Source organism: Cajanus cajan, chromosome 6 (genome assembly GCF_000230855.2).
Source record: "Cajanus cajan strain Asha chromosome 6, NIPB_CcT2T_4, whole genome shotgun sequence".
Taxonomy (NCBI): Eukaryota; Viridiplantae; Streptophyta; class Magnoliopsida; order Fabales; family Fabaceae; genus Cajanus; species Cajanus cajan.
The window spans coordinates 63014041-63086129 of NC_138522.1; the positions used below are offsets into that span (position 1 = coordinate 63014041).

A 72089-nucleotide genomic window follows, 5' to 3' on the forward strand; every position below is an offset into this window, starting at 1 on the left:
CCGGAGAGAAGGCACTCAACCTGTTGATCGATCTTACACAACCTCGATTATATCCAGCAGTCAGGACGACTTATCCGAATTGGGAAGACGACCTGATTCGTGTAAGTACACAAGTTATATAATGTTTAGAAGTTCTTGGTAACGTTGCAAAAAATAAAAATAAAATATAACTCTGGTATTATATATATAATGTTCTTTTGTAACGAACATTTGAGGTTGAATTAATTATTTATTAAACATTACAAAATTTAAACTTTGATTCTTTATCACTCGGAATTATAATTGTTTGTCACCTCTTTCTTTTTCTAGTGTGTGTATTAATTTTAATGAGAAGATGAATTATTTCATTTTAAGGTTAGGACTTAGGACGTTATATATGATAAGAATTTTATTAAGGAAGTGGATAATAGTTAAACTCAATCATACAAAATCAGCTGATTTATAAGGTATTGATTGTCCCACTTATATACTATTTAATTATCTTATCTCTAGTCAATGTAAAATTTGAGTTTTTTTTAATACATCCATTCATGTCTAGACTATTGGATTTAGTATGTGAATAAATGATAGATAATCTAATACGCTCATTCACGTATAGACTATTGAATTTAGTACGTGAATAAATGATAGGTAATCCTTTTAATGATCTAGAATAGGTAGAATTTAGATTTTTTTCAATACAATCCCTCACATCCAATAATATTATATTTGATACGTGTATCAATAGTGATAACCATTTTTAAATAGTTTTGATATCATTTTAATAAAATGATTAATAGTTTAATTCAACTTTACAAAATTAACTTAAAAGATAAAAATTATCTTTCATTTATATACCTTTTAATTGTCTTATTTTTAATTGATGTGAGATTTTGATTTTTGCTAATAAACTTTACAATAATTTATTTAAAAGATTTCGTTATAAATAAATCCTTAATTTGTAGCCTTAGCTAGCCATCAATGTCGCAACTCAAACCCCCCAATTTATCCAATCTCATCAATAAAAGGTATCATAGCCGTGGGTACGTAGGATAGGATCGATATTAGGATTCTCATTAACATACCATGCCCAAAATCGCATAACACAGACGTGTAGATCGACCATAGGTAGGAACAATGTTTTCGTCAAACAAGTTTGAAAATAAGCACACATTAATTTGACATATATGTTTGAAGCATGCATGTGAGAAAAGCTTGACAAGTGAAACGGGAATCTTCCGTCTATTCATGTTTTAATTAGACTCCTAATTAGATCTTTCGTAACCTATGGTAAATTAAATCTATTATATAAATAATCAAGTGCATGGACAACACACATCGAATGACAAATCAAATGCTATCAAAGAAAAAAGTGCACGTGGTCGATATAAGCATACATAACTTTTTCTATCTCTAGATTAAAGTAAAAAAAAAAAAGGGGCAGAGATCAAGGCAGACACAGCTTGAGATCTTAATTTGTCTCTCCTATTTTGCCTTTTTTTAATTTCTATGGGTAGTCACTTCAATGTTAATCAATGAAGCTCTAGTCATATGGTGCTTTAATTATTTTCTAACGTATTTCACTGTGCGTTAGTTATTTGTCGGTACACTAATTGATTGACATTGAAATGTGTCGCATATATATGAAAAGAGATTCTTCAATTCCACATCGCATATATATATATATATATATATATATGGTTAGCTTTAATTAGTTTGCTTTTTCTCTTTTTTCTGTTTCCTTAATTAATTTTTATTTCATTGTTGAATGTTACATTGAAGGCCACAGCTTAGCTAGACTTCAGTCGATAGTTAAACGATCTAATTAAAAGGGGCTTAAATAATTGAGGCTGAGGTCCATAATTGAGAGATGATTATTTAATATTTTGAGAAGATTTTTAAAGAAAATGAATTGTTTTTGGAAAATAAATGAATAATCTTGAAACACATTGAAAATGAGACTTGGGTGTTGTAGCAATCAAAGACAAGTTAGTGTGACATCAGTGATTGGCTAGAATTATTAGTAAGATTGGTCCACCATCAATGGACACAGACCTGAGGGAACAAGAAATTTAGGAAGGAACTGCAGAGAAACAGTAGTAATACGTATGAAGAAAGGTTCTTGTTGGCATTGGCATAAACATCGATCATGCAAGTGTTAAATAGACAAATTATCAGGTTTAGCACATGCATGTCATTTTGTGTTGCCTAGTTATTCTCTTGTTTTTTTTTTTTTTTTTATCTCTTAGTTCCATCATTGATTTTGAAAAGTGGCTTTGGAATGGTATCTAATTTCTTCATCTGCTATATCTAATTTCTTAACACCTCCATGCACGTCCACTTTTGTTGTGTTGTGAAGTAATTAATTTTCTAGGCTATATCAAATTGAACCCTTTTGTTCTTATTATGTGCCTATAAATATGTTTGAATATATATCCTTCTTAGTGTTAAACTAAATTAATTTTATCTAAGATTATCTTAGAGAGAATTTAACTCTTCAAAATCTCTTAATCCTATAACTTTAAAATAACAATTCGATAATTTAATCATATATTAAATATAATTAAATTTCAACATCTAAAATACAGTGTTGCAATCATACTCGTAATACACCGCAGAACTTAGAAACTATATACTTATACTTTGACATCCACTACACAAATTAAAACATATATCTGAATAGTATATGGTGAGGTTGAAATCACATCGGTCAAAAATAATGAATATATCACATGATGTTAAATGATTCCAAATATGTGACTAATCAACAAAAAAATATTAACTAATTCAAGAGATTTACTATAACATAGAAACCACAATCAATGCTTAACTGCCTAGCATAAACATATTGTTAATAAACTTTTCTGTAAGTATTTTTAGGATAAAAAAATATAAAATTAATTAATTTTTTTTATAAATTAAAATTAACTTATACATAAATAAAAAAATAAAAAAAAAATTAATATAAGAGTTTTTACAAACTTATTTATTTTGAACAATCTTTTTTCCCTAATTATAAATACTTATGGGGAAATTTATATAAATAAACCCTAATTATGGAAGCATAAGCTAATTTGAACCTAACCATTTGGTTAAAGCAATCAACTCATATAGAATGACAGAAAGAAAAGGCTTGAGCACTCTAGCAAAAACTACAAAATTAATATAATAAAAATAGGCAAATAATATTAATATATAAAATTTGAAAAATGAGCTCGTAGACTTGTGCTAGAACCGACTTTGAACTAGCTACCTAACTGAATCAATACTGATTGAGAAATCCTCTAAATGTCCAATATGAAAAGAGAAGGCATGAAGAAAGTAATTAATCCAATCCAAGTGTAGAAAGTTTGGGCCTTTCAGTCCAAGCACAGTTGGATCAATAAGTCCATGATTTGCATGAGTATCAAGCCTAATAAGCACCTGATGAGCAAAAAAAGCCTAATACTCATTACATTTAAGGGTGAGCAAAAATAAAAAAGAATCAAAAGAACCAATCCAAATTTAAAACCAAATTGATCTATTTTTCAAAAATTAGAACCAAATTTAGAAAAACCAAACCCAATTTATTAAGATAAATTACATAAACCCATACGTGATATGACTTTCAGATGTTAATAAAATAGTATCTAAACATTTATTAAGTATATGTTATATAACTTTGTTAAAAAAAGTTATTTATAAAAAGTTTAAAATTAGTTCGGTTTTAAAAATTGGTTCAATTTTTTTTTTTAAATTATTTGTTACCTCTTTGTTTAAAGTTTAAACTTTACATTTAAAAAATAATAATAAATATTTATTAAATAAATACACTAATTAAATGAACAATAATGAGAACTACTACTTACATTCCCCTATTCCATTGTCATCTCTATCCATTACATGTTAATATCTTGATCTGTTTATTATTTGAGAGAAAAAAAAATTCATAACAAAGTACATAGAAAATGGGTTTCTATTTATTTTTGAAGAAAGTTGTTTTGTAAAATGTTAACAAGTATTAAAATTTTAAAATACATATGGTCATATTTAAAAAAAAAATGACTAACATAACTGTTTAAAAGAATAAAAATCAAATTATACATATAATATAACTATTAACAAATAATTAAAATGTCATTTAAATTTAGTATAACAAAATATTTTCAAAAATTTTAAACTAATTATAATTTTTGATACTCAATCAATCCTCAACAATGGTCTGTATCAAATTTGAATAAAAAATAAAATTTACACAAATCCAATAATGTAAGTTTTCAGATAATGAGTTTCATCGGTACGGATACAGGTTTGACGAAACCAATTCAACTCGACTCGTGAATTACAATAGGAAAATGGATGCACAGTGTCACGCGGATTGGGATTCTCTGCAGTCAGAGTGAGAAAGAAACTTAAATCTTGATCCTCATTTTTTATTAAATCAAAGAAGAAAAATATTTTCAGCCGTTAGATCTTGTCTGCGTCGATTGACTGTGTGAAGCCTCACTGCAGGCAATCCAGATCCGTGACACACTCCACCCTCGCTCTCGACTGTCACTCACCAAGTTCTTCAAACCCTAATCGCGAGCGCTATTTCCTCGGAGTTGTGGTGCGATTCTGATTCTCCCTATTCTCTTGCACTTGTTTTTGTTAATTTTTAATTTGTTGTCCTGTTAATTTGTTGGACGAAGGGTAAAGGTGTAGATTGAATTGGGTGCGCATGAGTTTGGTGCTTGATTTATTGAATGGTTAGTTTGTATGATTTTGTAAAACCACCAAAGACCATTGTAACGGGTAACAATCTGGTGCTTTCATTTACCCTCATGCCTCCTAAAACCACCAAAGACCTGGAAGAGGCCATCCAAGCCATGGCTGACAACCTCCTTCAATACCAAAACCAGCAAGAGCAACGATTGGATCAACTTAATTCTTCCATGACTACTCGTCATGATGCTCTTACCGGTGCCCTTTCTTCGTTGATGGATAAGGTGGCCGCCCTCTCCCTACCCCAACAGAATACAACCGCTGATTCCTTGGGCTCTATGGGGTTCGCTTCCCCTACCGTGTTCCAGGTATCACCTTCTGGCACTGTCCATAACTCCACACCTCCTGGTTTTGTTTCCCCTACCCATGCCTTTACCCCATTTCCACCTCCCCATATTTCACATTCCACTGCCAACCCTTTTCACCATTCACAACCTCCTACGTTTCACTCCCAACCTCACCCACCTCCCTTACGTCTTCCCAAGCTCCACTTACTTCCCTTTGATGGTTCCTCCCCTCTCGATTGGCTCTTTCAAGCGGAACAATTTTTTGCATTTCACCATACACCTCCTGAGCAACGTCTCTCCATGGTTGCTTTTTACATGACCGGTGATGCCCTTTCTTGGTACAAATGGCTCCATCAGAATAATCAACTTTATGATTGGGATTCTTTCACCCGCGCCTTGGAATTACGATTTGGACCCTCTACTTATGAAAATCATATGGCTGCTCTTTTCAAGTTGCACCAAACAGGGTCATTGGCTGATTACCAACTTAATTTTGAACGCCTCTCCAACAAGGTTTTTGGGTTGCCACCTGAAGCTCTTCTTAACAGCTTTATTTCCGGTCTCATTCCAGAGATTCGGGTTGAACTAGCCCTTCTACGGCCTCTTAATGTGTCTCAAGCCATGGGACTTGCTAAACTGGTAGAGGCTAAACTCAAAGATTCCAAACCTAAGCCCAACCCTAGACCATTTTCCAAAGTTCACTCTCCTTCCTTTAACCCTACCACCACACCCTCCCCATCCCTTTCCTCTTCCACCACAACCTTACCCGTTAAGAAAGTCACCCCTTCCCAACTACAAGAGCGGCGCACTCTTGGCTTATGCTATTATTGTGATGAAAAATACCACAATGGTCACCGTTGTCAACCCAAACAGTTTAATCTCCTTTTGGTTGATGAGGAGGATTGCGCATTTCCTCTTTCTTCCCCTACCGCACCATCCATACCCCTTCCTTCTTCCCCAACAGACCCACCTCTCATCCATCTCCAACTTTCTCCACAAGCCCTTAATGGTTCCAAATCCCCTCAAACTCTTCGCTTTCACGGTTCAATATCTGGCCATTCCGTTACCGTTCTAATTGATACCGGAAGTTCACATAACATAATGCAACCTCGTCTGGCCCTTCACCTTGGCTTACCCACTTCCCCTACTCCCACCTTCCCAGTCATGGTTGGAAATGGTGACTTCATTTATTGCAATGGTTTTTGCCCCAATGTTCCCCTTACCCTTCAAACTCACACCTTTACCCTCCCATTTTACCTTTTACTTATACAAGGGGCTGATCTGGTCCTCGGCATGGCTTGGCTCAGCACTCTCGGACCCATCATTTCTGATTTTGCTGTTCCGTGCATGTCCTTTACCCATAAGGATTCAACCATCACCCTCACCGGGTCTACTTCTTCCACCCCAATGCCTTCCACCTTCAACCAATTTTGCCATTACCTTCACCATGACTCCGTTACATCTCTTCACATCCTCACCTCTAATCCCATAACCCCAACTCCATCACTGCCTCCTTCCCTTGAGTCCCTGTCTCCCGATATTAAGGAACTATTACACACTCACTCCAAAGTTTTTGAGTCACCCCAGGGCCTTCCCCCACCTCGCCCCCATGACCATGCAATACCATTATTACCCAACTCTAGCCCAGTTCGTGTTCGCCCTTACCGTTACCCACACACTCAAAAAGAAACTATCTCCCAAATTGTGGCTGATTTACTTTCTGACGGCCTAATTACCCCAAGCCATAGCCCTTTTTCTTCCCCGGTTATACTGGTGCAAAAAAAAGATAATACCTGGCGTTTTTGTGTTGATTACCGTGCTTTAAATGCTATTACAATCAAAGACCGATTTCCCATTCCCACCATTGATGAGTTACTAGATGAATTGGGTCACGCTACTATATTTTCTAAGATTGACTTACGCTCCGGTTACCATCAAATCCGGGTTCGACCAGAAGACACACATAAGACTGCCTTTCGCACTCATGATGGCCATTATGAGTTTTTGGTGATGCCTTTTGGGCTTACCAATGCTCCTTCTACCTTCCAAGCTGCTATGAATGATCTATTGCGACCTTTTTTACGTCGTTTTGTTCTTGTTTTTTTTGATGACATATTGGTTTTCAGTTCCTCATATGCGGACCATTTGGTTCATTTAGATTCAGTTTTACAATTATTGAGTACTAATTGTTTTTATGCTAAATTCGTCAAGTGCTCCTTTGCTGTTCCTAGTGTTGCGTATCTAGGCCATATCATCTCTTCTGAAGGGGTTCATCCTGATCCGGACAAGATCAGAGCCATCTTCGAATGGCCTCCTCCGCACTCCCTCACCACACTCCGCGGGTTTTTGGGCCTCACTGGATTTTATCGTCGTTTTATTCGACACTATGCTACTTTAGCCGCACCCCTCACTGATCTTCTCCGTGGTACCACTCCATTTCATTGGGATTCAAGTACAGAGGATGCATTTACAAAATTAAAAGGGGCCCTAACTACGTCGTCGGTGCTTGCCTTGCCAGACTTCTCCAAGCCTTTTGACCTTGAAACCGATGCCTCCGCAACAGCCATTGGTGCCGTTCTTCTGCAGAATGGTCATCCCCTTGCATATTTTAGCAAGAAGTTGTGCGCCAAGATGTGGCTTGCCTTAGCCTACGCTAGAGAGATGTACGCAATCACTGAAGCTGTAAAAAAATGGCGTCAATATTTGCTGGGCAATCATTTTCGTATTTTTACAGATCAACAGAGCCTCAGGCACATGTTAACACAGGTTTATCAAACTCCTGAACAACAAAGATGGGCATTCAAATTACAAGGGTTTTCATTTGAGATTCATTACAAACCTGGAAGATCAAACCGGGTTGCAGATGCTCTCTCTCGTGCCCCTTCAGCATCGGAAGCTTTATTCCTCCACATTTCCACACCAATTCCATCTATCATTGAGGAACTCATGAACTTTTACCAATCTGATCCTACCGGTATTGCATGTTGGCAGCAACACTCCATCTCACCCGGATCTGATTCCGATTACCACGCCACTAGAGGACTAATCTTCCACCGCAACCGTATTTTTGTTCCGGATGTGCTTCATCTTCGTCGACGGTTGCTCCATGAATTTCATGCCACCCCCTCAGCGGGTCATTCAGGGTCCAAAGCCACCCTTGCTCGTCTTGCAGGATCCTTCTCATGGCCGTCTATGTCTCATGATGTCAAAACCTTCATTCGCGAATGCCAATCCTGCCAACATAACAAATCAATCCATAACAAAAAGGCTGGGCTCTTGCAGCCATTACCTCAACCTCGACGGGTGTGGGAGGATATCAATATGGATTTTGTGACTCACCTTCCGTCATCCTTCGGTCACACCGTGGTCTGGGTTGTTGTTGACCGCTTGTCCAAATACGCGCACTTCTTGGCGCTTCCTACCAAGTTCTCAGCAGCAGCGCTCGCAAATCGTTTTGCCACCGACGTTTATAGGCTTCACGGCACCCCTCGCTCCATAGTGTCCGACAGAGACTCCATCTTCCTCAGCCAGTTTTGGCGTGAGTTCTTTCGGATCCAAGGCACTACCTTGAAGTTTTCGACAGCTTACCATCCAGAAACTGATGGTCAAACGGAGGTCGTGAACCGTTCCCTCTCTGCCTATCTACGTTGTGTTGCAGGTGATATTCCCCGTCGTTGGTATTCCGTGCTTCATTTGGCGGAGTTCTGGTACAATACTTCGTACCACTCCGCTATCGGCACCACTCCTTTTCAAGCCCTTTACGGTCGCCCTCCGCCGGCAGTTCGGGACTACATTCTTGAATCTTCTACAGACACGGCTGTTGAGTCCCTTCTCCAAGATCGCGCCACGAACCTGCGCATAATTAAAGAGCAAATGCGTCGCACCCAACAGCGAATGAGGGACCAAGCAAATAAGGGTCGTATCAACGTTACCTTTGAAGTGGGTGACTGGGTCCTTTTAAAGACGCATCCGTACCGCCAACGCTCCTTAGCTAGGCCCATATCCCACAAATTGGGTCGCCGTTATCATGGACCGTTCCAAGTCATCCGCCGTATCGGAGCGGTGGCCTACGAACTCGCTCTTCCTGAGCAAGCTCGCCTCCACCCTGTGTTCCATGTGTCCTTGCTCCGGCGTTTCCACGGTGTACCCCCATCAACAACCCCTTCATCTTTTGTTCCGAGAGAAGCTTCTGCGACTCCAAATGAAGCTTTGGCTTTGAACGATCTTCAAATGCCACTTGACAATTCACATGCAAGCTCTTCGCCTTCCACACAACACGTGGGCACAGCTGGCAACCACTCACATGACACAATTCATCCTCCACCCTTAGATGCACCCTTGATCCGTGGCAATGGTCTCAACTCTCAATCTCCACCACTCGTTCCATCTCAATTCCCACCTACAACAATTAATGCACCTAACCCCACTAAGACCCCCAACCTGCCAGATTCTTCACGTGTCTTGGAGGACCAAGACAATTCTCATGGAATGGGCATTGATACACTTCCAAATGCGAGGCCCGTTAGAAAGGCCCAAAAGCCACTTAAGTTTCAGGATTATATATGAGGCCCTAAATATTTCCTTTTTCCTAAAGTCTCAACCGGCCCATTATATTGTAACCTAGCTCTAGGGTTATTACAAGTATTTAAAGACAGAAGAGATGTAAGGGAAGGGAATGAATGAATATTTTCTCAGTTTTATAATTCCTTCTTTTATCTTAGAATTTATAGTAGTGTAACCCTAACAGATTTGGATCAAATCTCCATGGATTGTCCTCCCTGCTCAACATGTTTCCCTTCCATTATTTCAGTCTTGCTAAGAAACCTATTCATTGAATTGATTTGCAATAATTTCAATAAACATTATTACTAGGATCAGAAAATATATACATTCCATTAAATTCTAACCATAAAAATATTAGTCTCAATCTGACAAGGTCCATGTGTGATTGATACGTGAGCCTGCTAGTGTGGCTCAATAGTCAGAAGCCTTCCTTGGGACTTCTTGCAATAGAGCAGGACTTGAAGGAAGGTACAGATACCTTTTCCTTATTTCTGCCTGTAAAATTGGCATTAAAGGGTTTCCTTCTGGCCACCTGTACCTGTAAATTGGTTTCCCCATATAGAAAGCTACGATGGTGAGAGCCATGATAATAGCGAGGATAAGACAAGCAGCTCCCCAGCTGACAAAGTCTTGAACACAAGCAACCATATGGAGTGGATGAATATTGAGCTTCCTGTAGTTTTATTAAGTTGTATCACGGTATCACCAAAGGTAGACATGGTTTGGTTTGGCACAGAAGACTAAACCTATCATATAGCAAGATGTCTAAATCTGGTTCTGAATCATTTAAGCCCAAGGTTCTGCATATAGCATGGAGTCTGCATTCTTAGCAATTACAAATTTACAATCCTCCAAGCATACTTGATGCTCCCTTTGCAACAACTAGATAAGAAGCCTTGGCAAATGGCAATGTGAAGCACAGGGACAGCCCCTGCCTTCCCTCAGACTTGGTTGCTCTTCATCATCATTGTAGGTTATTCTGAAACATGAAATTCTCACATCCAGTAGCATAGATATTGGAACAGATCTCTCAACTAGAATATGGCATCATTCAATAATGTAAATAACTTTTTCAATCTATGAAGGTTTAGCTTGGTGCTAGCTGCTAAGTAAACATATAAAGCTTTTTCCTCTACTATTCAATTAAACTGTCTTTAGAGTTTAGTTATAATCTGTGCAAAATTTATGTTATTATTCAAGCATGTAAAACAGATAAGTTAAAGCAACAATTATTTTTATTTTTTTGATAATCATGTTATTGATGCGAAGTATTCATTAGTTTTTGTCAATGACCAATCTTGTTAGAGAACCTGGCTGACTACCTTTAGTGAGTATCTCCTCCCGACCATTTTTTTCTATCAATTTGAGACTTTGCTTAAAGGTACTGAGTCCTATTCCACTGAGACCAATGACTTGTTAATAAGCAACAATTAATTGAACGAGTGTTCAACAATGACAAAAGATCAAAATTAAATTCACATTTTAAATATATAGAATTAGGAGTCAATCCTCGAGCATAAGGGGAACATGAAGAAGATTATTCAGCTGAAACTTAAATTGAGAGTTAATAGGAGATAAAAATAAGGAAGAATCAGAACCATTGATTTGCAAACCTTGACCATTTCCTATGAAGATTTGATCTGGACCATCAAAATGCTCTAGCTGATGGATGTTCTGAGGCTCACCAGTAACATGAAACGAAGCACCAAAATCAGGAATCCATGAAGAATGAGTACCTGCTTGAGAAGAGGTATTAGCAATCATAGCACTTGGTGTGACATTGGCATGAACATCTTGGCTGGGCTGTTTCTGATTGGGATTCACCCAAGTGTTGGAGGCTTTAAGGTTTGAAGAAGGGGTGACCTGCACAGGCTGCAGTGTGGTAGGATCATACAGAACAAGGGATTCTGCAGGTCGATAATTAATATCAGCTCTATAGAAACAAATATTGGCAGTATGGCCATACTTGAAGCAAATCTGGCACTAAAAATTTGCAAATTGACTACCACGGCCTCTGCCCAAACCTCGACCACCGCGACGTCCACTGTTACCACTACCTCTATCTCTAAAAGATCCACCACTGAAATTGCCACGAGAATAACCCTGAGTGTAATTAATAGAAGGAGAGAAAGATTGCTTACGGAACCGGTTAGCTCGTGACTCATGTGCAAGGAGAAGAGCTTCCACTTCAGCAATAGGAGGGGTGACGAACTTGCTTTCAATAACAGAGACCACAGGTGCATACTCTTGAGGCAGACCTTTAAGAACAACATCAACATATTCTTCAAGTGACACAGGACCCCCAACTCCAGCAAGTTCATCAGCAATGTTTTTGATTTGAGTCAAAAAGTCACGCATGGATTTACCATCAAGAGTGGTGGAACGCAAATCTGTGCGGAGTTGACGTGCACGTGCCTTGGTTTGAGTATGAAAATACTCATGAACTTTGTCCCACACTTGATAAGAATGAACGGAGCCAATGACACGTGAAAGGATGGTCTTCGAGAGCGTCGATTGCAGCCATGTGAGAAGCATTTGATCCTGGACTTCCTAGGTTTCATATGCTGGATTAACGATATCAGAGTCACGATCAACATCGGTCAAATACCGAGGTGGGATTTGCGGATTAACCACAATCCGTTGAAGTTTGTGGGACTTGATGACTGGTTCAATCTGCTGCCTCCAGTGAAGGTAATTCGAATCATCAAGTTTTTCAGCTATGGAGTTGGAGAAAAATTGTGAAAAGGGAGAGAGATTATTTGACGTTGCCATAGAAGAGATGAAGAAGAAAAATTAGGGTTCTGGTGGAGGATCAAGAAGCTCTGACACCATGTTAGATAAAATCAAGGGAGATAAAAGTGTAATAGAGAAGCTTCATTTTCATTACTGCTCACAAATGAATACACGGGTTCAGAATATATAGGGAACCCACTTGAATTACAGCAGAAATAGAAAAATATAAAAACAGCCAGTTATTATGGTTTAAATCCTGTTTAAAAACCTGTCTTTTGGTTTGAAACCAGTTTAAAAACTATTTTTTTTTGTTTGGAAATTGTTTAAAATTCGCTTTTTTTGGTTTGGAACTGCTTTAAAAACTGGTATTTTGGTTTAAAACTATTTTCAAAAAATCCAACTTTATTTTTTGAAAAAAATATGGTTATGGATCCAATCCATTTACTTTTGATATATTCTTAACATAACTGTGTTTTGATTTAAAAACTATTAATATTAACATCTTTACTTTTGATATATGCTTAACTTAAAGCAGTGTCTATTTTTTATTTATCATTTATTGACATTTATTATTGTAAATTTTGTTCTGTGTCCTTTATCTCATTCTTATTAGTACTGTACAATTCACAATATGATAAGATTCAAATCGTGTTGATACAAATCACGTGTCAAATAGTTTTTATGCTTGTATCATAGATGAACCGCATATGAATGGCATTCCACATATGAATTGTGATATTCTAGGACAACCATGTCACGCCCCTAAAGATGCTATTTTTTTTTTTTGAGGGGTGGGGGAAGAATCAGGTAAAATGAGAGGGAACATGCTAATTTTCCCCCTCCAATATGACCAGGGCGGTCCACTGTCTTTTTTCATGTTTTCACTCATTCTTCTTGTTTTCTCTTCATTTCTTCACTTGTTCTTTGCTCCTCCCAACAAAACAGAATGATCAACTCTTCTTTTCTCCTTTTCTTTGTATTTCATTGTGCCACAATTGTTCCTTTTCTTTGTAGCAGCAGCCACTGTTTTTCTGGCCGTGTTGCTGTAATGATTTGGATGTTTGTTTGTTTTTGAAGCTTATATGTCTCTTTGTTAGCTATTTGACTTCAAAATGCTAATATATGTGTGTGTGTGTGTTTTGATTTTTGATATGTTTCTTTATGTAAAATGCTCCTAGAGTTGTTTTTTAGTTATTGATCATGAATTTGTGCTTTTATGTCTTTGTTAGTTTTATATGCTATGTTTAATTATTAATCATGAATCTTATGATTCAAAATTTGGAAAATAGGCCTTCTCATTTACGATTTGAATCCTTATAATTATAACTGTGCTATATGTTGAGATATACAATGTTGCTTTTGTGTCCTCTATGTTAAGATGCATAGCTTCAGTATGATCAATACTTACAGTTGAATTTCCTGGTTTTTTTGTCCCCACTTCCCTCTTCCCTGCACTTCTTGTCTTACCCTGTTGAAATGTTGGATGTTATAGTCAGCTATCGTACTGGTTTGAAGTTCAAACTGTTAAGTGATCAATAATTCTATCAGGGTAGTGAATTGTCTGCAATCATGTTTAATGCATACCTTCCCAATATTTCATTTTCTACTCTAAGTATCTATTGGTACAAAAATGGTTTTCTAGATAATATTTGCTTGGCTTTTTCCTACAGTGAAGATGGAAGCAGATAATGGAAATGTTTGCACCTCATTTGAGAAGATGGAAAATCTTTCAGTTCCCCCTGGTTTTGCATCCCTAACATCTTTCATTTTGAAACGGAGTGGAAATGATAAGAAAATTGATAAATCTACAACCTTTCCAATTGCATCCGAACAAGAGCCGATTTGCATGGAGACTAAACCTGAGATGAATGACATTACTGCTTATAAGCAGGCTCTTATACATCGACCGTGGATAATCTTGGACCAGTGCAACCACCACAAACCCGAGGAATCTCAAACAGAGCATCTTCCAAGGGTTAAGTTGGGAATCTTGTATTTTTTTATTTATTTTTTTGTTAATGATAAGATTATTAATAAAATCAAACTAGAAAGGCATAGTCCCAGAGCAGACAATGGCTCTTACTGCACCATAAGTTAATTGCATTCATACTTTATGCCCAAAATATTGAGTCTGTTTGGCATTGGATGTTTGTTTTATATTGAGTAATAATTTCAACAATGAATTCAAGATACCTTATAAGTCCTTAGGTGGTGGGTAACCTACTATAATTGGATTAGAGTCTTGCTAATTGTATTTTGTTCAAGTTTTATATTGTTATTAGGACTCATATTTAGATGCAGATAGTTTATTTAAACTGCCTGTTTTTGTGTGATGTGTCTGGTGGTTTGCTCAGGATTGCAGGACTCCATAGATATTCATTCTGGAATTAGGTGTGAATTAGGCAATATCCGCCACTGGTACTGCTAGAATTCACACAGACTAACATATATATAACTACAACTATGATTTACGGTGGATGACTTGATAGAAATTTTTCATGTGCTTTTGTGAGCATAGTCACATGACTGGTTTCTCTTTTTAACTATTAAGAAATTAATTGTATTTGTTTTCCTGCTCCTTTTTTAGGTTCTCCCTTTAAATTCTGGTCGTCCAAAAGGGACCATACATGGATGTCCAAACTGCCGTAATTGTCTGAAGGTATGTACCTTTCACTTTACCTTTCCACATTGGAACAGTCATATGACAATGTCTCCTTTATTTTTGTTTGTTTATCAAAGTCTTGAACCAGGTGACAGCAAGGTGGCACCCTGAGGATTCAAGAAGAGAAGTTCTGGAAGAAGCTCCTATCTTCCACCCAACCGAAGAGGTATCTATCTACAACCTAAACATAGTAGTATGCTTTCACTCTTGTGTTTCCATGTATATGTCTTGATTTATGGCATCAAATGTGGATTCTTATGATTCTTGAGATCGTAGAATAATTTGAGTAATTGTGTGAATTATGAAGGAATTCAAAGACACACTTAAATATATTGCAAGCATACGTACCAGAGCAGAACCTTATGGAATTTGCCGTATTGTCCCTCCAACTTGCTGGAAACCACCATGTGTTCTTGAGAAAAGTAACATATGGGAAAAGTCTGAATTTGTTGCTCAGATTCAGCGAATTGATGGACACCAAGTTCAGCATGCACAAGAAATTATGGCCAGTCGTGAAAATATAAAAACCAAGAGAAAAAGATATGTAAAAGTAGCCTTGGACTCTCAGGTTGGCAATAGAAACGCCGGCACCCCAAATAATCAGAATGTTGAAGAATGTTACTATGAGTCTGAACCTGGTCCTAAATTCAGTCTCCAGACATTTAAGAAATATGCAGATGAATTTAAGAGACAGTACTTCAATCATAAGGATAAGAATAAGATTATGCTTTCCAATATAAAAGCTATACGTCAACAGCAGTGGGAACCATCTGTGGAGAATATTGAGGGTGAATATGGACGGATTGCTCAAAATCCAACTGAAGAAATAAAGGTATCTTGAAGAATAAATTGAAACATGCAGTGCCTTGTCCATCTTCATTCAGTCTTTGATACATTGAGCAAATTCTAATTTATCTAATGCTACCTCATGCTAGGTGCTTTGTGGTAACACTTTGGAAGCTGGAGTTTTTAGCAGTGGATTTCCATCGGTTTCTGATCCTTTGGAGGCATACACTTGCCCTGAATATTTGAAATCTGGATGGAACTTAAATAATATTCTTTCAGTGTCTGGTTCCCTTCTTTCTTTAGAAAGCTCTGAAGCTTTACGTAATTTTGCTCCCCAGATTCATGTGGGAATGTGCTTCTCTCCATTCAGCTGGGTAATGCCATCACTTTATTGCCTTAACATCACGTCTTTGTTTTCAATATCTCTTTAATCTCCTAATGATTTTCTGGGGGAACTCCCTGACAAACTTTCAAATGTAATTAATGAATCCCTTCTGCTTACTTTTCTTTTTAATCACATGACAAAAACAGAAAGTTGAAGAGCACCACTTATACGCCTTATCTTATGTTCATTTGGGTGAACCGAGAGTGTGGTATGGCATCCCAGGAAGATTTGCTGTTAACTTTGAAACAATTTGGAAGAAATATCTCCCAGATTTGGATGTAAGACAGCCTAATATGCATGATAATCTGGTGAGAATATGATTGCTTCTTATGAACAATTGTTTTTCTTTGAAAAGTAATTGTGATGTGTGCTTAACACCTTTAATTTCTCATATTTGTCTTATACTTGACCTTTCAATCTGAATCCATACATGCTTTTCTGTCAATTATCATATTATTGGTCAGATGGATTTTGACTCTACTGGATTATTTATATACTAATTTCACCCAATTTCCCGGCAGTATCTCCCCAACTGTCACTATTTATTGAAAATATTTCTCCATCCTGCATGTTTTTAGGTTTGAGGAAAGATAATTTTATGTTCTTTTGTTTTGCCAACTGGATTTCACTTGGGCAATGGGCGCTTGGAGAAGGAAGCAGGCTTGACTTATAAGACCTATTTTTTCACTTCCTTAAGCATGCTTACTTTATTGTAATTCAACTGGTTTTGCAGTACCAAATATTATAATCAAACTGGTTTTCTTTGCCTTGAAAATGTTAACAGCTCTTTGTGCTAATTGTTCAACTTCAGCAACTAAACCATTTTGCTAAAGCTATTGCCATTTACAAAACTAGTTTCAAAATAAAGGTCTATCTTTTCTAGGCTCCAAGTCTGCCAAACCTTGTTCTTGCTGCTTGCTGGTGAAGTGTGTAATAATTTTTGCCATAAATTTTCTGACACAGAAAATACAAGTATAAAATGTTATTCTTCAACTGTTCAATTCCCAGTGTGTGGATAAATTCCTGTCACCTGAAATATAAGGTCTATAATATTGTTTCAATTTCAAAACGCCCAAGGGAAACACTATTTTTTGATATTGAGGTAGGTCTTCACTCTTCATGCAAATATTTGGTACAGGGGATGCAATTATCATGCTCCATATTGAAGGCGGAGGGTATACCTGTTTATCGATGTGTTCAGTATCCTGGTGAGTTTGTTCTTGTCTTCCCTGGGGCGTATCATTCGGGATTTGATTGTGGTTTCAACTGCTCTGAAGCAGTAAGTTTTGCTCCTATTGCATGGCTGCTTCACGGACAGAATGTTGTAGAGCTATATTGTGAACAGAGGAGAAAGACGTTACTTTCATATGATAAGCTTTTGCTAGGAGCAGCAAGGGAAGCTGTGAGGGTCCTATGGGAAACTAATCTGTGCATGAAGAGCACATCAGACAGCTTGACATGTAAAGATGTCTATCGAAGAAACGTGTTCTTAACAAAAGCTTTGAACGTAAGTGATTCAGCTCTAAATCCTAGTTTTAGTGAACTTATTTATTAGTCAACTTCAAATTAGTTTGTTCATTAACATGTATTCAATTATTTATCTTGATAAATTGAAATGATGAAAGAGGCACAAATTTTCGTATTAATAAGAAGGTTTTGAAGGCCTTTTTCTCCTTCATTTCCTTTTTTTGTGTGTTCAAATTTGGCTGCATAGTTTGCTTCATTCAGGTTGCATTCATTCTTGTCATATTTTGTTTCCCTTGTGTAGTCTCGCATCCAGAGTGAAAGTTTGAAGAGGAAATTTCTTTGTACATATTTGGTATCACAAAGAATGGGTGAAAGTTTCGATGTCACTTGTAAAAGGGAATGTAGTATTTGCCTGCGTGATTTACACTTGTCTGCTGTAGCGTGTTCATGTTCAGATGACAAGTTTGCATGTCTTAATCATGCAAAACAGCTTTGTTCTTGTATTTGGAGCAACAAAATTCTCTTATACCGTTATGAAATCAGTGATTTGAATGTTCTTTGTCAAGCTTTGGATGGGAAATTGAGTGCAGTCTATAAATGGGCCAAAGAGGATCTCGGATTAAATCTGAACTCTGTTGCCTCCAAGAGATCAAAACAAAACCCAGAAAACGTAAGTGGTTCAACCTGCCCTTCACAAGGCTTGCAGATGAAAGAACCTATACCCCAGACAGCATCGGATGAATACTCAAAGGGGAAACGCCCTTCACAAAACTTGCAGATGGAAGAGTCCATGTCCCAGACAGAATCGGATGAATGCTCAATGGGGAAACGACGTAATTTGCAGGAAATATTGTATTCATCAAAAGAGAAACAAAGTGAATTGGTTTCGGGTCCATCAAAAAAGAAACAAAATCAAGTGGTTTCCCAAGTCATGCGAACTTCTGGTGGCACTCACAGTAGCTCTAATGACATTCATTCAACCTTTTCAGATGGTATGAAAGTAATCAATTCTGTTGGCACCAAAATTGACACGAAGGCAGTTGGGGCTAAGTTTACCATTTCAAAGAAAGTAGGAGAGCCGGAAGTATCTAAAGTTCCTCCAGTTATAAACTCGCGTTACTTGTCTTTTCTACAAGAAAACGTGTTGATTGAAGTTTCATCCGATAGTTCCAGCACATCTTCATCGTCAGATTCTGACAATGCATAAATAGCTAATGGCCATTTTTTCATAGAGGAAAGAAATATATTAGTGTCCTTTGTAGGTTTATCAGTGTTGGATAACCATTTTTTCATGCCAAGATTGACATTGGAAATTTGGAGGGGACATCCATCATAGAATATAGTTACAAAAAGCTTGGCTTGTATGCTAATGTTCTTCAACTATTTATGAAAGGATAAAAGGATAAAATTTATGTACAATTTTTTAAGATACTTATGATATTTCGTTAATTTGTGTAAATATATATTAATGAAATTTATATTTAATGCACTTATTTGATGCTAAAATAAAATTTAAACTCTAATTGAAGAATAATACCAATTGTATTTAATAAATTATATCTAAATTTCGTGTTTATAAAAATCAACACGCTGACAAGTAGACAATGACAAAATCATTCGTTCATTTTGTATCCTGAGTTTTTTTTCCTTCTCTCCAATATCTTGGCGTTGCTGTGTGTTTTCTACAGCAGAAAGCTGCTTTCTCCTTTAGATCTGGCCAACAATGGTTGAATAACTTTCAAATTGTTAAATTAGATTTGGCTGTTTTTCTATTTACTACTAATTATATACGCCTTTGTTCGACAGGATTTCACAAAGTGATATTTTCCGAGGTGCAAGCAAGTTTATTTTTGTCCTCTTATTTTTCTGAACAACCTATCTATTTATATGGCCAATAAAGTCCAAAGCGCCAAGTCGGTCTTTGTCTTGACCTGAAGTTTTTGAAAAGGCAACAATATATATATAGAGAGAGAGAGAGGGAGTGAGAGAGAGAGACTATTTTCCGAGTCCTTCAACTCCGATTTCTCAAGGATTACAAATACGTACTCGGCAATTTTATAATTTCTTAGATATATGTTTATTTTTTATTCAACGGCATACATAAATATACACTGTTACCCACGTCGTTTTCACTCACATTTCTCTTCCGAGTAATTCCAATCGTCACCTTCTGTTCTTAGCTGTTTTTGTGTCCAAAATAAAGGCTCCACTAGGAAAAAAAAATGTAAAGTGAACTGATTAACATGTGACACATTATTTCACATTAAATAAGCACACAAATTATTGATGTATAAATTGTTTATTAATTTTGGCTTACATCACTTGTATCAATCACATACTAGTAAAACACATGACTATTTGGAATATCATTTTTCATACCACTATTTTAGCTGAAATTAATCCTCATAAAACACCCACATAAAAACTTGCACACACCAGAATTTGTGCGCTCAGCTTCTTGTTATAAGAAATTGAAAATGTAATATCAATAGTACAAGAAAAATCAAGACAAAATATACATATGAATAATTAATAATTAATAATTAATGCACGGAAAGTGGTAGTGAAAAGAGGCCCGCGATGTCGGCAGGCAAAAACAATTGATATCTATGCCTCTGAATCCTATGCAAGGATTATACTGTAACATAAGAACAGGTGAATCCCACTTGAAAGTGTGGAGTAAAAACTAAAGAATGGAGCAATCATATATTATATATCTATCTAATCTAATACAACAATGACATCACAACTCACAAGCCAGATGAAACCAAACCATGCAATGTGACTATCCCAATCAACATATTTTGATCGTTTATCACAGGCAAGAACTGAACAGGCGACGGAGGAGCCTCCATCTTCTTCATCGCATCCACCGCCATTGCCTCCGGACCAATTATTCTTGGTTTCCTAAAGAGTAAACCATTCCACATTTCAATTTTGCCTTCAAACTATTTCTCTGTGACATACAATATATTGATATATGATAATGGTTAAGTTACCTGTTGCACATTTCCCCAACAGTGAGTTTGAAAATGGCTTCTCCACTGGCTCTCAGAGTACGACGGAGATCACCGTCAGTGAACGTCCCAATCAGACTGTAACCGTCGTCGATAACAAGCAGGCATCCGCATCCTTTACTCGTCAGTTCCACAAGCTGATCCATGATCAAATCCGATTCTCTGCAAATCGGAAGCTCATCCTCCTTCTTCATCAAATCCTTCACCTGCAATTCCAATTCCACAATCAGGCCACAACAAATTAGGTTAAAACAAATGCAAATGGAAATGGAAATGGAAAAGGAAAAGGAAAAGGAAAAGGAAAAGGAAAAGGAAAGGAACCTTGAAGATGAGACTCTTCCCGATCTTGCCGGCGGGATGGTTCGCGGCGTACTCCTCCTTGGTGAGATTCCTTGCCTCCATGAGCGCGATGGCGACGGTGTCGCCGAACACCATCTGAATGGCGGTGGATGTGACCGGAGCGAGGTTGAACGGACAGAGCTCTCTCTGGAGAGGCAAATGCACGGACATGTCGCACTTGGCGGCGAGCGCGTTGCCTTCCTCGGAGGTGAGCGCGATGAGGAGCGCGCCCTTGGCCCTGGCGCACGGCACGAGGCGGTGGAGCTCCTCGGTGGCGCCGGACTTGCTGAGGAGGACGAGGACGTCGCGGTCGGTGAGGATCCCGAGGTCGCCATGGAGCGCATCGACCGGCGAGAGGAAGGCGGAGCGGACGCCGAGGGAGACGAGCGTCTGCGAGATCTTGTGCGCGACGAAGCCGGATTTGCCGACGCCGGTGAAGAAGACGGTGCCGGCGGTTTCGAGGAGCGCGCGCGTGAAGGCTAGGGTTTGGGAGTGGTCGATGTGGTGGAAGAAGTAGTTCAGGTGGCTCTGCTGCGACTTGAACAGCGCCTCCACGGAGCTTTCATCAATGTGCTTGTTCCCGCTAAGGCATTGTTTGGATGCCCCCCTTGGAAACGCTGCCAGAGACCCCATCGCAACTTTCTCACAAAACAAACAGATCACACGAAACGAATAATATCAATTATCAAACACTCTCTCTCTATCTCTCCTCATAATTAATATTATTAGACTTTCGTTTGATTTACGCGGTAACAAAACCGGCGTCGGTGCTGCCGTTAAAATTAAAATTAAAATTAGGATAGGATACACATCTTTTTCTTCTTTTTTTTTTATATTAAAAAAGATAATTAAATTTTTAAAATATTTTTATTTTTATTTTTATTTTTATTTTTTTAATTTTACATTCCTAACATTTAATTTAACACTTTTTTTATATACCTTTTTTCCTTATTTTCACATGCACCCCCTTAATTTTTCTCCATCTCCACTTATTTTGGTAGGTAATTTTAATTCTTTTAGTTTTATATTATTTTTTTTTCCTTCCTCTTTCAGTTTTCTCGTTGATTTCACTATCTTCATAGTACTCTAGAATAGTGAAAATGTTTTTTTCATAACACTAAACTTAATGTTAAGATTTTTAGATAGGTAAAAGGAAAGGAAGTGTTGGAAGAAAAAATATGTGTTTAGTTTGATAGAAACTGTCGAGGAAGTTACACGTATCTAGGGATGGCAAATATACTCGTACCCGCGAGTAATACCCGAACCCGTCCCGACTTTGACGAGGAATACCCAGTTTGACCGGGTACGGTACAGGTACGGGTATGTACTTACCCGCCCCGTACTCGTACCCGTCCCCGTTCTCATTTTTAATTTAATACTTACTTTCAATTTAATTATATTAAAAAAATTTAATATTTTTTTTATGTGTGATTATTTATTATAATATGAGATAAAGAAATAACCTAATTATAATTATAATATAATAAAAAAATTAATTTAAAAATATCATTTTTTTTTACAAAAAATAAAAAATAAAAAATTGACGGGTACGGGTACATGTATACCCGATACCCGACGGGGACGGGGGATGGGGATGAAAATCTATACCCGACGGGTATGGGGACGGGGACGGGGATGGGTTGAACTCGCGGGGACGGGAATGGGTATCATGAAACCCATACCAAACTCGCCCTGTTGCCATCCTTACTGACGTATCTACAATATTGCCGCCTACCAATTCTATGATTTGGGTGTATGTGAAAAAGTAAAAAAGGTGAGAAAATAAGAAAGTAATATAAAAATCGAGAGAACTAAAACTATACACTGAAATATGTGAGAAATTAGAAGAAGACAATATAATGCATGTGAAAACTGGAAAATGAGGTGTGTGAAATGAAAAAATAATAAATTAAAAGTTAGATATGTCAAATTAAAAATTTAAAGAATAAAAAAATTATAAATATTTTAAGATTTAAAAAAAATAAAGGAGGTGTACTTATTAAATAAAAAAAAAAAAGAAAAAGGTGCATATATCTTTACCCTTAAAATTAACATTAAATATAGCTTCTATTCCCTAAGGACCATTTTAAGGCCCAGACTCAATCTTAAGGCCCAACATTAAGATTGATTTATTTTCCTGTTGGTCAATTGTCAGAGCATTCCCTAATTTTGGACAGCAAATTGGTCTGATTATGGCGAAAGGTCCATGTAACAAAAGTTTTGGGCCTGAATGATGAGTTATTCTATTTCATGGGGCAAAGATGCAAAGTCATCTTTATCTTTGGGCTGTTACAATTACCAGGCCCGGTGTCAAGAGGACAACACACTTGCGCCCATGGCTCCTCGTATACTCGAGAGTATTTCGGTGTAATATAATTAATGATATAAACTTCATCATAGCTAATTCTTATATATATTATAGATCTAACTTGTCTTAAAAATTGTTAAATACAATTGAATCACAACAATATACTTAGACAGTGGTAGAACTTGGATAAGAAATTTGGGAGTGTTAACTTACCCGGAAAGTACTTTCCATAATATTAAAGTTACTATTACGGAAAGTTCTTTCCGGAATTATATGAACAATAATTTTACTATTCTGGAAAGTACTTTCCGGAATGTTAAAAAACTTACTTTACATTCTGGAAAGTATTTTCCATAATATTAAAGTTACTGTTACGGAAAGGTCTTTCCGGAATTATATGAATAATAATTTTACTATTCCGGAAAGTACTTTCCAGAATGCTAAAAAACTTATTAATTTTACTATTCCGGAAAGTACTTTCCGAAATGCTAAAAAACTTATTTTACATTCCGGAAAGTACTTTCCATAATATTAAAGTTACTGTTACGGAAAGCTCTTTCCGAAATTATATGAACAATAATTTTACTATTCCGGAAAGTACTTTCCGGAATGCTAAAAAACTTATTTTATAAGCGCATGGCACATTTAACTTACCAGTTTCTTTATCTCTTCATCCACCACCGGCGTCTGCGATCGAACCTGTTGTGCATAAGTAATGTTAAATAAGTTTAAAAAAATTATAAATATGAAATGTAATTTAATATATTAATTTTGTACCTTGTATTGAATGTAGAGGATAATGATGATTGAATGAAAAATTAGGGTTTAAGAAAGAATAGAGTGGAAAGTGAAAAATAGAATTTAAAAGATAGAAAGATAAAATATGATTATGTTGATTGTAAAAGAAGAAAAATCAAGAATGAAAAACGAAAAAGAATAAAATCATCAAAAAATGACTAGAGTGATAAAAAAGGAGAATAAGAAAAAGAAGAAGAAAGAAGAAAAAAGAAGAAGAAAAAGAATGATAAAAGAAGGGGGTGAATAAAATAATTTTAAAAATAAAAATTTAGTTAGAAAGATATTTTAGGAATTTAAAAAAAAAGAAAAAAAATTGAAGGTGTATTTATAAATGATAGGAGGTGTATATATCATCAGCCCTCAATTTTGCTTACGTTAAAGTACATGTTCTGTATCATCTAACATTTATGTAGCTTCCATTAATTTCTCAACCACAATATAACTTTTTTACCTAGACTACTATGTACCAATGCCCCCACATTATTTTTTTACACCCAAAATTACTTTTTAGTCTCCTATTTTATTTATGTTATTCTATTCCATTTTTTTTTTTACAATTGAAACTAACATTATGAAAATTAATATAAACATATGATATAACATAATAACTATATATACAGATTACTATCATATTTATATGATAACATATAATTAGAAAGACTAAAATATTAATTTGAATCTGAACGTATTAGAGTCACTTTAAAGAGAGATAATAATTTTGAGTTAGAGAACTTTTTTTTATCTATTTTTTAAAAATTTGAATCGATATATGTTTATTGACTCTTAATGAAATAAACAGTATATACTCTCATCTATCGTTTAATGATAATTGAATAATATTTTAAATATTATTTAATATTAATTCTTTATAATTAAAATAATTTTAACACAACAATGTTAAATTTTTGTGTACATAATAATGCATGCCATTTTTTTATTGTACCATTTATATAAGAAGTTAATAGGTCTTAAAATCACATTGCATTGTTTTAGAAAACTAATAGATTAAATTGAACCTTTTAATAATATAAGAATTAAATATAAAAAATAAAAAATTAATTAAAAATTATATATATATATAATAAATTTATTAAGAGATTGTAACAAGGCACTAACCAATAATATAGACTCTCTTGATAATCTCTAATAAATTTTAATATAAAAAAATAAGCTATGTATTGAAAATGTAAAATAAGTTTACATTATCATTCAATTACAAATTATTATTTATAAATAAATTTATTAAATTCTATAATAATTATCTAATAAATTATATAATAATAATATTTTTAAATTAATAACATATAATTATTTTTTACTAATAGTACATGAGCATTAAATTCCTATGCGCATATAGAATTGAACTAATATGAACCAATCGATATCAATCTATACTATTTAAAGAATAACTATATTGTGTAGTTTCATAAATCTAGAATTTTATATTTATTATGTTGTATATTTTTTATATTTATTTCTTTTAAGATTATTCACCAATTTTATCTTATTTTAAAACAATTCATACTTTTCCTTTATTCTCCACATTTTTTATTAGGTGATCTAATAATATAATTGTATTATTTTAATCTAATCAAATTGGTTCAATTGAGATCTTAATTTTTTTAATATTGTGAAATTTCCTCGAAAGACTATTCTAACACAATTTAAAAAAATAAAATAAAAGACTTTATAATCAAGATTTATTTTATTTATATTTTAATAAATTTATATCATAAAATCTTTATATCACATCTTTCAACAAAGTGTTTAACAAGCTTTCCAGCTATAATTAAAAATAAAAACAAGTCAAAATTTGAAGACGGAAAAATTAAATATATGAGTGTCCTTCGATACACAATAATATCATACATAATTAATGCATTAAAATCTTACCATAATTGATAATGATGACATCTTTCATATAGTAACATACAAATATATCACGTCACCATAACGAGTTATGATTCAAACATAGTTGATTATAGAACTTATATTACACAAATAACATAAGGGAGCCAGACAAAATAAAGAATGTCACGAGAATTTGAGGTTAGTTTCTTCATTAAACTTTTAAGTGTCATGGATCCTGGCACAATAGAGGTAGGAAATTTATCTGTGAGACCCACATAAAATTCATCGAAATCCTGCAAATACACGTATTTTTCTTTTAAAATCCATGTTGATTCCTGTCCTCATCTCAATTTTCTATTGAAAATCACCCCACCAAACACTGTTAGGTTATGTTTGTATCAAACTGTATTTTGGGCCTTGTCGACCCTAATGTGCACGTGAAATTTTGATTAGTCTTCTTGAACTTGTGGTAGGTACAGGCTTGGTTCAAAACAAATATAATTAGATAAATAAAAATGAATTAAATATTGTGGTTGAGATGGCTTTATCTCTTATATATTACTACTTCTAATCATATTTATAGGTTCTTATTGTTTAATTTTTTTACGAGACATAATTTATTTTATATATTAATTATTTTTAATTTAAACATTTTGAATTAAAATATATTAATTATAAATAATTTAAAGAGTATCTATTCTAATGTTAATGAATTAAATAATTAAGTCTTATAAATAAGAATTCGAGTAAGAATTCAAGAAGTATATAATTATATTTTGTCTTGTTCTTCTTGATTTTCTGCATTCAACAGAAATAATGTATATAAAATGCTTATAATTTTATATAGATCGAAACATTAAGATGCAATGGGTAAAACATTATTTTTTGGATACAAATAAAAAATTAAGATAATTAAAATAAAAGTATATTTTTTAGAGGTTAAAAACGTATTTAAATATAAATATTTTCATAAAGTAATTAATTCATATACTTTAAGAAATTAAACAAGGAAACTTCCGAAAAAATTGAGATATATAAATTAATTAATTTTAATTTTTATAAGAAAATATTTTTATTTCCATTGAGTATTTGTATAAAAATTGATTACAAGTTGTACTGTGTCAATTCCAATGCGATTGAGGAGCAATGGCCACTGGAAGCTTTGGATTCCATTCTAAAGCTGTCAAATTCAACAGCCACTACAAAAAAAATGTGTGATTTGCGACGGTTATTTTGGTGGTTTATGACGGTTAAAATCCGTCACAAATCGCATTACGGCGTCATTGATAACTGCCGGATCTACGATCGCTAAAAACTGTTTACGGCGAATATTTAGTAAACGCTGGTTTTGAGCGCTAGAAAATTCAATCTTTTTGTGGCGGAACCGCCATAAAATGCATTTTTGTTTGACTTCTTTGAAATTTCCTGGAGGTATAAAACTGCCACAAAATTGTAGTTCTATTTGACTTGTTTAGGGTTTTCTGGCGGTTTTTGACCGCCACAAAATTATTATTATTTTTACTTATTACATTTTCTCACGATTTAAGCTAATGCTAGTAGGGAATGACGAACTAGACAACCAATAATAAATGCAAGTCAAGTAATGTTCCCACCTGTACCCTCCCAAGCAAACAAAATGTCGAAACCAAACATTACACAATTATTTAGTTTAACCTTGATTCTTGGGTTCAATAAACAAATTCTCGAGAGTTCACAACTTACAACATGAAGAGACAAGAAATTATACCCTGAACCTATGATAATCAGACCAGGGCAAAATTGGCATGGAATTGTCAGATCATCATATCAGATTTGATTGGAATGTGCCACCATGCTTGTGAAAGAATGGCCACTTCTGCAAATCCAACCTACACATGTCCCTTTTTGTATTACTCAAACTCAAGAAAATAAGTAGATATTCGAGATATTTATGACCATGAAATTTGCAAAGTTTAAACAGATATTCTAAGTGTTATTGTAAGATAATTTAATCAAACTAATTCATAACAGCAGGTATTCAAACATCATTGTTTCTTTTGCCAAACATAAATTTGAAACGGAATGAAAATCATGAAAAATTATTTTTAAAAGTAACAACAATCAAAATCAAAGTTTATTATGTTATGCTGTCATAAATTAATTGGTAAATCTATAAATTCTAACAAAACAGGACAACAAGGGCTCAGGAAACAGAATTTCAAGGATTCGATAAAGCATACTTGACCCAGGTCTTCTGGAAAAACAGAATTTCTTTCTCCACATCCACAAGATCTAAGTTTTGAATAAAATTTGTCTGATTTCCAACTTCTTGTATACCAGATTATTTACCATTGAAAAAAAGTTATCCTTAATGATGTTGCTACTATATAAGAGAATGACACTTTAAAATTAATTAGCACTCTAGTGATGTGTTTGAGATTCGTAGGAGCGAAATTTATTGCACCAACTTAATTATTAAAGACTGCCAAATATTTTCTTTCAAAAGGAAAAAAAAAAATTACTCTGACAAAAGGGTTTTAGATTGAATAATCTCCAAGCAAATCTTCTAATAACAAAGCGCATGGTACGTTTGAGTCCTCGCAGCCTTTAGATTGTCACGAGTCATAATAATACATCACATACTGTTTGGAAATGAGATTTTTGTTGGCCTTTAGATTGTCATGAGTCATAATAATACATCACAGTTTGAAAATGAGATTTTTGTTGCACTTACGTACATTATATATATATATATTATGTGATTTTATCTATATTTTTTATCACGAGTTATACATAGATTATATAATTTTTTTTATTATTGACAATATTAATAAATAGTTGGTATCAATAATATAACTTAAAAAATGTCTCGTGGGAGTGCAACTTGCATGTGTGAGCATGGTACAGTTGATGTACTTGGACAAATAGTTAAGGTCGTAGGGGCTGGTCTTCTTTACATAGAAGAGAGATATTGGAAAAGTCAAGTCCCTTCTTCAAACAAACACACGCGTTTGATAAAAGTTATCCTTTTTGTACGAAAACAAAAATGGCAATCTGCAGGCATTTCTTTATTCTCTAGAGTCGTTTTCAAACTCTATTATTGAAAGAATATGAAACTATTACTTACAAAGAAAAAGGGGTCGTAGCTTCACTAGCTTGGTCCCCCTCTACTTGTCTATGCATGTTTCACAACTTCCTCTCTTGTTATATTGCATTTAAGGCTGATGGATCATTGTAGGGTAATTTCTAAAATTATTTATGTAAATGGAATTATTTTGAAATTATTTACATTTTTGGGACTATTTTGTACAGTATTATTATGAGCCATAACGACATCCTTACCATGTGATAATTTTTTTTTAAAATTGAGAACTACTTAAACTTAGTTAGGTAGAAGTTGCTAGGCCTATAACGACTTAACCAGTGTCGCTATAGGCTCCGAAACCATTTTAAATGGCTAAATTTTATAATAAAGAGATAATTTTAATAGAAATAAAATATTATTTAAGATATAATTCATTTAAAATTTGATGTTTAAAAATATATTAATAATTTTTGTATAACAAAAGAAGATTTTTAAAATAAAATTTATATATTTGCTGGAGGCGGTATGGGTCATAACCACCTCCTTTTAATATTTTTATTTTTTTTAAAGTTTTTCCAGATTTATTTTATATATTATTTTGAAAATTTATATTTTATTGTTATTTTTTTATGCATTTTTTTTTATTTTGTTCGTTCAGTTAATTTGATATTTGATATTTTTTCTTTTATTTTTTTCCTTTTGTAGATGTATTTTAATTAATTGAAGGGAAAAAAATAAAAACACATAAAAAAATTATTTTTAAAAAAACACACACACGAAAAAATAAAACTGAGGAAATAAATATAAATAAAAAACGCACACACAAAAAAGTGAAGGAAAAAAATGTAGAAAAACACAAAAAGAAATGAATTACAAAATAAATTAAAAAAAAGGTAAAAAATATCTGGAAAAAAAATAACCCAATGACCAAAAAAAACATTTAAAAAAAAAAACTGAGGTCACTATGGGCCATAGTGAATTTTTGTCGCTATAGCCCATAGTGACTTTAGGTAGACAAAAAAAGCTAAAAACTAAAAAAAAAACTAAAATCGCTATGGCCCATAGCGATATCAGTTTTTTTTTTTTAAGTTTTTTTTTTGGGTTATGTGGTCATGTTTTTTTTTTCTCCAGATTTATTGTACTAGTTTTTTTTTAAAATTTATTTTGTAATTCTTTTTTTTTTTTGTATTTTTCTACATTTTTTCCTTCACTTTTTTGTGTGTGCATTTTTTATTTATATTTATTTCCTCGATTTTATTTTTCCGTGTGCGTTTTTTTTAAATAATTTTTTTCTGCATTTTTTATTTTTTTCCCTTCAGTTAATTAAAATAAATATGCAAAAGGAAAAAATAAAAGAAAAAATATCAAATATCAAATTAACTGAACGAACAAAATAAAAAAAGTTGTTTCTATACTTATCTTTTCTGTAATTTCTCTATTTATATATTTTATTTTATATATTTATCGTTCAGTTTAATTTTTTTCTTTTTATGTATTTAAATATTTAATTAAGTGGCGCTATGGCCTATAACGACACAATGTCTCTATAGGCTATAGTGACCTTATTTTTTTCATTTTTTTTAATTTTTTTTTACTTAATTTCTTAATTTGTAATTTTATTTTATATTATGAATTTAATATAAGTTTAAATTTATAATTCTGTTTTATATATTTATTTTTTTCTGTAATTTCTTTATTTATATATTTTATTTTATATATTTAAATTATTTCTTTCAGTTTTTTTATTTTTTTATGTATTCAAATATTAAAATAAGTGGTGCTATGTCCTATAGCGACACAATGTCGCTATAGGCTATAACGACCTCCTTTTTCATTTGTTTTTAATTATTTACTTATTTGTTTTTTTTTTGTATTTTTATTTTATATTAAAAATGTGGTGTTGTAAGCTATACCGACTTTATTCAAGCCGTTTTGTGTCGTCGTAGGCTATAATGACATTGTTAATATAGCTTTCATGGCTTCTTTAGAGTTAAAAAAATCCACGTGTTAATGGTGTTATTATGGCCTATAACGACACCGTAATAAAATGTCCCAAAGGTGTATATAATTTCAAAACAGCCTCATTTACATAAATAATTTGAGAAAGTACACCAAATTGGTCAATTAGCATGCATTTAGTTTTTACAATTGTTATCACACTTAATAATTTTTTATAATGTGGCAAAATCCATGCAATATGTGATATCATAAAAATTCCGTACTAAGAATAACAAAATATTATAAATGAGATAGTTTTGCAAAAACATTAAGAAAGGGTCTAGAGATCTTTATGGTTAAAGTGAGTCCTATGGATGAGGTCCAAATTCAAATTAAGAGGCCCAAAACAATTTTGAGACCTCGTAGCTTTGTTTGTTTGTTTTTGTTTTTGTTTTTTTTTGTTAAGGCATTTAAATTTATGAAGGAAGAACTGGATTTTCTAATATTTTACAGGATGTAGATGACACACTTCAATATTAGGGAAGCAATATGAAAAATTTTGTAAAGAATTGTAGTTATCTAAAGGTGTTTCGAACTTGTGTTCGAATGGAAAGTGTGTTTGAATTGTTAAGAATACATTATTCTTGATTATATTAATGGTTGAAGTTTATTAAAGTGTGTTTGAATTATCATTTAAAGCCTCTCAACTGAAGTTTGCAAATTCCAAAGCAGAACACAGAAAAATATAACTACATTGTTTCATTGAATTGAAGCTACCGTAGGTTACGTTGAACTTAACTTTTACTCTTTATGAATACGGGTGATAAAGTCAGGTACCAAAAGTGGATTCATCTAGATTTGCAGTCGTATATTAATGGAGGCCTTTTTCTCTCCATGAATACGGGAAAAGGTAATGTTTGAGAACTTTTGTAGTTGATCTTTGTTCAAAGGATAATAAATTAGTTCCTTATATACAGCATTTTTGTATACATATATTACACAAACAAAAAATATTGAAACCCTTCGAAGAAAAACAGATCTCAAATTAATGGTGGCACATGTCCTAATTTCCAAAAACTTATTTTTTTCTTTATATTTAAATTTTGTTAAAAAATTTATCAAATATTATTGTATAAAATTTATTTATTAGTGTCTCTATTAGTAAAAATATCACATTAAATTTAATTAATATTACTTAACATTCTTAATTTGTTACTTTAGATATGTTATTGATGATTTGAAAGATTAAAATAAGATTTTCTTTTCTTTTCTTTTCAAGGTATTGTTTAACTGATCAAGTTTCTAATATGCTTAAATAATAAGAGGCCCAACTATTTACCAATATACCTTGTTAGTTATTAAATATAATAGACATGTATGCTTAAATTGATCTGGATCACGTTCATTTTTATATCGGAAGATGTTTTTTCATTAGATAAAATACAAGAACTAATTTTGTAAGTTTAAAACTTATATGAATATTGGAAATTATAGCATATTATTTCTCTTGTTTGATATACTATTTGTCCTGAAGATACATACATCTTAAAATAATTAATAAAAACATAAGTTACAATTATAACATGAATTTCCTTTAAAAAATTTAAAATATTTTTGTAAATTCTTAGAATAGTGGATATGTTCCATGTATTAATGATGGATCACCCATTATTAACACATGTATCATGGGTGTGAAAGGGGTGTATTGAGAAAAATTCAAGTTTCGCCAATCTTAAATTATTAAAAAAGGTCATCCAATATTTATTCACGCACCAAACTCAACAGTATTGGATGTAAGAGTGTGTATTGAGAAAAATCAAAGTCTCATATGACTAGATATTAGACAATTAAATAGTATATAAGTGAAAAGTAACCCACATCTTACAAGCTAATTTTATAAGGTTGAATTAGAATCAAATCTACTATTCTAATTTAAATATATTTAAATATTTATAAAAAAAATATTTAAATATTTAATAACTAATCAATTAAAAAAAAACCATTTTATCTTCTCATTAAACACCATCTAGACCCCTTCAACTATTAAACGATAAGCACCGGAGTTCGATTTAGTCATTATATTTGTACGAAATAGTTATGCAATAAGACATTTTTTTTAATAAACTATTTTTTTATTTATTTAAATAACTTGGACCCATTTTTATTTACTGAGTAACCGATTTCTCAAATGATTTTTTAAAAACTTTTCAAAAATCTTTTGAGAAATCGATTACCAGTAACCGGTTTCTCAATTGGGCCTTTTTTTTTGTTCAGATTTTTGAATTTTTTTTTTGTTTTTCAATTTTTGATTTTCAGATTTGAAAAGAATTATAATTAATTTAAAAAAATTAACTTAGTTAAGTTTTTAGAATAAAAAAAATATATTTAATATTTAAATTTAATAATAAAATTAATTTTAAATAAATGACAATATTTTTAAATTAAATATTAAAATGGTAAAAACAAAGTACAAATTTATTGAAAAAATAAAAATTACAGAACATGAAATTTTTGAAAAACACATAACATTTTATTATCAATTTAAACTTGTTAACTTGAACTTCCTTGACAGTAATGACATTTTTTCTTGGAGTGACTTACATTCCTGCATAAAGAACATTTTTTTGGTTGTCCTGGTTCAACCATATCTATTTCAGTGTGTATTCTTGAAGACTTTGAACGACCTTTTCTATTTCTAATCTTTTCTGAATTTGGTATGATTTGCGATTCTTCACAATCCGACCAATAAGATTCATTGGATAGTTCACCAAATAATTCGTTATACACACTTGAAACATACTGTAATGTGTATACCTGATCTATGTAAGATTTGTAATTATGTTGAACATGCTTACATGCAGCAACAACATAGGAGCATGACACGTGTAGCTTCTGGAATTTCCTACAGTCACACTACTTGTCATGTAGTTTAACCGTGAAATTTTCAGTCGGTCATGTTTCCCTTGGGTTAATGGTCTCTTGCACCAGAAAACGTGTACTGTGACTGACGATCAAATTCGAGGACATGATGACTATTAACCTTTGTTTCTGCATCTCTCATGGCTTTATTGATTATTTCAGTATAAAGTTGGTCAGCTCGAAGTTTAGCATCGACTTCCTTCCCTCTTTGAATGAATAAGTCATTACATCTCTTATAAGTCGACATGATAATTATAGAAATTGGCAAATTTCTTATTTTTTTAAGAATGGAATTAATTGCCTCAGCCAAGTTGGTAGTCATGTGTCCCTATCGTCGGCCATCGTCCCATGCAAGAGTCCATTATTCTTTTGGTATGGTGTTAAGTCATTCAATTACACCTTCGATTTCTGGTTCGCTCCTTAGTGTGTTGTAGTAGTAATTGAATCTTGACTCAGTCATCCCATAAGCTGTGAAATGAGATTAACAAAAAATGAATAATTTAGTATTGTTGAAATATGGTCAAACAAATAAAAATAATTAATGATAATGCTAATAAAAAAATTCAAAAATTTCAAAACCACAAGGTTTTTGAAAACCAAAAATTCAAAACCAAAAAATGAATTAAAAAAATTCAAAAATCTGGGAAAAAAAGCCCAAAAATCTGAAGAAAAAAAAACAAAAAAAAAATCCAATTGATAAAACGATTACTGGATAATCGATTTCTCAAAGGGATTTTGAATTTTTTTTTAAAAAATCCTTTGAGAAATCAGTTATTGGATAACCGATTTGTCACCTGAACCCGCAAATGGGTTTAAATAAAAATGAGTCCAAATTATTTAAATAAATAAAAAAAATAGTATATTAAAAAAAATGTCTATGCAATAATCTCTACACAAAAAGAAAGATAAAAATATAATAAGATAATTATATTTTATCATATTATTAATTATTAATGTGAAACGTACATTTATTGACTTGATTAACAAGTATTCGTGAAAGAACTTCCCTAATTAAGCACCTAATAACGTTGTTTTCTTCATCCATAATATTTAAACACGGAATTAAATTAAGGTTCGAATTTAATTTTACTAAAAGAAAAGAAATAAAATAATGGGTGGATACAACTAGTAGTGTACAGGAAAGTGGGCTAGACATTGGGGAAGAGAGGAGAGAGTGTTTAGATGAATAAGATTTTGACATGCATAGGTATTTGGTTGTTGACGTTTTGGATGTTTGGTTGTGTATTTAGGAAGTTGAATATTGTGGTGCAATAATTGTGTGCAGAAATGCTACTGTAGATAACGTGAGAGCTGAGGCTGAGGGGGTCAGAGGGTTCAGTGGTTAGACCCTTGGATTGGAGGAAGTGTTTCCTTTGGTTCATCAGAAATAGCAGTCACTAGCTTAAATCACGCAGTTATGGGGAAGGTAAATCTTCGCAGCTTTACTGCCCATTTTGGCTTCTATTGCCCGATTTGTCATCTCCTACCTCTAGTACTCATCACACAGTTAACTCATTCAATCACCATGTCCATGTCCATGTCCATGTGCATGCTTCCTTCAAAACTCTCATTCAACTATTTTCACATTTCTTTCTTAATTAAAGATCAATAGTCAATTTCTTTTGTCATAACTTTATCTTTATAGGAGTTGATTTTAAAAAAATTATACATTCTTATTTTTTAAAAAAATTATAGTTTTAGTTTCTAATTTTTAAGGATTTTTTTTAAGAAAATAAGAAAAAGTTTCAATGAAAATAGGTGAGAGAAAAATATGAAGGAAACAAAGTAAAATTCTGAATTGCTTAATTTAAAAGAAATAAAAAATAAAATGAAGAAAAATAATATTATTAAATTATTTAGTTTGTATGGAAAAAGAGATAAAATTGTAAAATAGATAAATTTCATTTTTATCTTTAACTCACCTATATATATATAGCGTGTTGACACTTTTTTTTAATTGATTATTTTCGAAGTATATTTTATTTAAAAGGTGCAAATCGATTGTTTCAATGTTCAATCAATGGTTTAGGAAGTTGTAAATCATGGAACATGAATACAAAGTTCTATGCTTCAATCAATTAAAGTTGCAAAAAATGGAGCAAGAATATGCAGGCCTTTGCTATTGTGAGTAATTATGTCTAGAAAGCTTTTATGCTTCACGAGAAGCAATTTTATGGTTAACCATTAGATTATAACCTGTCACACATGTGCCAAAAACAAAACACACACATACATATATATATATATATATATATATATATATATATATATATATATATATATATATATATATATATATATATATATATATTAAGTGACATGATAATCATGTTGTTTAGGATAGAGTTGATTAAATTTGATTTTATCTTTTATCTTATAATTGGAATATCCATTATCAAGGTACCGATTTGAACTTTTGGCCTTTAAGTACACCTAAAAAATAAAATTATATGTGACTTTTAGATACTGAAATGTTAATCATATAACACAAACTCATATCATCCGATTAATCTTTATGAATATATGGTTTAAATTACCAATTTTAAAGATGTCATTTCTTTGTTGTTGTTGACATTGTCTTTGTAGGTGACATGATCATATCATATTATTTCTATAGGGTACATGATCTTTTAGTGAATTAAAGAAACATGTAAATATCAATTTGGTAGTCAACTTGACCTATTAGGTAACACAGGTAACACAAACTATTTTACTACCTTGTTATTAAGTTTTCTTAGGATCTTTTCCCAATTAGAGATTGAAGCCTCTTATGTGAAGATTGAAGTTGAGAAGCAAGGTTTTGGGATGTTTTTGGGAAAATTTATTCTTTTTGGTTCAATCTTGCCTTTTAGGAAGTTAATTTGAGGTAAGAGAGCTTAATTCTTATTTATACAAGTTTTGTGGATTATCCTGATGTTGGTTTAAGCCATTTTGATGGTTTGCTCTTAGATTAAGATGAAATTATTTTCTTGAAGATTTTTGGGTTTTTGGGTTTCGAGAGAGTTTAATTTTGGTTCTTTGATGTTTGCATTTTACAAGTATATCAATTATCATAGGTAGTAAATTATAAAGAAGTCCAGGTTATCAAATCTACAAGAACTTGAGTTATAATTGTTTAATTTAATTATAGTACTAGACACATGGATTAAAGAAATTTAAAATTATTTAACATGAAATATAAAAAATTTATAAAATTATAGAATTAAAAAATATGTAACAAACTAATGAAGAATTTAAATTTAGATAATAAAAATAAGAATAGTTAAAATTTTATTTCACTAACCTCCCCTATATAAATTTGTTCCAATTTTCATTCAATATTAGAAATTATATATAGTTAATTCAATAGTCCCCAAATATATTTAAATTATAATTTTTTAGATAAAAAACTCCAAGTTGTTTAAGGAAAACTCCAATTTCTTGATAATTTTTATTAAACAACCTACATAAAAGTCAAGGACCTAAAAATTGACTAATAAGACTTACCTCTATTCTTAGGAAATAAGTGTTAACAAGATTTTACTTATATCGTAGTTCTAAAAGAATTTTTCAATCTCAGTTAAAATTATAAAATCATGCATTGACCAAAGCAAACATTAAGTATAAAGTAAAATCAATTAATTGAATAAAAACAATGTATTGAACAAGAACAAAGAAGATTACACGAGTACAACAATTACATCAATCTCCAATTGTAGATAACTTTGTCACCCATGACTAAGAATTACACAAGAAAAAAGTGATCTTTGGTAGACCAATGATTACAATAATGCTTTCAAAAAAACTCTCTCTAATCTCTATAAAATTATGCTCGAAAAAGTATTAATTGATTTTAAGACCTCTTAGAGACCTTACTTTTCTAACATTTTTTAATGAGCATTTAGGTCATATATTATCGCTTAGAGCGCTCATGTGGCTTGACCTCAGCAAGGTGTGCAATAACTCAAAGCGAGCTTAATGGTAACTTCGAGCGAGGTGCTAACTAAGAGCAAGCTTAGTGGTAACTCTGAGTGAATTTTTCCTCCTCAAAGTGTCCAAGTAGTTCACTTTGAAGGAGCTAGTATAGTCATCCATGGTTGTTCTCTGACTTAAATCACTTCACGTTGAATAATTGTCTAAATTGAATAAAAATTGTATGCATATTTGAGAATTATCATTGATTCATGTTGGAAATGGTATGTGGTATTTGTGTTCGATGTGTTTGGAGTGTTAGTTTTGGTTTTGGGCACTTGGATGGCCATACATGTTGATTATTTTAGGCTTTCTCGCAATGAGATAGGCCTCACTTAATGAATTTGATGAATAGGTTGAAACTTGGCTAGGGAACTACCTATTCTCTTAACTAAGAACTTGTGTGTTCTTGGGATCCTCATAGTTTTGCTTAGTAAAACAACCTATTAGGCAAGTTTTAGCCTTTGTGGGTCAATGTGAAAAATTCATTAGTAAAAAAGGTTTCACTTAATGAAATTTTGACCTCTAAGGTAGGCCGTGAATGGATTAAAGGATTGTCACAGAAATCCAAACTTAAGTAGAGTTGTCAAAATGGATTCCAGCATGTGGGTTAACTCGACCCACCCGAGTTGAACCCGTGGTGGGTTAGACTGGCCACCTAACCCACTAACACTCCCATCAACCTAACTTACTAACAACCCACTTAGCCTATTTATTATTATATACGTATTATTTTAACAAGATACAATTTTTTTTGTAGATAAAGATAAAGTTAATGTTAAACAACATGAAATAACTATAAATTTATCTTATTCAAACATCCAATGAAGTTTATTATTGATGAATAATCACTCTCATGAAAGGATTTTTATTTTTTAGTTTTGATTATTTAATGTTGTATGCATGATACTTAGTTTGACAATTTTTACTTTAGATTGAAGATTATTTTAGATTGGAGTTTATTTTAAATTATTTTTTTTGAAAAATTAGGTGGATTGATGGGTCAACCTGTTTAGCCCAATAGCCTGTGGTGGGTTGGATTAAAAAATTTTAGACATTAAGGTTGGTGGGGCGGACCGGGTCAACTAGGGATAACAAATAAACCCGTACTCGTGGGTCATACTCGAACTCATCCCATCCCCAATTTAACCCACCATCGATTTGATTGTGTTTAAAGAATTTTAATATTTAATTATGTGTGATTGTTTATTATGATGTGAAATATTTGTAGTTATTTAATTATTAAGAAGTCTTTTGATTCAATATAAGATAGACAAACAACCCAATTATAATTGTAATATAATGTAAAGGTAAGCTAAAAATATTGTGTATGTTTTTTTTTTGCAAAAGAAAAATAATTTTGATGGATACGGGTATACTCGATACCCGACGGGGACGAGGATGAGACAAAAAATACATATCAGACGGGTACATAGATGAGACGGAGATGGGTTTGAACCGCAAGGATGGAGGCGAGTATCATTAAACCTATACCGTTCCGCCCTGTTGCCATGCCTAGGATCAACCCACTTAAAAAATAGGTTAAGGTAGACCAGACCAAACAGATCGGAGCCAACCTGTTTTGACAACTCTAAACTTAAGTTATACAAATACTCAATTTAATGTAGTAACAATATTACTTCATCATCTCTCTTCTTTTTGATAATACCTTTTAAGTTCTAAATTTTCATAATCAATATTTTCTTACTTACTCAACCTTATCATGATTTTCAAAATAATCCTTTGTTCTATGCTTTGAAATTTATCTTTAGATATAATAGTATATACACTTATCTGTAGTGATTAATATAATCACCCAATCTTTTAAATTTTCTAAAGAAGTAAAGATGAAAAGACAATAAATAATAAAGTGGAGTGACAAATTAATGATTTAGAAAATTATATATATATATATATATATATATATATATATATATAATAATGATAATGTTATATTTTATTTTGAATAAATTACACTTATATCTCTATCATGAGATTACTTATGTTTTTTTTTTTACATTTACAACAACAATAATTATAAAGGATAGCATGTAATACTTTTAAAACAATTTATTAGAGTGAGTTTAATGTATAATAAGTATTAATGCTTATAAAAAAAATTAAGAGTTTCTGTAGTATATATAGTACACAAAAGAGGTGTATCAGAAAAATCTCATAAAATTAACCGTGGGTGTTGATTTACTGTATTACACTTTCTTTTTTCAGTCTCATCAATTAACAAACAATCATATGTTGGACTGATAGCATATTTTTTAAAAATTAATCCCAAAAATATTTTTAGGAACTACAACAAAAAAAAATGGTAAACTTACAAAGCTAAAACTATATTTAAATTTTAATGACAATATATATACACATGTTAATTTATTATTTAATTACAAGTAATCTTAATGCGAGAGAAAATGAAGTTTAAAAATATGCAATATGCATTATATATCCAACTTTAGTCTTGATCATAGTAAGCTTTCCCGAGTGTTTGGTGCATGTGAAATAGAGGAAAAAATAAATGAAGACAGAAAAACTTACTTTATTTTGTTGATTGATAAAGAAAAATTAGTGGAAGATTTTAAATGTTTATAAGATCCACACAAAAATTCTTCGCAAAGGAGTGGAGTGGGGAGAAGTTACTGCGATGCTTGTATAAAAGAATTATACATATTGTTAATGCAAAATAAACACTTCATATTTTTATTATTTTTAAAAATAAAATAAATAATAAAAATAATTAAAAATAAATATATGTAACTACGGTTAATAATTAAAGAATGCAAATATTTTAGAATAATTATTTAAATGTTGTGAGAAATTTGAAAAATAATATATAAAAATTATAAAATAATAAAAACTAAACAAAAAAATATGGGAAAGTGATATTTTAAAAATTAAGGGACAAAACAATTAACATAATTTATGCAAAAAAACATATTACACTTATTAATATTAGAAGAATTGAAACGCTGCTACATGTCTTTAATAAATATATTGATGAGATATTGATATTAGATGATTATGAGTGATTATATTTGAAAAAAATGAGAAATTATCTCTTTTTAATATTTAAGTGGTATAATAGTTCACTAAAATATGAAAATAGAAAATAATTACATATCATAATATCTTTTTTATAATAGGTATAAATTATATATATATATATATATATATATATATAATATCAATATATAATCAATTATATATATAATTATTATAATAAAAATATAAATAAATTAATAATTATAAAATTAATCTTTAAATTAAATAATTTCTTAAAAAATTAACTTTTTACTCTATTTCTATTTTCAATTTTAAAAAACATTTATTTGTACTTTATTTGTTATTTTTTTTCCCTCTCTTTCTACGCTCAAAGACACCCTTATAAAAACAAGGATTTATCCATATGATGGCTCACTTAAAAAAGAAACTCCAAACAACCATCACACTAACCGATTTTTCATCTCTTCCTTTTTATCATTTTGTCAGATAAGAGATTTCAGTGTATTACTTATCTGTGTGAGTATCATTCTCAAAATTAAATGGTCCAAACAAGTTTTATATATGTAAAATTAAATTAATTTTATATAAAACGTTATTAGATCAATTATCATATAATTTTTTATTTAGATTTATTAAAAAAAAGGTCAATTTAAGTTATATGATTTTTTTAATATATTAAATTAAAATCCTTCTTCTTTGTTGTTGTCTCCTCTGATTTTAGAATTGGGCAATAATATGATCATCACACATACACATATATATAAAACAAAGAATAAAGAATGATGAGAAAAAAAGATTAAAGATCCTAAAGAAGAATATGAATCAAGAAACAAGGTTCCTGATGAAGAGAAAGAAGGTTCTTGATGGAGAGAAACAAACTTTAAAACAAAAAAAAGTGAAAAACTTGATACAAAGAAGCATAAAGTCAAATATATAAAAAAGAATGAAATCAAGATTATGATTATAATTAATTTTTTATGTATACGTACACATATGCACTTATATACACAAGCATATATTATATCTAATAAAGATATACACAAACTAACTTCCTAACTTATAACAACATATTGACTAACTAACTTAACTGGTTTTACAATATATAAAAATAAAATTAATTACTTATTTCAAGAGTAAGATTAATTAGATATATTTCATTCAATAACTCATATTTTACATTAAATTTTAATAATTTAATTGTTAAATTAAAAGTTCTTCAGATCAAATTTACAAAATAAATTATATAACCTATATTTAATTTTAGGATCAGTTTTATCCAATAATTCAAGTAAACTTGAGTTTTCTGGTTCGAATAAGTTGTGGATGGAGCTAATGAATTTATCTAAATAACTAATCAATATTATCTATTTTATTTAGTAATACTGTATAAACATATTAAATTTTATCCATTTATTATTTGATTAAGTTGATAAAATTCTATAATTTAAGAAGTAATTATGTTTTATTATCATGTTATTTTAATGATGTATTAATATTCAGACAAAATACATATATTTACAAATATAATTGTTATATATATATATATATATATATATATATATGTAATAAAAAATCTTAACAGTATAATGGATTAAATTCATGTTATATGTCAAAAAAACTGTGCTACTGTGTTATATCTTTACAGCAAGTGGTCACTGGTGAGGTAATTTGTTAGAAACATGAGAGATTCTTACGTACTGTTCCGTTTGAAAATAAGTGCAATTCACTTTATGTGATTTCCATTCAAATTATCATACATGTGTACTGATTCCACGCAATTATTCTTTTATGGTCACACTCACACATTATATACCTTTTTTTCTCAACGTAGAGTATACAACAATACCAGTTTTTAGCTTATTGACAAATCCCAACTCAATGGTAAGAAGGCAAATCCCAATCTCTCATGTCATTCCAAAAGATTTTAATTATGCATTTATTACTTAAAAAGGTAGGCCCCTTGAAAAATTTATGTCGGGCAATAAGAATGATATCAATGATTCACTACGATTAAATCAAATGAAAATTTAGATGTAACTAATTGTGCATGTACATGTACAATATTCGGCCCATAAAACCTCCACCCAAGTATTCTAATATTGTCTATATAACTCATTTAATTTTTCTAATAAAAACATATAGACAGCAAATGGTAATATATATATATATATATATATATATATATATATATATATATTTCAAATAGTAATACAATATTATCATATATCTTGTATACACTCTGAACTCTTAAGGGGGTGTATTGGTTTAAGATTTCGTAAGATTTTAAAAGACTTTTTTTGAGTAAAAAAGTTCATTGGTATTCAATCAGGATTTTATGTCACTTAAAAACAATCCAGTGGTATTCAATCTGGATTTTCAAGATTTTTTTAAGAGTCCATTAAAATTCACTGGTATTCATTTGAGATTTTTTACAACTTAAAAACAATCCATTGGTATTCAAAAATATAAGGATTTTAAAGGATTGTTGTGTGAGAGGGATTTTGAATGACTTTATAGTGTTATCTATAAATACCAGATTCATTAAACAATCCCATCCAAACCCATCGGATTTTGAAGGATTGTTTGAAGTGATTTTTCAAGTGTTTCAAGAATTTTCAAGTGAGTTTTTCATCTTTTTTTTTTCTATGCTCCTGTCTTCTCCATTTTTTCTCTACTAATAATACTACACTATTGTTCATTGCTCATATATAATATTGTAGTACTGTTCTCATCCCATTCCCTTATTTTGTGAAACTCTGATATGTAAATGATAGTGTCATTGACTTGCTCTATTTTTCTGTTCGTTCTCTTTAATTGACTTGCTTTATTTTATTTTATGTAGTTGAATTTGTTCCTTTATAAAACACAAAAAAAGCTTGAAATTTTAACTTTTAAGTGGTAATATTTTTTATAACACAGGTCAAGAAAAGAAAAAGGTGAAAGATGAAATTGATATATATATATATATATATATATATATATATATATATATATATATAAGATGAATTTGTTAGGGTTTTTGTGAGTAGAATGAGATGAAAATAGATCTTAGTTGGGGGAAGAACCCTCTCAGCACAAAAACTACGAACTCTCTCCTTCCCTTGAATTTGTAACTCTTTTCCCTCCTCCTTTTATGAATCAATAATTATTTTATTTTTTTACTATGAATTTTTCTTTTTATTTTTATATTGTGAAATTAAGATTTTTTTATATTTTAAAAAAATAAAATTAACATAAGACATTATAGTATCTAATTTTTTAGGGTTTAGGATTTATGTCTTCATTAACTTATTTTTTAAAAAAGGAAATATTGTTAAAATATTTGTTAGAAGAATTTATATTTATAAATATCGTTAAAAATTATCATATAATATATAACTAAAATAATATATATTGTGACACCCTCTACCCCATTATTAATATACAACAAATGTAACAATAAAATATTTCTTTTCTTCTTTTTGGGTAAATAAAATCTTTCATAGTTGACAAATATTTCAAATATCACAAGGTAGAAGATTCACATTCGTAACTCATAAATCATAACTCCAGTGTAGAAATTATAAAAGAAAAGAAGTTAAGATTTTCAATACAATTTAGTGAAAAACAAGAAATCATATATATACAAATAATAATAAAGGAAATATAAATTAACTCCAGTAAAGGTGGCAGTGCCTCCTAGTTAGGGATTAATTTATACTCCCAAATCATATAATAATAAATATAACAAAGATGTACATTTTGGTCTTTTCTCAAGAACGTTCAAAATTACATAAGAAGAGAAAATTAAAGCTTTTAAAACAATAACATCCCTAAAAAAAACAAGCCTAGCTATGCCCGATGTCACATCCTATCAGAGCATGCCCCACTGAAGCCTTAAGCCTCATCACCAACATCCCCATGATGCTGATCATCTGCAACACAATTTAAAACATATACAAAAACAACAAGGGAGTGAGAAACATCTCACTCAGTTTCAGGTGCAGAAATAACTGCTAGATAGCACACACACACACACAACATATATAAGTCACATGTAAACAATACATAAATAGTCAATATCACATATATATACTCATTTATCATGCTTATGATGTCATGGACTCAACTCATAAATGCATGCATGTGGCGCCATACGGAAGATTCACAATTCATCGTTGGTGACCCTAAGGTACACCTGGTTACATCACTGGTGACCCTAAGGTACACCTTGTTAGCATGTTACATCGTGGGTGACCCTAAGGTACACCTTGTTAGTCGTGGGTGACCATAAGGTACACCTTGTTAGCATGTTACATCGTGGGTGACCATAAGGTACACCTTGTTAGTCGTGGGTATGCGGCCTCAGCGGCACACCTGGAGTAATATATGCATATGATGCATGTCATACATTTATAATCTCATTAACTCAACATTTAACTTATTACATAATTTCATTTAGTACATCATATCATTATTTGTCATAGTATCATAATCATAGTTTGTCTCAATAGTCCATTCTTAGGTCTCATGTCATTTGTCCATATTTCACATGGTCATGTCATCAATACTCCTCATAAGGTCCGCATAGGTATTCACAGAGAGCATTCTTGTTCATATTAAAACTCATTTATTATTAACATTAATTTCATACTCATTTATTACTTTCAACAAAGAACAAAGTATAATAAATAGAAAATCGGACAGAACAACGGCACCTTCAACAAAAACAAAGTAGAGTAAATAGAAAATCAAACAGAACAACGGCACCTTCAACAAAGAACAAAGTAAAGTAAATAGAAAATCAAACAGAACAACGGCAAGGGATTGGGGGCCAATCCGACAAACAACTATCCAACAATTATCCCCACACCCCTGAGCGAGGTTCTCACTCCCCCCTTACCTGGATAAGCAGGAGCTGGAACTTGGGCAGGGTCTCCTCCTCTGGATTATCTCTTTCTTCCCTCTCTTTCTTTCTTTCTTTCTTTCTTTCTCTTTCTTTCTTTCTCTCTCTCTCTCTCTCTCTCTTCTCTTTCTCTCTCTAAAATTTCACTTTCTTCCTCTGTATAAAAATTTTCACCCCCCCTTGGCCCTATTTATAGGCAAACTGGTGTACCCGGAACGACCCGTATTGAATTCGGAACGGCCCATTCCGGATCCTTCGAATTTGTGCAAATTTCTCAACTGGAACGGCCCGTTCCAAAATCGGAACGGCCCGTTCCCAAAAAGCAGAACGGCCCGTTCTAAAACCAGAACGGCCCGTTCTTAATCTCAGCAGAACGGCTCGTTCTCCCTCCAGAACGGCCCGTTCTCCATACCAGAACGGCCCGTTCCAGGCCCGTTCTGGGACTACAAAAACCTCACATTTTCAACATTTGGAACGGCCCGTTTCACTTTTGGAACGGCCCGTTCCGGAACCCAAAATACCCCTATAACTTTATTAAAATTACGAAAATGCCATTAAAATAATAATAATAAAAATTTGGGTGTTACATATATATATATATATATATATATATATATATATATTCTCTATATTTAAATACTTCCGTTTATATAAAAAAAATTATATATTTAAATATTTTTTAGTATCGAATATACTGATTTTTTTTTATATAAAAAATTATCTTATGTTTCTATATTTTTATTTTTACATGTTTTTTTTATAATGATTGAAGTATTTGATCCATTTAGATAGCCAAGATATATTCGATATTGTATGATTGGTGTGTTTCTAAAAATAATAATATAATTTTATTGATTTTGTCTCTTATCCATAATTATTTATATAACTAGTTTTCAACATATATTATTTTAGTAATTCAAATGACAGATTCACAAGGAAATAAAAAAAAAAAGGAAAAGAGAAAGAAAACTATGAAGTTTGGACCAAGGAGGATTCCGATGAATTGTTACAATTGATAGTGGATGCTATAAAAAGATGATAGGATATTATGGAGAATTATTATTATTATTTATCTAGACATTATTATTTTTTTTATTATTTTTGTCTTTGACTCTTTTAAATTTGAATGTATGAATTTTTTTTTTAAATCTTATCAAATGTCAAAACTCCACAAAATCCCACAGAATCCATTAAAATCGTGATTTAAAAGTCTTGCAGAATCCATTAAATTTTAAGTCTTGTAGAATCCTGCAAAATCTTAAAAGTCATGAAAATCCTGCAGAGTCTTTTAAAATCTGCAGGATTTTTTTTAACTAAAAAAGTCCTTTAAAATCCTAATCCAATACACCCCTCTTAATCTCCCGACTCTTTTTCTTTATAAGAATTAATGATTTCATTTATATGAAAAAATAATGAATTTTTAAATACTTAAGATCTGTGTGTGGTGCACGTGCAAATACATACATGCAACTTTACACAAATAATATTTGGATGATTTTTTTTTGTTTAATTACGGATTTTAAATTCAATTCTTAGATATATAATTACATTAATTACTTGAAAGGGGAGAACTTTTACGTCGATAGTAGCCTTATTTAATTTGAACAAAATTGCTTTCAATAAAACATATAAAATGGAACATTTTGTTTTTACAAAATGCTTATTATTAGGCGGAATTTAATAAAAAGGAATATGGTCTCATCTCTTTTAATCAGTCTTGTACTTTTTTGTTTTGATAATTTGAAATTTCTACTCATTGGTTGCTAATAAACTGTATAATTGGTTATCTGGTTTGATCTGATTTTTATGGTTGATTAGGATATTATGCAGTTTTTTCTACAAGTATTTTGGAGTATTATCTTCAACATCGTGAGTTGTGTTATGAAAATAAAAGAAAACGACAAAATTTGCATGGCAAAAGTTGTGGATAGCCGTTGATTGGGTCCTTGTGGCTGCTTTGATCATAATGAAGTTTATTTTATTTAAGAATTAATTAACCTTTTGATTTTATAGCTTTTTGGTTACTAAAAATTAGAAAGTTAGCATTAGTTTAGTGTTAAATTAGATATTTCTTATGGCTCTTTATCTTTATCAAACAACTCTGGCTACTAGAATATGAATTTGGGTTATTTGATCAATTCTCCATCAGTTAAGAGTATTCTTTATATTTTTATGAATATATTTATTTTTCTCATAAAAAATAAGTTAAATATATGTTATAACAACAAAATACCAAGTATACTTCTTAATTTAGTACTATGTTAACTGCATTTAACAACCAATTATTTTTAAAAATGGCATCTTAAAGCTACATAATGCTTTAAATCGTATATGGCCCTCATATACTGCTTATGAAATTTATACCTAAATCATTAGAGGAAAGAATAGATCCTCTATGTCTTGAAGTGGTAGTCTCATACATACCCCACTAGAATCACTTCAAAAGGGAAAATAAGAAGCATAGCTTATCTTTCTAGCATATATCCAGTGTCCTATTGGGTTTCGCTTGGGCAATTGGAGGTACAATAGGCACCTCTTCATCATCAAAGGGATTGCGGAATTTCCTTCATTGCTTTTCAGCCAAAATAATAACATAATACAAATTAAGGTGATGGATTACCCAAAATTTTACAGGCAGATTTGTCAACCAAAATTGATAATTAACCAAAATTTCTTACTAATTCTATTCATGCTTTTGGTTTTGAATAAGTTGTAGAATTTTTATGTATATCAAGCAATTAAAAAAATTATTGACTATTAAATATGAAATAAACTAATTTTTAGAGCATATATCTTATTTTCCTCATTTTGTGCTTTTCTTTTCGCATAAAAATATTTTCTTATCGACAAGAAAAAAATTAATTCATTTCAAAATATAGATATTACCAAAGTGACTTTTTCTTTTTACTCATCTATTTGTACTACTTCCGGATAAGGTAAAAAATACCTATTGCCGCCATAACATATTATCATTCAAGATTTTTTTTTTAAGTTTCTTTTTTCAAATAGAATAAAGAGCCTAGTTCCCATATCACTGACCTAATTCAAATGAAAACATGTGAATTAATGGCTTGTATAGCATGTTGATCTGCAAGGCGATTTTAGTTAATTGCAAATCTGCATATATGTTACATAAAGTACATGTACAGATGTACTCCTATAAAAGAAAAACATATATAAGGATTAAGCTAATTAATAATAGAAGATTTAGTCATCGAGGAATTAATTACATTGTCTGCCATTAATTTTCCTTGGCTTTTATAATTTCACTTCATTTGAAATGACATCACTACATCATATAATATGAATAAGTATCATCAATTAACAGTCAGCCGTTAGACCCCATTGAGAAAGAATAAAACTTGTCAGTTTGAAACAGAAGATATGATTAAGCTTTAGAGCCACTATCATTGTTTTTTCACACAAAATATATTTAAAGGAGACACAGTAAAGCGCATCATAAGTGGTAACTGTGAGAAAAAACGGAAGTTGAGAAAGAGCACTACTCATTTGTGGATATAACAAAATAATGATCATCATCAATGTCTAAAACAGAAGAAGCAAAAATTTAATATTATGGATCATCACCATGAATGGAAGTGACTTGCTACCTCTAGCTTCCTAGTTCAAAAACAATCGGTCTAATTGTGGCATGAATTGCTGGTAGCAATTATAGTAAAGTTTAACCCTTCAAAAGTAGAAAATTAAAATAATATATCTCAACAGTTAGTACGAGAATATTAAAGCATATAAATATATAATTAATCCACAAGTCTAAGCTTGACACAACGAAGTAGATATATATATAACTATGAATAATAATATCATACTTTTTGGTTTCTCATCACAGGATCATGGCCTCCATGTATATCCATTCACTCTCTCACAGTCTCACTTCCACTTTTCAGTACTTCCCCACGCACTATCAGTCTACTACCAGTACGCACTGTCTGCTTTTAAAGCAGAGATGCATGATATCCCAGAATTTAATTTTAAACTTTTGCTTCTGCCTGAACAAACAGGATCCAAAGACAAACAGTCTATTTCGACCAGATATAGCAGCTTTCACAAAAAAATTAACAAAGAAAAAAAAACCCTAAATATTATGATACTAAATTAGATCACAATTCTAAAAGCATATTGGGATTAAAAGAAGAGATCCCACTTGGAAATTAAGTTTTTGAGTTTTGCCACAAGGAGAAAGAGTAGAATTTGGCATGGAGTGAGAATTGAATTCCCTTAATGAGTTGCACTTGCACCTGGAGGAGGAAGAGGATGATGAGGCAGCGGCATGGGTTGTTGCTGAGGTTGTGGACGCTTCCGTTTCTTCTTCTCATAGCTAATCCCTCTTGCTTTGGATTGCAAATCACGAACCTCACGAAGGTAGAGTCTCACAGCTCGAGCTCCAAAAGGATTTGCCTCAGGTTTTCCTCCATTTTCCTCAAAAGCTGCACGCAAACGCCCTATGAGAGCGTCAAGACTCCCCCAAGCTTGCCTTAGAGGACATGGACATGGTGCTGGAGGGTTAGGGTGACCATAAAAGGGGCAGATCGGTGTGTGCACTTTGGTCTTCCCAAATTGATCCAGGTACCTATATACACACAACAAAAAATACATAAATACATAACAAACATCACTAGTTTTGACCAAAGGAAACAATCTTATTTGAGTCTGACAGGACTATTGTAGACGATAAAACTCTCTTTCTGAACATTTAAAGCAGTTGATATCTTAAATTTGAACTTGAGTATGAGTATGTAACTGCTTTAAATACTCGGAATAAGAGATTTGATGTTTGTAGTGATCCTATAGAAGAGGTGCATGGTGTGTAAGACTAATTATAAGAGGGGGTGTATGTTATGTCTGTACCTTAGAAATTCAAGGACATGTGCACCGCTGCACCTGGAGAGGGAGAGAGGGGGACGGTGATTCTTGAGGTATTGGCCGAAGGTGTTCCAGTCACGGCGCTTCTGGTTCTCGTAGCGGCTGCTGGTGTTGGTGATGGAAGTTGAAGAAGGTGAGGAAGAGGTAGCACTAGTGGTTAAGATGGAGGTGGTATTGGTGAGGTTGCAGGTGTTGTCAGAGTTACATGTGTCTATAAAGTCTTGAATATTTGAATCCATGGTCCTTGCGCTTGCTTTGCTTTGTAGATCCAAGGTTAATTGTTTTGATTCTGTGTGTGTCTTCCAATAGTTTATCTGGGTTGCTGTTCTAGGGTTCTCAAGACAGTGACCAGAGTGAGGAGTGTGAGAGAGATGAAGGTTAATTGAGATAAAGAATTACTATACTTATAGGTTGGATAACAGTTGAGGAAATGTCCTTTTGTTTGAATAATTTCTTTTTTAATGTTTTTTTCCTTTTAGAAGTTACTGTAAATGAAAAGAACCACCTTAAATGGGGAATAAAAATTATTAAAAAAAAATATGGAAAGGGAACAAAGTCTGATTAATTGTTGATTGGTGTTACAGGCTTGATGGGATTTTTTTTATTTCAATTTTGTTGTTATGGGAGAGAAAAATGTATGTGGAAGAGAGAGATGATACTCATGTACCTGCAAATGGTGAAGCAAAAGAAGATTTATTGATGTTGAGATCGAATATGATGAGATTGATGGGAGTGTGAGTGGCCCGTTCGTCTTTGGTCTTTGCAGCAAAGTTATAATTATTTGTTGAGCAATACTAGAAAGGTCACAAGAGTAGCTGTGGCAGCAGCGTTGGTATTTTTTAGTAGCTTTGATTTCTGAGATTGCTAAGTGATTGGGTTTTTTCCTTAAAAGGGTGGAGCAAACCCAAATTTTCATCGTCGCTTGTTAATGGTTGTATTAATATTCTTCTTTGTGTGGTGTTAGGTAAGAGAGAGAGAGAGAGAGGAGAAGGACTTACTAGGGCTTTGGAGGAAATAGGAAAGAAAGGTTGGACAGTAGGTTTGGATGGAGACAGGAAAAAGTTTTGAAGGGGTAAAAATGAGGGAATAACATGATTCTGTTTCTTGACCCTGTAGTCTTGAATGACAGTTCCTTTCGAATTGACCTAAATACCCCTCTCAGTTTACCCTTTTTAACCTTTTCTTTCTCTTAAGAAAGATAAAAGTTTAATTTCTGACACCACCTTTGTCCACTTCTCACCACCCTCGTTATATAAAAATTAAATAAAACAGAAAAAATAAACAAATCAAAGGAGGGTAAAAAAAAGTTTTAAATTCAGTCTCCATTATATTTTACCAGGGAATCAAAGAAATCCTGTTTGGTTGACACAAAAAGTCACGTTTTGAGGAAACAATGAGCAAAACGGTGATGAATTCCTGTTTCGGAGAATACAGCATTTTCCATGAGCAAAACGGATTAAAAATTGGATTTTAATTCTATATAGGAAAACATAAAACCAATTCAATTCTATAGATCAAAAAGTGATGAAGACATCAGATTAACCTTATTTGGAGATATATATAATACCAATCGAAATATTATATATGTCTAAATCGTAAAATTAAATTATATTTATGTAATATGTTTTTAAAAATTAATATCAATATAAATATTATATTATGAAAATTTATCTATTAAGTCAATGCATTTTATTATTAAATATTAATTAACACATAACCATTAAAGTAAAATTAATTTTAAACTAATACAAGATATCAAGTCAATTAAAACAATCAAAAGTATAAATTAATTTTATTCTCAAAACATATTAAATCTAGTTTGTTTCACATTATCATAGGTTGAGTTTTAGAGTGAAACGAGAGAAGTTTCAGAGAAGTGAAATTACAAGAGATGGTTTCATTAAGAGAAGTGAAAAGAGAGGCATTAGGAGAAGTTCCATTGAAGTGAGATGATTATGTGCGCTATTTAGTGTACAGGGCAAGCAAAAGGAGAGGTAAATGGAGCTATTACAACCTTTTTTCTCTCTCACGTTTTAAATAGGTACAGAGATTTGGATCCATAGAAGATGTTTCATATATGGAGTGTATGGGTACAAGAGAAGTTCATTGCACAAATAATATAGGTTAAGGGTTTATTGGCTTATTTTTTATTATTTATTTTTAGATTTTTTGGGGTCAAGGAACCAAAAAAGTTGGAAAGATAATTGGATGAAAATATGTATAATTGATATGAAGAATTTTGTGAAACAAATATGAAAAATACAAAAGGAGAAGCATAATAGAAAGGAGGTAGGTGAGACAAGTTGCTACAACAATGGTGAAAAAATAAAGACACCTAACAAATACACTAGAAGTGAGGAGTTAGTCATGGAAGAAGGAAAATGAGGAACAAATATCTCATTTGCATAGGTTGTTGAATTGGTTAGGGACGGAAACCAAATGAAGGCAAGAGAAAACAAAAATGCTTATTGATGCAAAATCATATAATTGTGGATAAGCCACGAGATTAAGGAGGATATATATGGGGAGGTAGAGTCGCTTAAAAAGAGTTTGATGGGAAAACTACACAATTAAAGAAAATTGTTCATATTGCAAGATTTTTATGTGTGGAGGGATTGATTCAATGAGCAACTGAGCATTACATGGTAACATGACAAGGGTGGATAAGGTTGATTTACAGAAAATTGTTTAAAGGTACATAGGACTAGTTAAGCAAAATATTTGAATTGATTTACCCTTGGAGCTTAGTAGAGGTTCCACGACATAGGTCGGCACGGGTGAGGTGTGGTGGAATCGTAACACCCCTAATATAACAACATCAACGACATGTAAGGCTTATGCGACACTATTGTCTTCAAAAATACACAGTGATTTTTTCTTCTAAACTACAATATATGTAGTAGATACAGAAGAATCTAAAATAGAATTACAATTTCTAAAAGCTAGTCATATATGGCATAAAAGTTTACTTGTGGTGAAGAAGAAAGTCGAAGTGTTGCCACATGAAATGAACAAGGGCAAGTCCTATCAAGCTTCTGCTAGCCATTTTGATCTAAGATACTGACGATTCTTTGTTGCTACCAAACATGGATAGTTCGTCAATCACTGCTCCAACACGAACTACACTAAGGCTAGAAGAAAGAAAGAAAAGAAACAAAATGCCTAAGAAATAAAAAATCTTATTGCTAGAAATTAATGAGGAGACAATTATTAAATTTATATATTGAAATTAATTATCTCTAACCATGGAATTACAATTAAAACAATTCAATTATAATAAAACATAGTCAACTGACACAAGACCAATTGAGCCATTATACAGTAAAATGCATGTCATATGAGACATCTCCACTGGCCTCTATGTGTAAAAATCAATATTCACCAACAATAGGTGATTCACCAAAAGTCTCGAGTGATAACAGGTAAATGCTATCACACTACACTGGTCATAGATAAGTAGTGATTTGTTAGGTATGTTGATTAGTATGTATACCCCTTGACCATGATCAAAACTTGCAACCAACGAGCCACATGGAGAATGTTGTGCATTAGACCTCCTAAAGGCTAAAGGTCTCCTCAGCTTCCATTACAAAATTCACACATCATTTCTAGACTTGGCAATGGGTTGGGGTGAGGGTGAGGGTGAGGGTGGCCTCGCCTCTCTTGTCCCAGTCTCCAAATCTGCAAAATATCCGTCTTTAATTTTCCAATAGGATAAAAGAGTGTCCATCCTTTTCCTCAATGAGAATGAATTTTTCTTGTCTCATCTTTGTTCCCATAGTGACAATCGATGAGAAAAAAAAAGACAAAAATGTAAAAAGAAAAGAAGTTTGTGGATTTTAAACTTGATGCTAGTAACCTTATTTAATATTACTTTTGTTACTATTTATAAAAAATAAATACTTAATTCATCAAAATCAATAAAAATTATTAAATTAATTAGTTTAATTAATAATGTCATAATTTAAAATTTTATTTAAAATATACTCATAAAATTAAATGTAAGATATGTTATAGTTATATTTAATAACAACAATCAAAAGTGAAGAATAGTTTTTTAAACAATAAATATGACTTTTATAAAAAATAAGTAGAATCACAAATAAGCTTACAATAATTAAATTAAGGATACAAATGATAATTATCAATTAATACATTTAAAAGTAAATTTGTATTTTTTTTTTATAATTATAATAAAAAGAAGACTCATTATATATATATATATATATATATATATATATAAAATGGAGATAGTATTAATAATAATAATTTTAAAATCTTTATTAAATTTTAACAAAATAATCAAATATGAAAAAATCCAAATAATAATCACTACCAACCTTAAACTTTCATGATAACAAAATAGAAAGAAGATCCAAATGACAATCAGTACTAACACTCATTTATATTTTATTCTTAAAAATTAATTTAAAATATGAAGATTTATAGAAAAGCAAACAAAAAATTGATAAAACAGAACAAAATAAGATGGTCAAACTCACGTCGAGAAAGCTAAACGAGTTATGTTTCTCCAGTGGAGGCGTCAAAAGGGAGAGAAAAAATTCCAATAGGACCAAGAGTGAAAAATATTATAAGTCCAAAGTTTTTACTAAATCTATATTATTTAGAAGCTTTCTTATTTTGTATCTTTCGTAGAGTTGAGGCCTCCTTATATAATGGAATGAGAAGATGCTTGAAATTATTTTAGACAACATGAGACTTTTTAGGTGAAAGAAAAGAGAGAAACAATATGAGACTTGAGTACCTTTTATGATTAAATGAGATACTTTGTAGTTGATTTTTATTAAAATAAAAACTGATTTTGATTTTTGAAGTGTAAGCATGACTTGTAGATTTTCTATATATCAAACTTTTCAATATCCTAAAGAACGCCCAAATAGATAATTGTATTACATGATATGACATTATTTTTCATGAAACTTGAACACACACACAAAAAAAATTCTATCAAGATCAAATAACTTGTTTTGAAGTTAATTTTTAATAAAAAGAAGTCAATTTTGGTTTGCATGTTAACACAATAATTGCAGATATTTTTTGAAACTCTCCAAGGTACAAAGAATGCTTCAAATGGTTATCATTGATCAAGATATAATATCGTAAACTTATGATATTCAACATGAAAATTTATTTTTTTATTAAAGTTATTCCCTTGGATAAGAATACTCATACATTTCATTGTTATATTATCTAATCCTTTTTTTTTTTACCTTTCTATTTTATTTTATTTTATATTATTTTATTTTTATATTTTTATATTATTATATTTTTATATTTTATTTTATTTTTATATTTTTATTTTTATACTTCATTTTAAATTGCTCGAACGAAATCGAGTGTTGGTAATGGATAAAACTAGGATTTTAAAATATAATAAAAAGCTCTTCAAATAAAGTAAACATCCTTTTTTGATTTTTTTTTAAATTACAACGTTTATCGGATAAAAATAGGTTAGATTAAGTTAAATTTTATTAATCTTGACTTTGGTCTTGATTGAAAATACATTGATCTATTTATTCGTCATAAGCCTTTTTTTTAGTTTGGCCTAAATTGCATAAAAGTCTAGTGTGACTCGTAAATTTATTTTTTTAGTACATTATATATATATATATATATATATATATATATATATATATTTTGATACATCTATAAGTATGTTTAAGAGTATATTTTCTAATAATTTAACACTAAGACAAAAATTAAAATAAATGTTAGATTTTATAAAAGTCAAGTCTAATTTATATGATTACAAAATTAGAGATAATAATGGGTAATAGCATTCTGTGAATAATATAACACAATATATTCATACATTCTTTAATTTTATTCCATTACCTTTGCTGAAGTTGAAACATAAAACTTTCCCAAAGTGAAATAAAACATTTTATATTAGTAAGTAAAATAAAATATATGTGAAAATAGTTGGCAACCTTCAAATCTAACAATTAACATACCCAATGTGGTGTTATATGAAATTACAACTGATGAGTCTTCCAACAATTAGCAGTCCTAACACGGTGGTGACGCATGAACATGAAGCGGTCATGTGAAGTGGCGAGACAACGACACAAGACTGGCGGCATGAGGTGGAAACGTGAGCAACAACAATACAAGACGAAATGTGAGATATCATCAACACAATGAGTGAGTTAAGACGCAAGATTACAAGAAAAAAAAATGAGATTAGAATTTTAATTATAATATCATAATATAATTTAAATAAATATATTTTTATTAAGTAATTATATTATTATATTAATATATATAATTGTAGGACAGAACGGATTAGGACCATAATACCCATACCTACTAAATTTTTGTGGACCTATACTCGTCTCGTATCCATTCTCATATAAGTGGATATTTACTCGCTTTGCATGCAGATATTTTTGTGGATGTTCGTAGGAAACGAGTCTATTTTTCCACCCTATTATAAACATATTTTTAAGGTTTAATAATGATAACATATTTAAAAATATTTTTTTTATAAGAACTGTAAATACAATATAAATTTATAAGATTTATTTTTTATATAAGTTAACATACTTAATACTTAAAAATATAAATAAATATATGATTTTAAAAATATAATAAATATTGTATGATAATAAATATTTATTTATTTTTATTTGAATAGATCATTTATTAGGCCTAATAGGTTATCTAATTAAATTACTTAAATTCTAACTTTTAAACTAAATATATTTAATAAGAACCTTTAATTGTCTGACTTATATTTATTAACAAAATTCGGTTTAGCCGTATGTGATGTGATAAGTCACAACACACAAGTATCTATCGAGTGAATTGTCTTATTTTGATTCCTAATTTTTTTTTCATTATTAAAGAGCATTTTTGTTAAATATGAGGATACTTTTTTTTTTTAAAGAGTTTGACAAATACTAAATAGATAAATATCTTCTTCTAACTTGAATTTTTTGTATCTGGGAGAGTCTAAATTCGAACCTTGACTATTTAGTTAAGTAACATGAGTTTCTCACAAACTTGCACTGACCTAAATTAATATTTTGATTCCTAAAATTGAAGTCATGTATACTAATTTTGCAGACAATATTGACCAACTTAAAGAAGTGTGAGCATAATCCGTCGATTAATTTAATTTGTTTACATTTTAATTTGGAAATATTTTCCTTCTTTTTAATCAAGAAGGATAGAAGCTTCTCCTAATTGAGATTAATTCAACTAAAAGGAAAGCGTTTTCTTTGTAACATTTAAACTCGATTTCCATTACCAACAATATTCTTTTTGTTATGCAATAACTTATAAATAATAATACATTATTAATGCATCTAATTAGTTTGCTTTAATTAGCAGTTACAAGAATCCTTCATTCATTTATTTTCTACACCCAGACGATAATCAATATATTTTAGTATGCTTTCTTTGTTGGGCTCAGTTCTAAGGTAGTTCGGCCTTCTACAATTAAAGATCGTTACATGCAGCATGCTGTTTTATCACATGTTAAGATGCTTAACATTGCTTAATTGATGTTCAATTTGGCATTCAGATATCTTGTGGTTCATCTGATTGTAGCTAACAACTTCATCTTTAATCATGTCGAAGTTGATTTGTGTAGTCTACAATCGTGATCTTGGTTTCGTATTAGACGCTGGCAAAACGTTTAAAGATTTGTGTTAAGTAGTAGTATAGATTGCATATGTGCTGTTTAAGGATTGAGATACCCTTTGATATCCTTATTATTATTTAGCAGAAAAAGCAAGTAGTTTCTGTTGTGGTATATAAAGCAGAAGTAATATTATATTTTAAATAAAATGGCATGCATTAATTAGTTTTATTTAATAAGATATAACTTCCTTAATTCTACTAAAAATATATCATTTTTTTTAATTTCAAAATTTTCTCTTAATATTTTTATATGCTTCCCACAATTCTAAGTAAATAAGAAAATAAAAACATATTAAAAAAATATATCTATACCATTTCTATATTATTATTATATAAAGGAGATATGTTTATCAATAATCGCGTTGATCTCTATTTTTAAATAAAACATTTGATTCTATTTTATTTACTCATAAATTTAATTTATTTTTTTTTTCTTTCAATGACTTTTTCATCTTATTTTTTTTATCCTCTTTAAATAATTACGTAACCAACCAATACATGATTTTTTTTTTATATTTTATTTTAATTTATTCAAAAATAAAGAGGCACAAAATACCTTTTTTATGATAAAAACGGCACTCAATAAATTAGTTACCATTATCAAACAGTTAGAGATTAATTTTTAAATTATATTTAGTACATTTATAAGATATAATTATTTATTAATGAGTTCAACAAAATTATTTATTAATTATAATAAATTTTATTTGTAACCCAATTAAAAAAAAAACTATATAAAAGGATAGGATTTTAGAGGTAACCCAACTATTTTATTTAATTTTAATATTGTATATAAATGATTCTGATTTATTTTCTTAAAATTTTTAAAGCTGCAGTTAAAATGGTGTGTTTGAAATAAAACTACTTAATAAGTTATTAGCTGAAATTTAATAAGTTATTTGAAAGCTAAGAACTACTACCTGATACTAATTGTTTGACTAAAGATCGATAAATTTTGGTTCTTAAACTAGTTAAAAAGTATAAAATGACGATAATATCTATATATATATATATATATATATATATAGGTTTTTATATAAATTCTATTTAACATTAATACAAATAAAAAATTAACGTTTTGAAAATTCTTTTACTTTTCATAAAAACATTGCTAATTTCAGATATTATGCCATAATTCAAAAGTTTTCAAACTTTACAATAGCGAAAATTCCATCAATCGATATTTATTTCAATTTGTTTAAAATTTAATATGAAACATAAACAATATACAAAATATAAATGAGATGGAGAACATAATTAAATTAATCTCAAGGGTCGTTTAGCAATTAAAATTAACAAGATCATCAACAATAGTTGATATTATTAATTTTATATTGTCATGTATTTATTATTTGTTTGCCTACTAAATAAATACCGTCATCCTTTGAAATGTGCCAGCATCGTGGAATTTAGCATCAAATTTGACTAAAAGTTTTTTTTTTTTTTCCATTGATATTTACTTATTTAGGCCATCAAATTCTAAATGTATTGGTTAACATGCATTTTACTTGATATTTGGACCCGTCAATGAATTGAAAATCAACCGAATAAAACTCTGCTTAACACTAAAATGGTAACCTTAAATTCCCTATATACCCGAAGAGTAAGAATAAAAATATGCACTACGCATTCTACATTTTCACATCCTTATATACATTTTTTGAGACAATAATTACAATATTAATATACCAACAAACTTGACCGACCATTCCCATCATCATTTTGATTTCTTATTAACAACGAAACAAAAAAGTCCAACTAACAAGCCACTAGTTGATTGGATTATCCTTGCTATGAACTAGCATGTACTGTTATAGTTTGTAATCTTCATCAGCATGGTCACCACCACCTCTGTTATTATTTTCACAGTCAATCTTCTCTAAATCTGTCGTTGATACCATAATGTTTGAAAGCATATTTCATATGTTACTATAGTAATTTTCTCAGTAAAATATGCACAATTAACATATAATTTTTTTTAACCGTTCAAGTATATTTAAGTCATAAAACTCTCTTTTAATGGATTAATTAGTCCAAAATTAAACATACCATAATACTTCATAGTTAGAACAAATAAATTTTATTATTATTGTCGTTGTTAGCTAGAGTTGGATTCAAGTGAAATTAACAGAAAATAAACGGATGAAACGTGTATCTACACAATATTATTCACATTAAATTACATTAGAAAAATGATATTTGAACACCTAACATTATATATATATAACTCACTAGTATTCATCATTTTTCTCTATCTTTCCTTCTATCACAACATAAAATCATCTGCATTTTTTATTTTTTATTTTTCTCTTTTATAATAGGTTGTGGAGTGCACAATAATTTTGATTGCATTAACACACGCATAATTTTCTATGAAGACATTTTCAGAGTAAAGGGGCCATGCATTCGTAGTTTTATATTTCATATCCTCTTTCTCCACTTCCTTAATATTTTTACACCCTTTATTCTCTTTCTTTGCATGTTAATTTTCCTGTTCATCTTAGTTTAACTGACCAAATGGTTTTGTTTTGCCAGGACAGGCATCCGAGTGGGGGCAATTAAATATTCGATATTGAGAAGGGATTTTTTTTGTCTTCGATTATTTATTTATTTTTTAATTCTTGTGGGGCTGTCTTTGACAAAATCCAGTACTAGGATCTTAGACAATTTTCCTGCCTTCCACACAATTTTATACGAGTTATTATATAAATTCTTCCAATCAATATTGTATTGGTTCCTCTTTCTTCTCTTGTTCCCATCACAACACACAGTAGGCAGAAATTTTTTTCCCTTCTTATATACGCATATTCTTATCCTTCAAATGCAAAACGTTGTGCCCTTATGAAAAGGAAAACAAGTAAGAAACATTATTTCAAAATTATGTGAGGGGACACCACATGTTTCATGATCATAGATTATCTCAATCACACCCGCCAAATAAGCTTTAGTGGGTGGACCATTCTAGTTAGTTGATATAAGAATTGGTATCTTATTTTAAAATTTAATATATAAATATTTAATGTCAAAGTAAATGTAACTTTCAAGCGTACTTGACAACTCACGAAGTGCCTTTCACATCATAAAATAGATGATCAATTCCATAGAACACTTCATATAGTGTTGTTACTCGCACTTTTAAATTCTAGTCCACATGGGGTGAGAATCTATATATGGTCAAAATATTACTAATATTTAGAGTGGTACCAATCGTCATTGCTCAGCCACAAAAACCTACACGAATTAATGCATTTTAATACAAACATTGGAGATAACCCCCTCATGAATAATTTCCCCGGAGAGTCAGGGATGAAGTTCTTGTGGTCAATATTCTTGGCTGGATTAATTGACATATGCTTCTTTCATGAAGCAAACTGTTCTGAGTTATAAAGATGTATCAATAATATATTGTACCAAAACGAAATTATATCAATAAGAAACTAAACAGTAACATCTATTGTATGTTGCCAATTTCACTCTTATTTGTGTATATGTGTGTGGTTACCAAGATATATTATTATTTGCTAAATCAGAGTTTCAAACCCCATAATGCCTGTACATGTAGGGAATCACATTCATCCACTGTTTGGGATCTCCTTTCCCCGTTTCCCGTTAAGAGCTGATCACCAATCATATATATACACTAATTAATTTGGATAACTTTCTTCACAAATATGTTTTAAGAAAAAAAATTGAAACAATTTTTTTCAAAACTCTTTAAAATTAGTTTATACACAAGTTAAAAATAACAATGTGGAGAAACTAATAGATTTTTTTTTTATATAAATTACTTTATACATAATCTAATTTTTACTTAAAAGAGGTTTTTGGAAAAATTTACTTGAACAAATTCTGTCACTTATTTATGATGAAAAATAAGCATTATATTAAGGTAAAATGCATGTTACTTGGTTTATGATGTAATGATTGTTCCACTTGTATATACTTCAACTGTTTTCTATTATAAGAAGAAAAAAAACACACTTCTTTGTTCTCAAATAATATAAGTAAATTTCAATTACTTTTACATTATTTAATAATATTTTTCTTAAAATATTCTTTCTTAATATATGATATTTCAGTTACACTACTTCTTTTAATATCATTTATAACAAAAATAATTTATAAAAAATATCATGAAATTAGTAAAATTTGATATAGATAATTAATTTCTTTAATATGAGTAAAATTATTTTTTTTATAATAAAAAATAGAGAGTACCATTAATTTTAGTTATATCATTATTAGAATTGAATCTTCAACATATATACTTTCCCGTGTCATGTCAAAATAAAAATTATCAAACATAAAATTGTAAGTTTTTTGATCTTATTGAGATAAGTCTAACTATTTTTATTAAATTATAAATTTTGATATCATCTTATAATTTAAATCTTAACTTAATTTGACATTAAAAAATTATATCATAAATCATGAGATCAATAACGGTTAATTCTATTTAAAATTTAATGATGATTCATTAATAGTATAAAATAATTTTACATTACCATTTAATCACAATTTAATATAAACGATAATTTATTAGTTTTTATAATAATTACTTTAAAAATCATAATTTTTATTAATCGTGTCTAAATTTTTTTACATTAACATTATAACACCATTAAACTCTTCCATTTATATACAATATTTGAAAGATATTATTGGTCAATGATTTTGAATGAATGTTACATCCATCTCTAACGTGTATCCCATTGGAAATTTGGGCACACTGTTACGCTTTTTTGCAGCAACGGAGGATTGGAGAAGGAAATGGATGCTTACGTGAGAAGATCACGTGGGGGAAGAGAGGTTAAATGTAACAGTAAAATCATAAAGCACGGACACATACATGGGATATGTATAAATACAACATAGCACTATTGCTAGATATGACAACATAGGACAGACATGACTAAGATTCAACATATATATTTATGTAACATTAACTCCAATTAATACACAGATTTTAAATTTTTATAATTTAGTCAACTTCAATAACTAAAAATATAATATTATAGTCATGAAAATTTAAAAAAAAAAAAGTATGATACAATCATACAACACGTATACCCAATTAACAATATGGCAACCATTTTAATAGTTCTACATCTATTTATAATTTTATTGCAGTATTTTTATATCCCGAATATGTGTCGGTGGTAGCAGGTGAAGGAGGAAACCTTGTAAAGTATATTTTTCTGATAGGTAGATAACCATTGAATTGATAGTTGAAAGTAATCAAGCCGTTAATTTGTAGTTTCATTATTGGGAGGGGAAGTAGGATTTCATAAATGTTGTGAGTTGAACAAAGACCATGTTATTATCATTTCTCTTAGCAGTACCTGTGATGGAAGTTGAAGTACAATAAAATTCCAACTCAAGGACATGCATTTTTGTCATACGCTCGTTTAATGCATCTCTTTTCAATGTCACCTTTCACACAGAGACAAGAATTGGAGGAAATCGTAATTAATTAACAAAACGTTTTACAATTTCAGTAAAACATATTTACATTAAAAAAAGAGAGCATATTATATAAAATTGGATACCAAATTACCAATTATTTGTGGTCCAGCAACTGATGAAAAAGAGCATCGTAATGCTAAATAATTTGATTTGATTTGGAGATAGGGAAATGGTTTTCTGATAAAAGCTAATGGGGGTTGAGTGGACCCAATCTTAGTTATGTGATGGTACTAAGGATTCAGGAACTTAACTACAAAAAGGAGTTAGCCTTGCTGTTCTGTACCCACAAAACAATAATACAGATCATAGACAGCTGGTTCATTTCATGTTCCATTAGCAACCAACAAGCACTCTAACTTCTCTCTAATTAATGAGTTCTTCAACTTGTTGCACCACCTTTCATTGACCACTTCAACTTCAAACCTTGCTGCAAAACTATCAGAAAAACTCATCAAATGCTGTTCCATTTTTTTTTTCTTCTTCTTCTGATTTGGTTTAAAAGATACAGGAATTAATCTTCAAAACCTAGCTTCAGTATTATTATTATTTAAAATGATTGGCATTTAATATTTTGTACAAAAATTCAAAATTCAAAAGTATTATTATTTACAATCTCTTATTTTATTAATATTATTATTTTACTTATTAAGATATTGATCTATTATTTGGTTAGAGAGAAAATGCAAAGGAAGGGAAGAGACACATTTTGATGAAAATTCATTGGTTGGTTTTAGAGAAGCTAGAGAGAGAGAGAGAGAGAAATAGTCTAGGGACTCTTTAATTTTGTTACTCTTTCAGAATTAAAGATTCTTTTTTAAACATGAAATTAAAGAGATTTAAAGGAGAGAATAATGACTTAAAATATGTGTTTCTCACCTTTTTGTGGTGACTAAGTTGTCTTCAACTTTTTCAATTTCCACCCTACCAAAGTAACCACACTTCGTGCTACCACCCAGGACTGGTTGTGGCCTAAAGCAGATAAAACACTTGCTTTAAACCTCCAAATAAATAAAACTCCAGAAAATTTTATTTACCATAAATATTTTATTTCACAAAATATTTTAATTAGCTAATAGACAATACGTAAACTAAACATTTTCCTTTAAAATAGGCTACTCATTTTATCGTTTTCTATTATGTTAATTACCAACTATATATTATTTTATAATTTACATCTCTAAGTTTTTTTAAATTAAAATATACCTTTTTATTGTTAAAAACTTTAAATAATAAAGTGCAAAACTTGTTACACTTTTTATTTGTACCGCAAACATTCCAATTTTTAATTAGTTAAAATAAGAACAAAGTGACTTTCCTTCTTTCCATATCAACATTTTATTTGTCATTTTTTTTAATTGTACAATAAAGTTATTGTAATAATCTAACTCTCAAGAAAGATAAAGAATTCATTGTATCATTAATTGAAAAAATATTTTATGAAAACTAGTCATGATAGTTTGGTAAATAATTTTATATTTAAAAGCTTTAAACTTAAAAAGATGGTAGTTTAATAAATTATTTTGAACACGGTTGATTTTAATGTTGGATAAATGTTGGCAACCCTGCCACCACTCTCATTGCTTCCTCAGTTTCTTTGTTAATCATTTATAGCATTGACGACTTTTGTGACAATGTAGTAACTCTCGACCCACAAATCCACATTCAACTACTAACATGCTAAGGCACATTTATGTCTCCTAGATAGGGCACCTTCAATTTGGAAAAAGAAGCAAACTACATCCACTGTTACTCTGATCAATGCTCCTTCCATCACCACCTTTTCTCTTCCATTTTGCTCTTGATTTCACAAGACCACAGGGGACTGCAACAAAAAATTGTAAAAATATTTTTTTATTATTTTATTTTGGTTCTCTTCAGTCCTCTCCTTGCAAGCTGATAAATCTTTTCTTTTTAATCAAACACAATAAGGAAACTTTAAGACATTAGGAAAATGTTTTCCATTTTTTAAATTTACATATAAAAAAATTCATATTAATAAGACCCATTTTTTCTAATTTTCTTTTCTGAACCAAATAATAAGTATAAGACATATAAAGTTAGAAAAAACAATTAGTGGCTTAATTTCAAATTTTGAAAATTTAAAGCTTAAAATGTGATAAATATTTTGGAATTAGAAGTATTGAAATATTTTCAATAAAGAACGTCGGTGAGAAGAAAAGGTGAAAATGATATACATAAAGATAATGGATTCCACTTTTCTTTGCTAATCAAAACTTGTCTGAGTGGAAGTTTATCTATTTATGCATATCAACAAAATCACTGGTTGCAAAACTTAGAGAGAGAAAAATCAACCACATATTTCTCAATATATTTATAAAAAATAAAAAAAAACCTTCCTTAATGGTTAAGATTTATTAAGACACAACAAATGATATATGTCTTTATGAGTTCATATCAAGGATATTTTTTAATTCATGGATAGTGAGAGATTAATTCTGAGACTAGTGATCGCCGGTTGGTATTATCTTTTCCAATGATTTTTTTTAATGACATTAACAAGAAATGAATCAACAATAATATACTTAACTATTCTATCAATTGTGTTTAAAATTTAATAATGAAATGATATATGCATGTCTCACCTCTTATTTAATGAGTCTATTTATACTTTAATAATTTTTAATTAAAATTTTAACAAATAATAAATTATATATTACAAAATGTCGTACTAACTTTGGACTAGTGGGGAAATCATGGTTATCTTTCGGCATCAAATGCCTTGATTGCTAGTAAGCCATTGTTAGTTCAAGTGCAATGAATGGATAAATTTGTAATTTGGAATTGCCCATAATTTAGGTAAATTCCCATCCAATTTGGGCAATGAAAGTGTGAGCATCGTGCATATGAGGCAAATCTGCCCGCATTATTTTGGTCTTCTCTTTTCTCGAGGAAAAGCAAAGAATAATACTGAAGTTTGTTGTGCTTTTCAACTGAGATTTTCTTGAGGATGTGCTCTTTAAGATTTTCAAAGTGCCAATATATTCCCGAATAATAATTAAGGTTATAAGGTTAAGATCTGCGAAAATTTTGGGTATGTGTACGTCAATGCAAAGTAACACATTAATTTTTAATGAAAGTGATATACATAATGGTATAGCTTTTTTTACCCTCTATTTCGGTGGCATTTTAATTTAACTAAAGTTTAGCATTATAGAGCCTAACCATTACATTTTTGCTTTTTTCCCCCCTTAAGGAAGGATTGATAGAACACGTTGAATTGCTTGTGAGCTCTTGGTACAAAATTTGTACGACTTTTTGACCTAGTTAGTACTTGAATATTATTGATATACATGTGATAGTGGGCCACAATGAATACCCATACTTGACTACGGAGTGTTCATAGTGTCAATTTTGTTTGTTTCCTTTTTCCTTAATGATGGCTGCATGACACTACTACGGAACAAAAAGATCAAGATCATAAGCCATAAGCCCAATTAGTTTTTGGTCATGACCATAACCTGATCATTGATCCGAAATACCCTATGGTAAACATTATGCCAAAGATGTAGCTACATTTTTTTAATGGCCAAAACAAAAGGCCCATAAATTTTGAAATAATAGCTGGCTGCTTCAGTTTAACATTGGGCATAACCCGTGCATTAGTTGCTCCTGTCTTGGGGAGATATGATATAGTGATATACCATTTAACCACATGATCATAACAAACTCTATTCACGGACATTTCGACAAATATCATCCATAAATAATGATAATGGAAACCCTATAAGGACAAATTATTCTCAAATAGACGCATTGTAGCAACTAATAAATAACCATTCACCATGTCTAACTCATTTTTGGAATGGACTTAAAATTTGAGCTTTATTTGTTTGCCAAACAAGACATGAAAGGTCTCGGATTAAACTTAAAGCCCTCAGAATGTGATCAGCATTGCATTGTGTACATCGGAACAAGTGAGGTCAACAATCAACATGCAAAGTATGCATAAGGGTATAAAATATGAATTGTTCATCCATTGTTACAATTGATTTGTTTCAATACAATTTTGCAACACCTGTACAAAATATAAACCAATTTATTGTCACTGGTTTACGACATACATTTTCAATCAATAATAATAAGTGCATTTGCATGTTTGGAGCTTGTAGCAAACTTTATACCTCTAGCACTTTGCTGTTTGATAAAGATAGTCCCATGTTACCTTTGATATGGAGCTTACGTTTTCTTACATGAGTTGTTTTTTATTTATATTTTATACCTAAATAACAACTTCTCTAGCTATGCAAAACTAAAACTCTTTTGTATAGTAATAAATAATTTCACATGAGATTAAAGTTCCATTCAAGAAAACTTAGTTATATAAATAGAATATTGTACACTTTCGTATCTTCATTTCGTCTGGATAAGAGATATGCGAGAGAAGATTATTTTTAAATTAATTTCATCTTATGATTTGAAAAATAATGCACCGGTACACCAAATTTAATTCAGTGTAGTTTGATTTTCAAAATTCATTTTATAAAAACAATGGAGTTTGATTTTTTATGAAATGGTTCTAGTTTTTCTATATCAATGTACTTCGATTTAAATTTGGATTGATTCATTTAGATTTTAATGGATACGTGATATTATAATATATACAGCTCATAGTGAAAGCCTAATTTGTTACAGGATTAAATAATAATAATAATAATAATAAAAACAGAGTGCTCACACAGCAGAATAAGGTACAATAATTTATGGTACACCACAAGATTTTATACCATATGTACAAATATGTACAACAGCGACTTCCAATCGCATCAGTTATGACTCGAGACTCCAACAAAACAGTGTTTTATGTTTAAATCTCGCCAAGCTTAAAGCTTCAGAAATAGTTTACCTTCTCTTAAAAACAGACTTCTACTAGAAAGAAACCAAGCCACTACATCCAACAGAACAAAAAGGAGGGGGAAGACAAAAATGTTTCTCACTAAGACACAGATGATACATTTAGAAAGAATTAAAAAAAAAAAAATGATTGAAGGAGTCCTAAAGTCCTCAACAGCAGACATAGACTATGGATTTACTGATGCAAAAGGGCAATGAAATAAACAAAACTGTCTATTTTCAAATTTTCATGATTTCCCCTTCCCCATGGCTCCTTCACGCTGATTCCGAAAATGACTGAGAAGCTGTTGTGCCTGCATGTACGTGAACAACACGTTAGCATTTCTTCCAATTTTAGATTAAGCTTAGGATGTGAGATGCTGTATTCCATGACCCCGCAATGTTTGTATAACTTTCCTTTAAGCTTGTGTTACTTTAAAAGTCCATTATGAAAATTAATATTTCTTTTAAACATGAATTATATTTTTTCCTATCTTAACAACCACCCCAAACAAGAGTAAAAACTTCCTCCTTTACTGTTTTTGGGGATAAGGGAGGGGGGAGAATGCACTGTTGTTAAGTCTCAATTTTACCTCTTTTTGGATGAGACTTATTGAACAAATTCCACTCATCCTTTGAACCATTGCAATATAATTGTTTTCTTTTTGGTTCATTTTGTGTGCAGATATAACTAACCCAAATTTAGCTAACAATACCTTAATACACCTCATTTTTTGTGCAGGTATTGAGCTAGGGACTTGAGGATTGAAGATCCATAGAATTGGAAACTAAAAGGAGCTAAGGAGCAGAGAAGAGGTTATGCGCCGGGTGCAAGGTGATCCGCGCCGGGCGAGCAAAACAGAGCATCTCACCTCTGGAAGCTATTGCGCCGGGCGTGTCCTGAAGACAGAGGGCATTTGGAAGGCCATGCGCCGGGCGCGAAGACTTATGCGCCGGGCGCATGAACCCTAATCTGTCTCCCCAAGCTCGTATTTGAAAGCATTTTCGGGGACTTCTCCCCCATTCTCACATTGGGCGCCTCCAGGAGCTGCGGAAGGGATTCCCAGGGCTTGGGATCGTCCGTGTGCGGATCTTTCCTTCGGTTCTTCATCCTCCTTTCATCTCTATTTTGTATTTGCCCTCTTTGTTGAGTGGTTTCACCCATTTTGTGGGGTTAGATGTAACCAACGTACTCTATTGTAATCTTTACGATTTTAATGATATATATACATGTTGTTTTATTCTTTGTTGTGTTTGTTTCTATTCTTAATGCTTGCTTTGGATTGATCACCCTTTGCATGATTTAAGGTTCCATGGGTATTGGAAAATAACCTGTGAAACTAGTTCTGAAACATATGCCTAGTGGTGACTGTATCTAGGGATAGAGCTTGACCCATCAGTAGTCTTAAACCCTAGCCTGTAATGCGGGTGTAGATATTGGGTACTCAAGGGATTGATATTCAATATCCGCACCTAGGCTCTTTCTCTAAGGGATTAGGTTTGAGTAAACTCATGGGTTGACTAAGCAATGAATTCAACAAGAGATTAAGGATACATTAGTGTTACGTTTGGTAAAATCTGACCCCCACAACCTCACAATACCACAATACCATTCCTTACCTTTTCCACTCACAAAACAATATTTATTTACAGCTTTCATTCCAATAGTCACAACTTTGCATTCACTGCACAAACTATGAAATTGGAATTATTCTTTAGTCACGAATAGTCAATAAATGCTTATATTTTAGCACTTTGTTTCAACAAACTGACTAACCGTGATTGAACCTCAAGGCTTCAACACTATATCACCTAGAGAGGAATAAAAACTCATAAAATGCGGCAAAACAATGGTATATGCACACTAAACAGTGATTAGACCACCAAAATAGATGACAAAGACAAGAGGATTAGTTTCATACCTTTTCCTTTGCTCTTGGAGTACCAGACTGAGATAATGCAACCAGGGGAGGTACAGCGCCTTCTTGGAGAATCAGGGTACAAAACTTTCGACTATGAAAACATAGTTGCAAGAGGATGGAAGCAGCATTTTCCTTTCCCCTCTGAGAACCTGATTCAACAATTTCAACAAGTAAGGGAATGCCCCCTTCCCTTGCAATTTCTAATCGGCCCTCCACAATTGTTGACAGGTTTGCCAAAAGAGCAACAGCTTTGTCAACCATTCCATCAGCAGGGTCCAATAACAGAACCAGAAACTTCACGGCTCCAGCTTGAACTATACGTGCTTTATTCTCATGGAATATTGATAGGTTGAATAAGGCAGTTGCAGCATCCTTCTTTCCCCTAAGAGTTCCAGAGGCTAGAAGATCCACCAAAGCTTTAACTGCACCAGAACGGCCAATTTTTGCCTTATTCTTATCCATGACAGAGAGGCTGAACAAAGCAGCTGCAGAATTCTCCTTGGCACCATCATTTCCTGTCTGCAAAACATGTATAAATGATTCTATGGCACCTGCTTCCATAATCAAGGCTTTGTTGTTATCATAAATTGACAAATTCAATAGAGCTGTCACAGCATGCTCTTGTGTTATCTTCATGTCTGAATATAACAGTGAAAGTAAAGGCATAATTGCTCCGCACTGCCCTACAATGATACGATTCTCCATGTTATGCTTGGTATAGAGCCTCAATTTTTCTGCAGCAGCAGTTTGTGTTTCAATCAATTGACACTGGAGGTCTTCAATCAACTCATTGACATGGGATGCAGTGATCAACTCGTCAGATCCTAAGTTGGAAATAGGATGGGAATCAACTTTCAAATGACTAGTAATGATTGTATTATTGTTATTCTCATTATACTTATTTTCATTCTCCATTCTTCCAATTTTTGATCCAGGGCTATCAAATTGCTTTCCAGATGACCAAGGATAAATCCCAAATTCCTTATATGCAGGAGAAGTAGGACACCCATTAGTAATTTCTCCAGACAACTCTACATTTTGATGCTTATTAGATATGCTTGACACCTCTTTTGAAACTGGAAGTACATAATCGGTACTAGAAATAGAACTTGAAAATGATTCGCTTCTGCTGTTACTACATGAAGGTGCAGGGGATTGTTGCTCAGACTTTTCTGTCTCTTCATTCTGGCATCCATTGGATTTCTTGTTTGATCTGAAAGAGTTATCATCCTTTTGCTTCTCAAATGCAGTTCCAGTTTGATCTAAATTGGAAATGCTACTATCTGAAGACTCAAAGCTACACACACAATCTAATTCTTGATGTAATAAATGATCTGAGGGGGATGAAATATGAGCAGAATTACTGTGCTTAGAGTTACTGGGAAGTTTGACATTATTTTCCTCACACCAATTTGCTATCATAGCTTTTACAGTATAATTGGGAATGAGATTGGTATGGAAAAGTCTCTGATGAGTGTTGGGGCAAACAGTTAGCCCATGATCAAGCCACTTTTGAATGGATTGCCTCTCATATGTCTGACCTGAAGCCACAATAACAGGATCCAACATAATTTCCAATGATAAAGGACATCGAAAGTACGGGGGAATTAA

At 31.3% G+C, this 72089-nt stretch overlaps 5 protein-coding genes across 11 annotated transcripts in view; 1 reads left to right on the top strand and 4 right to left on the bottom strand.

Moving 5' to 3' along the window:
- The first annotated feature begins 4378 nt into the window (after nt 1-4378).
- Nucleotides 4379-19064, top strand: LOC109795709 (putative lysine-specific demethylase JMJ16). Of its 4 annotated transcripts, none has more exons than XM_083059299.1 (9): nt 4379-4567; nt 13976-14280; nt 14893-14964; nt 15056-15133; nt 15275-15799; nt 15903-16127; nt 16285-16446; nt 17277-17645; nt 17907-19064. In XM_083059299.1, the coding sequence occupies exons 2-9, from the start codon at nt 13981-13983 to the stop codon at nt 18810-18812; spliced, it is 2637 nt and encodes an 878-aa protein (XP_082915425.1). In that variant the 5' UTR covers nt 4379-4567; nt 13976-13980; the 3' UTR covers nt 18813-19064. The 4 variants fall into 4 exon arrangements, with proteins under 4 accessions (XP_082915425.1, XP_020210812.1, XP_082915426.1 ...); XM_020355223.3 differs by lacking the exon at nt 4379-4567 and adding an exon at nt 9868-10541; XM_083059300.1 differs by lacking the exon at nt 4379-4567 and adding an exon at nt 10653-13854.
- On the bottom strand, nt 11076-12107 carry LOC145958810 (uncharacterized). The gene is made up of 2 exons (XM_083076357.1): nt 11597-12107; nt 11076-11479 (listed from the first exon to the last, which is right to left on the bottom strand). The coding sequence occupies exons 1-2, from the start codon at nt 12105-12107 to the stop codon at nt 11076-11078; spliced, it is 915 nt and encodes a 304-aa protein (XP_082932483.1).
- A 960-nt stretch (nt 19065-20024) lies between the features above and the next one.
- Nucleotides 20025-21666, bottom strand: SETH3 (Sugar isomerase (SIS) family protein). Its single transcript, XM_020356975.3, has 3 exons — nt 20944-21666; nt 20605-20828; nt 20025-20512 (listed from the first exon to the last, which is right to left on the bottom strand). Exons 1-3 carry the CDS (start codon nt 21592-21594, stop codon nt 20356-20358), a joined length of 1032 nt encoding a protein of 343 aa, XP_020212564.1. The 5' UTR covers nt 21595-21666; the 3' UTR covers nt 20025-20355.
- Nucleotides 21667-49462: 27796 nt separating this feature from the next.
- Nucleotides 49463-51536, bottom strand: LOC109797167 (protein LIGHT-DEPENDENT SHORT HYPOCOTYLS 4). 2 transcript variants are annotated; one of them, XM_020357110.3, is made up of 3 exons: nt 51239-51536; nt 50557-50898; nt 49463-50278 (listed from the first exon to the last, which is right to left on the bottom strand). In XM_020357110.3, the coding sequence occupies exons 2-3, from the start codon at nt 50808-50810 to the stop codon at nt 49927-49929; spliced, it is 606 nt and encodes a 201-aa protein (XP_020212699.1). In that variant the 5' UTR covers nt 50811-50898; nt 51239-51536; the 3' UTR covers nt 49463-49926. The 2 variants fall into 2 exon arrangements, with proteins under 2 accessions (XP_020212699.1, XP_020212698.3); XM_020357109.3 differs by having other exon boundaries at nt 50557-50906.
- A 16874-nt stretch (nt 51537-68410) lies between these two features.
- The window catches only part of LOC109796792 (U-box domain-containing protein 3), a 6077-nt gene continuing 2398 nt past the window's right edge, over nt 68411-72089 (bottom strand). For all 3 annotated transcript variants that reach the window (XM_020356590.3, XM_020356589.3, XM_083059301.1), the window contains exons 4-5: nt 70479-72089; nt 68411-68870 (exon numbers count right to left, since the gene is read on the bottom strand). The exon at nt 70479-72089 is cut by the window's right edge and continues 309 nt beyond it. In XM_020356590.3, coding sequence (XP_020212179.1) covers nt 68805-68870; nt 70479-72089 — 1677 coding nt within the window. In that variant the 3' untranslated portion in view covers nt 68411-68804. The remainder of the gene's footprint in view (nt 68871-70478) is intronic.

What these genes read in the sequence shown, in the direction of transcription:
- LOC145958810 (XM_083076357.1), bottom strand. Translation starts at nt 12,107, where the DNA reads ATGCTTCTCACATGGCTGCAATCGACGCTCTCGAAGACCATCCTTTCA. An exon ending in TGGACGTCGCGGTGGTCGAG is followed by an intron (nt 11,480 to 11,596) that starts GTTTGGGCAGAG and finishes ATCGACCTGCAG; the next exon opens with AATCCCTTGTTCTGTATGAT.
- LOC109795709 (XM_083059299.1), top strand. Translation starts at nt 13,981, where the DNA reads ATGGAAGCAGATAATGGAAATGTTTGCACCTCATTTGAGAAGATGGAA. An exon ending in AAACAGAGCATCTTCCAAGG is followed by an intron (nt 14,281 to 14,892) that starts GTTAAGTTGGGA and finishes CTCCTTTTTTAG; the next exon opens with GTTCTCCCTTTAAATTCTGG. An exon ending in GCTTCTCTCCATTCAGCTGG is followed by an intron (nt 16,128 to 16,284) that starts GTAATGCCATCA and finishes TGACAAAAACAG; the next exon opens with AAAGTTGAAGAGCACCACTT.
- SETH3 (XM_020356975.3), bottom strand. Translation starts at nt 21,594, where the DNA reads ATGGGGTCTCTGGCAGCGTTTCCAAGGGGGGCATCCAAACAATGCCTT. An exon ending in GGAAGAGTCTCATCTTCAAG is followed by an intron (nt 20,829 to 20,943) that starts GTTCCTTTCCTT and finishes TTGGAATTGCAG; the next exon opens with GTGAAGGATTTGATGAAGAA. An exon ending in GTTGGGGAAATGTGCAACAG is followed by an intron (nt 20,513 to 20,604) that starts GTAACTTAACCA and finishes TTTACTCTTTAG; the next exon opens with GAAACCAAGAATAATTGGTC.
- LOC109797167 (XM_020357109.3), bottom strand. Translation starts at nt 51,487, where the DNA reads ATGAAAATTTGGGTTTGCTCCACCCTTTTAAGGAAAAAACCCAATCAC. An exon ending in TTTTGCTTCACCATTTGCAG is followed by an intron (nt 50,907 to 51,238) that starts GTACATGAGTAT and finishes CACTGTCTTGAG; the next exon opens with AACCCTAGAACAGCAACCCA. An exon ending in CATGTCCTTGAATTTCTAAG is followed by an intron (nt 50,279 to 50,556) that starts GTACAGACATAA and finishes GTGTGTATATAG; the next exon opens with GTACCTGGATCAATTTGGGA.